General features: G+C 43.0%; 1 protein-coding gene across 1 annotated transcript; it reads left to right on the top strand.

Annotated features, from left to right (window-relative positions):
• The first annotated feature begins 13,149 nt into the window (after window positions 1-13,149).
• Window positions 13,150-46,647, top strand: LOC139545806 (ras and EF-hand domain-containing protein homolog). The gene is made up of 17 exons (XM_071354010.1): window positions 13,150-13,821; window positions 21,645-21,791; window positions 22,606-22,696; window positions 23,674-23,769; window positions 24,158-24,235; window positions 24,446-24,561; window positions 28,387-28,455; window positions 28,818-28,896; window positions 29,436-29,515; window positions 40,204-40,525; window positions 40,822-40,956; window positions 41,358-41,508; window positions 41,820-41,901; window positions 42,212-42,326; window positions 43,717-43,836; window positions 44,022-44,098; window positions 45,418-46,647. Exons 1-17 carry the CDS (start codon window positions 13,490-13,492, stop codon window positions 45,521-45,523), a joined length of 2,196 nt encoding a protein of 731 aa, XP_071210111.1. The 5' UTR covers window positions 13,150-13,489; the 3' UTR covers window positions 45,524-46,647.
• The last annotated feature ends 25,442 nt before the right edge of the window (window positions 46,648-72,089 follow it).

Genomic DNA, 72,089 nt, shown 5'->3' with positions numbered 1-72,089 from the left:
GTTCAAGTAACAGACACACCTCAACATCAACTGTTCAGAGGAGACTGTGTGAATCAGGTCTTCATGGTCGAATTGCTGCAAAGATACCACTACTAAAGGACACCAATAAGAAGAGACTTGCTTGGGCCTAGAAACACGAGCAATGAACATTAGACCGGCAGAAATCCAAATTGGAGATGTTTGGTTCCAACCACTGTGTCTTTGTGAGACGAGGTGTGGGTGAATGGATGATCTCTGCACGTGTGGTTCCCACTTTAAAGCATGGAGGAGAAGGTGTGATGGTGTGGGGGTGCTTTGCTGGTGACACTGTCTGTGATTTATTTTGAATTCAAGGCACACTTCCCCAGCATGGCTACCTCAGCATTCTGCAGCAATACGCCATCCCATCTGGTCTGGGCTTAGTGGGAATATCATTTGTTTTTCAACAGGACAATGACCCAACACACCTCCAGGCTGTTTAAGGGCTATTTTACTGAGAAGGAGAGTGATGGAGTGCTGCATCAGATGACCTGGCCTCCACAATCCCCAGACCTCAACCAAAGATGGTGCTCAGCATATGTGGGAACTCCTCCAAGACTGTTGGAAAAGCATTCCAGGTGAAGCTGGTTGAGAGAATGCAAAGCGTGTGCAAAGCTCTCATCAAGATAAAGGGTGGCTGTTTGAAGAATCTCAAATTTGCATATTTCAGAAATGCAAGCCGAGTCTACACTCTCAGAAATAAAGGCTTAGATTTGTTCCTAAAGGGCTACAACTGCTTGTCATTGGGGTGGTACCCTGTAAGGTCCTCCTTTGTACTTAGTTACAGGTACTGTACATAACTGTACCCCAGATAGTACATTTTTCCACAGGTACAAAAGCATGCTTTTTTGCCTTTATATACTACCATGACAGTGACAAAGACGTTTGTTAATTATAAGTGGCAAAAATGTACCTCTACCATAGACCACTTAAACTGGTAAAACACATCCACTCACGAGTGGCCAAAAAATTGCTAACTAACTATCTAAAAGCCATGCCTCCAATAAGCCATGTCTCCAATTTAATTTCCCAGTGTACCTTGCATTTTCGAGTGAATTGTAGAGTTACCACCTATGACTATATTTATTAGTGGAAGATACTGCACATGGTTGTTGAATTCATTAATTTTCAGTCTTGTGGCCTTCACCAAGTGAGTTTCTAGGCTTATATTATCATTCAAATTAAACTATTTCTGACGTTACATATCTCATAAGGCCTTATTTTGTGGCCTAGTTTTCCCCTAATACATTGGCCTGAAACAGGCCACTTTAGACTTGCAAAATTCCAGAAACTTAACCAAAATTCCAGAATTTCAAAAAATCCTGGTTGAAGGGCAATTTCGTTGCAGATTTGAATTAGGGCCTCTAGCGGGTTATCTGTGTTGTTGGGTGGTTCTTGGCTGTTCATAGGTCTTGGTGTGCCTCCCCACTGACTTCCTGGTGCCCCCTACTGACTTGGTGATGGAATGGGGGATGCTGGGTGGAGTGAAAGTGGTTTGAAGGGTCTGGGTGGGTCTGGACTGAGGCTGACTGGTTTTCTGCTGTGAGGGATCAGAGGCAGGAAGGGCTAAGGGTGGTGGATCTGGATCGATATAGAGCATGGGGGAGGACCCCCATAGCAAAGGGTCTGAATACTTATGTAAATAAGGTATATATATATATTTTTTTTAAATGCAAACATTTGTAAAAACCTGTTTTTGCTTTGTCATTATGGGGAATTGTGTGTATATTGATGAGGATTTTTTATTTAATCCAATTTTGAATAAGACTGTAACTTAACAAAATGTGTAAAAAGGGAAGGGGTTTGAATACTTTCCGAATGCATTGTATATACATACATTTATAAATATTTATCTAATTAGTCAAACCATTAATCAACCATTAACAAATGCCTCATAAATAGTTGACAAATTATTTTACAACTAGTTTATAAGTACATTAGTAGTACATTATTAATAATTTACAAATTGTGAACATACTATGATCAAACACCTTATTAATGATCTTAAATCATTCATAAATAATTTTAAATCATGTTTATAAATGAGTGAAGGACTATCTAGAGATGCTTATTGACGTTTACAAATGTTTAAAGTCTCAAGTTTTATATTCACGAGCACAAGTACAATGAAATGCCTTTCATGCAAGTTATCCATGGCCTTTTTATATTTTTATTTATTTATACATATATTTGTTTGCCTTCACCTCCCTTATCTCACCTCACTTGCTCACATTGTATATAGACTTATTTTTTTTCACTGTATTATTGACTATATGTTTGTTTTACTCCATGTGTAACTATGTGTTGTTGTATGTGTCGAACTGCTTTGCTTTATCTTGGCCAGGTCGCAATTGTAAATGAGAACGTGTTCTCAATTTGCCTACCTGGTTAAATAAAGGTTAAATAAAAAATAAAAATAAATAAAATTTCCCAACAGTGCCGTAATCAATATCCGTAGTACTATCAAACAAAGTAAAGTAGAACAAACTCACGTGAGAAATAGAAATAAGAAGAATATGAGAAGGTAAGTAAGCTACTGTATTAGGGTAAAACTCTTAAAATAAACTTGTTGTATTGTGTTGAAGAATTAAATTTTAATGATAGTGTTTGGCTAGGATCTCACTTGAAATGAAAATTCATGAATGCAACAACCATGTCTCTGTCACTAACAAATACAGTACAGTTCAGTACAGGGTCAGTTCCACAGTCTTAGAAAAAAAGGTGCTAAGTAGAAACATAAAGGGTTCTTCAGTTTGTCCGCACAGGGCAACCCTTTTTGGTGCTGGGTAGAACCCTTTGCAGAGGATTCTATCTAGAACCCTCTATGTAGGGTTCTTCAAAGAACCCCTTGTATATGGTTCTGCCTAGCACCCTCTATGAAGGGTTAAACCAAGAACCATTTTATCATCTAAAGTTTCTTCTTTGGACCGTCAATGAAGGGTTCCACCAGCCTTATTAGCCTTTAAAATGTAATTATGTATGACAATACATTACATATGTCATATGGCCTTTCTTTGAGGGCCTCATTATACCCTAACCCTAGTTTACAGGCCACATCAACCCTTGCAGGCCTGACAACCTTGGGTTTCAGGCCAATGTATTAGGGTAAAACTCTTAAAATAAACGTGTTGTATTGTGTTGAAGAATTTAATTTTAATGATAGTGTTTGGCTAGGATCTCACTTGAAATGAAAATTCATGAATGCAACAACCATATCTCTGTCACTAACAAATACAGTACAGTTTAGTTCAGTAGAGTACATTAGAGCCAAGTAGGGCACAATAAAGTTCGTTAACTGTATTATAACACATCCTTGTTGAATACTCGTTTCTGATTGGCTAGAAGGGTAATCTAGAATGGTCATAAAACTCACTTAGATAATACCTTTGATGATACAGTAGTAGCAATACATGGTTATAACATCTATAGAAAAGACAGAAATGCCCATGGGGTGGTGCTGCGGTTCAAATGGTGCTGCGGTTTAAAAACCTCTACGCAGACGACACCATTCTGTATACTTCTGGCCCTTCTTTGGACACTGTGTTAACTAACCTCCAGATGAGCTTCAATGCCATACAACTCTCCTTCCGTGGCCTCCAACTGCTTTTAAATGCAAGTAAAACTAAATGCATGCTCTTCAACCGATCACTGCCCGCACCTGCCCGCCTGTCCAGCATCACTACTTTGGACGGTTCTGACTTAGAATATGTGAACAACTACAAATACCTAGGTGTCTGGCTAGACTGTAAACTCTCCTTCCAGACTCACAATAAGCATCTCCAATCCAAAATTAAATCTAGAATCGGCTTCCTATTTCACAACAAAGCATCCTTCGCTCATGCTGCCAAACATACCCTCGTAAAACTGACCATCCTACCGATCCTCGACTTTGGCGATGTCATCTATAAAATAGCCTCCAACACTCTACTTAACAAATTGGATGCAGTCTATCACAGTGCCATCCATTTTGTCACCAAAGCCCCATATATTACCTACCACTGCGACCTGTACGCTCTCGTTGGCTGGCCATCGCTTCATACTCGTCGCCAAACCCACTGGCTCCAGGTCATCTACAAGTCTCTGCTAGGTAAAGCCCTGCCTTATCTCAGCTCACTGGTCACCACAGCAGCACCCACCCGTAGCACGCGCTACAGCAGGTATATCTCACTGGTCACCCCCAAAGCCAATTCCTGCTTTGGCCGCCTTTCCTTCCAGTTCTCTGCTGCCAATGACTAGAACGAACTGCAAAAATCACTGAAGCTGGAGACTCTTATCTCCCTCACCAGCTTTAAGCACCAGCTGTCAGAGCAGCTCACAGATCACTGCACCTGTACATAGCCCATCTGTAAACAGCCCATCCAACTACATCATCCCCATACTGTTTTTATTTATTTATCTTGCACCTTTGCACCCCAGTATCTCTTCTTGCACATTCATCTTCTGCACATCTACCATTCTAGTGTTTAATTGCTATATTGTAATTACTTCGCCACCATGGCCTATTTATTGCCTTACCTCCCTTATCTTACCTCATTTGCACTCACTGTATATAGATTTTTATTTTTCTACTGTATTATTGACTGTATGTTTGTTTATTCCATGTGTAACTCTGTGTTGTTGTATGTGTCGAACTGCTGTGCTTTATCTTGGCCAGGTTGCAGTTGTAAATGAGAACTTGTTCTCAACTAGCCTACCTGGTTAAATAAAGGTGAAATAAAAAAATAAAAAATTCAGAGTCATATTCCTTTAAAGCTTAGAGAGGATCTCATGTCAAATGCTGTTGAAGTAATATGGCTACAGGATCACTTGCCTCACCTAAAGCCCATTCTTATGAGAAGCTGCTATAGACAACCAAGTGCTAACCGTCAATATCTGGATAATATGTGTGAAACTCTTGATAATGTATGTGATATCAACAGAGAGGTATATTTTCTGGGAGACCTAAATATGACTGGCTTTCATCAAGCTGCCCACTTAAGAAAAAGCTTCAAACTGTAACCAGTGCCTGCAACCTGGTTCAGGTTATCAGTCAACCTACCAGGGGATTTAAAAACAGCACAGGAATGAAGTCATCCACATGTATTGATCACATCTTTGCTAATTCTGCAGAAATCTGCTCTGAAGAAGAATCCACATCCATCAGATGTAGTGATAATAATATAGTAACCATATCTAGGAAAACCAAAGTTCCAAAGGCTGGGCCTAATATAGTGTATAAGAGGTCAAACAATACGTTTTGTAGTGATTCCTATGTTGAAGATATAAAGAATATTTGCTGGTCTGTGGTCCTAAATGAGGAACAACCAGTCAAGGCACTTGACACATTTATGAAATTACTTATTCCAGTTACTAATAAGCATGCACCCATTAAGACAATGACTGTAAAAATGGTTAAATCCCTATTGATTGATGAGGAATTGAAACGTTTTATGGTTTAGAGGGATGAGGCAAAAGGAATGGCAAATAAATCTGGCAGCACAACCGATTGGCAAACATACTGAGAAATCATGTGTCTAAATTGAACAAAAATAAGAAAATGTACTATGAAAGTAAGATACATTATATAAAGATAGTGTAACGATCTTCTTCATCTGAGGAACAGGAAAGATCGGACCAAAACGCAGCGTGGTAAGTGTCCATGTTCATTTATTATAACAGAACACAAAAATACAAAATAACAAAGTGAATGTAAGAAACGAAAATCGAAACAGACCTGAAAGGTGCAACAACACAAAACAAGAAACAACTACCCACAAACACCAGGTGGGAAAAGGCTACCTAAGTATGGTTCTCAATCAGATACAACGATAGACTGCCTCTATCTATCAGCTGCCTCTGATTGGGAACCATACCAGGCCAAACACATAGAAAAGAAAACATAGGAAAAAAAACATAGAATGCCCACCCCAACTCACGCCCTGACCAAACCAAAATAGAGACCTAAAAATGGAACTAAGGTCAGGGCGTGACAGATAGTAAAAAGCTTTGGTGCACCTTAAATAACATTTTGGGCAAAAAGGTGAACTCGGCTCCATCATTCATTGAATCAGGTGGCTCATTCATCACAAAACCCACTGATATTACCAACTACTTTAATAATTTTTTCATTGGCAAGATTAGCAAATTTAGGCATTACATTGTCAACAACAATATCTGAACCTACATATCCATGCATAACTGACCACATTATGAAAGGCAAGAATTGAGTGTGAAAGAGGTTAAATAATTATTGATATCTATCAACAATTACAAGACACCTAAGTCTGACAACTTGGATAGAAAATATATGAGAATGATAGCGGACAATATTGCCACTCCTATTTGCCATCTCCTCAATCTATGCTTACAGGAAATTGTGTGCCCTCAGGCCTGGAGGAAAACAAAAGTCCTTCTGCTAAAAAATAATAGCAATGCACCCTTTACTGGCTCAAACAGTGTTCTTTATTGGAAGCCTTTCCAACATAATACAGGTAGAGTCAGGCATTCCTCATGGCAGCTGTATAGGCACCTTACTTTTTTCACTCTTTACTAATGACCTGCCACTGGCTTTGAGTAAATCCTGTGTGTTTATGTATGCTGATGACTCAACACTATACATGTCAGCTACCACAGCAAGTTAAATCACTGTGACACTTAACAAAGCGCTGCAGTCAGTTTCAGAATGGCTGGCAAGAAATAAGTTATATTTCTTAAACTAACAATTGTATTTGGGACAAATCATTCACTAAACCTTAAACCTCAACTAAATATTGTAATGAATAACGTGGAAATTGAGCAAGTTGAGGAGACTAAACTGCTTGGTGTAACCCTTGTAAACTGTCATGGTCAAAACATATTGATGCACAGGTAGCTAAGATGGGGATAGGTCTGTCCATAATAAAGCACTGCTCTGATTTCTTGATATCGCTATCAACGCAAAAAGTCCTATAGGCCCTAGTTTTGTTGCACCTGGACTACTATTCAAATCAAATTTCGAATCAAATTTATTTATATAGCCCTTCGTACATCAGCTGATATCTCAAAGTGCTGTACAGAAACCCAGCCTAAAATCCCAAACAGCAAGCAATGCAGGTGTAGAAGCACGGTGGCTAGGAAAAACTCCCTAGAAAGGCCAAAACCTAGGAAGAAACCTAGAGAGGAACCAGGCTATGAGGGGTGGCCAGTCCTCTTCTGGCTGTGCCGGGTGGAGATTATAACAGAACATGGCCAAGATGTTCAAATGTTCATAAATGACCAGCATGGTCAAATAATAATAATCACAGTAGTTATCGAGGGTGCAGCAAGTCAGCACCTCAGGAGTAAATGTCAGTTGGCTTTTTTAGCACGTCCGGTGAACAGGTCAGGGTTCCATAGCCGCAGGCAGAACAGTTGAAACTGGAGCAGCAGCAAGGCCAGGTGGACTGGGGACAGCAAGGAGTCATCATGCCAGGTAGTCCTGACGCATGGTCCTAGGGCTCAGGTCCTCCGAGAGAGAGAAAGAAAGAGAGAAGGAGAGAATTAGAGAGAGCATACTTAAATTCACACAGGACACCGGATAAGACAGGAGAAGTCCTCCAGATATAACAAACTGACCCTAGCCCCCCGACACATTAACTACTGCAGCATAAATACTGGAGGCTGAGACAGGAGGGGTCAGGAGACACTGTGGCTCCATCCGATGATACCCCCGGACAGGGCCAAACAGGAAGGATATAACCCCACCCACTTTGCCAAAGCACAGCCCCCACACCACTAGAGGGAAATCTTGTACTGTACGCTGCTGTCCTCTACTGTGCTGTCCAAACTTGTGTAAAGATGTCCATGATTAGGCCAAATCAAGGCTGGCCTGGACCAGAAAAAATCTGAACCAATTATAGATGTCCATGTTTGGGACAAATATAGGTCGGTCCGGACCGGACATCTGTGGACGTTGAAATCAAGGCCGGTCGAGACCAAATCTGACGTCTATAATTGGACAAAATCAAGGCCGGTCCGGACGTCTATGATTGGTTCAGATTTGGTCTGGACAGGACCAAAAATCTACGTCCGTGGACGTTTAAATCAAGGCCAGTCTGTACCACACCAAAAAAAAAAAAAAAGACAGCCGGTCCATCGGCCCGTGCTTAGTGGGCAGAGGCATGTGAACACACAAAGTGATCAGCGGATAGATTGAGAGGAACAATCAACGACCATTTGAAAAAAATTTTTGCAGGGAATTGTAACAGGTCTCTCACCTGTTCTTTCTCTCTCTGTCTCTAGGTTGAAGCTGCTGCATCTCTACATCTGTGCCTACATAGAGAGAGATATGAGACATCAACCCCACTGTTAGACTACCCACTGACTTAACACCCATACGGGGTGGGTGTACATGCATGTGTGCAATAAAATAATGCTGGGTTGTTTGGTTTGACAACCCAGCATTGTTGGGTCACTTAGTTGGGTTGTTTTCTTTAAAAAGAGCAATGTTGGGTTGCTGATTCTGGGTTATTGGTTCTAGGTTATTGAGATATGACCCAGCGGGTCAGATCAGAAGACTGGAGGTGTAGTTTATTAGGGGTGTGGCTTTCAGATAGTTATTTTTTGCCACCCATGAGAGGAAATGTAATTCCTGTTAATCTAATCTGTAGTTATGTGTGATATAAATAAGTGGGAAGAGTCTCCAGCACAACAGTGTGTTAAGCAGTGGCGTGTATTCATGGGTGCCATGGGAAGCCAGACTTCCCCAAAACTTTTACCAAGAAAAAAATACAAAAACAATTCTTCTTTCATCTCTGTGCTTTATAATTTTCCTTCAGTTAGCAAGAGACTGAATGTATCTCACCAGAGAAAGCATCCGAGAGATCGAAACAGCGCCCCTCTGTCTCTCTATGTGTAGGCCATCTATCTGATGCTGTCTGGTCCAAACGAGTATGATGTTGTTGCCACCCGTAGCATTGAACGGAATGCAAGGGAATCCAGCCAGCATTTGGCCTCCCTTGATAAAAAAAGTATAAAAAAATGAGTCAAGTGTTGAGCGAGCTCAATTGTGAATGGTCCTGGCGCACCAAAAAAAAGTGTTAAGGGAAGCCAGCTTGGATTTAGGGTCAAATTACATTGAGAGCAAACGTCAATGACGTTTGGCTAGCTAGCTAGCTAAAGTTGTCCCTTTCCTAAATTAGCCATGGATGAAGATAGGGATTTGGACTTCTGGTTTTACTTAATTCTCCGCCCTGGCCAATGATTATAACAGCAATTCTGACCCATTAATTAATACATTGTTGGCATACCGAGTGGCGCAGTGGTCTAAGGCGTCACTGCATCACTACAGACCCGGGATCAATCCCAGACTCTGTCACTGGCCAGCTGTGACCGAGAGACCTATGAGGCTGTGCACAACTGGCCCAGCGTCGTCCGGGTTAGGGGAGGGTTTGGCCGGCCGGGATTTCCTTGTCCTATCACGCTCTTGTGTAGGCCCGGGCGCCTGCAAGCTGACTTCGGTCGCTAGATGGAAGGTGTTTCCTCTGACACATTGGTGCGGCTGGCTTCCGGGTTAAGCGAGCAGTTCGGCATGGCAGGGTCTCCACCTTTGTCTCCCCCAAGTCCATAGGGGAAATGCAACTATGGGACAAGACTGTAACTGCCAATTGGATATCACATAAAAGTACAAAAACTATCATACATTGTTGTGCCCCTGGCCTGAGAGGACGGAAGTTCAATATGTAGCTAGATGTGGAACTAATGTTAACTAGCTAACATTGCCCATGAATGGAAGTTAGGCTAGCGAGCAAGCATTACAGCTAGGACAACAAAAAATAAAAGCGATAGACCATTTCGTCAACATGAAAGAGAGGAGGATGGCATTCGAGTTTCTCTACAAGTAGAGTGAGTCAACATATTTTTCTACTTGCACGAACTCACACCCACACACACACACGCACTAAGAAATCCGAACCGCTCACAATGATTGGACTAAATTGCTCACAATGATTGGACTAAATTGGACAAAATTGTTTTTGGTATCTTTTAGTTGTCACTGTATTAGACTAAGCAGAGGTGATTTGAAGATGTTGAAGATGAAATGGTGCTGTAACGGCGTTCTAGATCTTCCTCCTCCTCAGACGAGGAGAGGAGAGAAGGATCGGAGGACCAATACGCAGCGAGGTATGATGACATAATGTAATTTATTGAAAGACGAACACGAACACGAAAACACTTGGAAAATTACAAAATAAGAAAACGACGTAGACGAAACCTGAACATGGAACTTACATAACTACACGCAGAACTCACAAACAGGAACAGACTACATCAAACGAACGAACAGCCAAAACAGTCCCGTGTGGTGCACATACACAGACACGAAAGACACAGGAGACAATCACCCACAAACAAACAGTGTGAACAGCCAACCTATATATGGTTCTCAATCAGAGGAAAACGTCAAACACCTGTCTCTGATTGAGAACCATATAAGGCTGATTACAAGACCTAAACATAGAAACACAAAACATAGAAATACCCACCCACACTCACGCCCTGACCGACTAACACATACAAAACAACAGAAAATAGGTCAGGAACGTGACAGGTGCTGGAATAGTGGAGGCAGCTCCTGTTTTCTTTGCGACTTGTGGTAACTCTGCTTCTAAATCAATAGTTGTTTAGTGGTCTGAAAATGTCGGCAAAACATTAACTTGCTGGACCATGCTGTAGATCATGTAACTGTCTGTTACATGCAATATGCTTTGTGGAATAAACCGGACAGAGGTTGCTATCTGGTTTTGTGATAAAACAAAGGTGTTGTTGAATTTATTATTCCACTGTGTCTTCTTATTGTCTCTGGCTTTAGGCCTATATATCACACAATTATCACAACACATAGGTTGTAATATGGCTTTTTTTCAGGTTTTTTAGGTGATGTGATAGTCAGGCAAGCTTTATCAGTGGCGACCCATCACTCAGGGCAGGACCCGACCTATTTTGAGACCCACATTTTTAGCAAAAACATGTTAATAAAAAAATGAAAAATAAATATTTATCTCTATATATTTTTTTTTGTAAAAAAAAATATATCATTCAGTTAATAAAGCTGCATACACACATGGTCTCTTTTTTGTTTTCTTGAGTAAGTCAGCTCCAAAATACAGGTGTTTCAGCCTAGCTCAGTGCTTTCTGTGGTGGTGGGGCGAGCCAGCAGAAAATAGGAGCATTGCGCCGTGATTGGCTCAGTGTTCTTTGGGTCCTGCTATAGAGTTATATTACAAGTGACCTTCCAAGAAGGCTCAAGGTCATTGGCCATTGATAAAATTACATCAAATCACATTATATGTACAGTAGCTTTGATTGAACTGATCATGTCAACATCTTACTTTCAAAGTCTTAGCTAGCAGTCATCATCATGAATCAAGTTGACAATCTACTGGCAAATCCTTTTTTATCCATGTCATATTTTTTTTTCCTTTTCCCTACTGTGTTATTCACTTGTTTATTGTTTACTCCATGTGTAACTCTGTGTTGTTGTCTGTTCACACTGCTATGCTTTATCTTGGCCAGGTCGCAGTTGTAAATGAGAACTTGTTCTCAACTAGCCTACCTGGTTAAATAAAGGTGAAATAAATAAAATATGAAGAGAAATAATGAAGAGAAATTATTGATAAAACATCAGCCATTGGACATAAAGATTACACAACAAGTTGGAAATCGCAAATTCAACAATGAGTCGTTTGGAAGGAATCAGTGGCTAACTGCAAGCATTGCAAAGCAACCACTAACGTTAGTCTGCTTGATGACAAAATTTGCCCACAAAGGACCTTCACGAGTCCAAAAATGCATTGTATGCTGCTGCATAAAATATTAATATGCAAGGGAGATATGTATACTCTAGCTAATAAAGCAATACTAAGTGTATGTTGTGTAGTAAGCTGTTAGTAGCCCATGTGCCTCACCCTAATAATTTGGTCTATTTTCACCAACGTGGTATTGTAAACACATCGTTCGTGGCCCGGTGTGTGCTTGTTTGCAAACTTTTTTTGTACAGCTTTGACAGTGCTACTGATAGTAGTGGTGGCGCTTGGCTTGCACGTGCAAATTCAGCACACACAACATTCTATAATAGAATTGTGTTATTTGACATGTTAAATTAAAAGCTTATTTAACGTATCAAATAGTGTTATATGACGTATATCTTTTCTGACACGCAAAGACCCAAACAGCGTTCAATGTGCCTCACCCTAATAATTTGGTCTATTTTCACCTCTTAATTTCGCCTACTGTTCTAACTTGGTAGTGCACATGTAGCCTATAACCTGTTTTAGAGAAATGTAGTCATTGAATATTGTAAGAGCTTTCATTGTCTGTTTATATGCCCCCTTTATTTATTCTACGGTTCTGACTTGTTGTACAGGGAGTACACTGTAAGAACGGCCCATGTTCTGAATTCAGTCGCTGTACATTTCAAAAGTACTGAACAAATAGTTATATTGACGACGTCCGTCGTCCTCGCTCATTAATGTCTTAATCGAAATTACTGATTGCCTCTTATCCGCTTGTCGTCCCCTTATGCCATAGTGTGTACATCTCAATTATCAGTAGAAACCACATTTGTTTAAGCAAGTCAACCACATCAGCTATGTTTTTTTTAAAGGCAGTAAATGAGGCTGAATGAACTGTTTCGCTGCCAGGCAAGGCTGCGCTGAACATTGGAGCAGTGGTAAGTTGTTGGGACAGCTTTATGTAGGCCCTAACAGTTTGTGGGCACCGTATGTCACCGTTAAAGTGCAATCAATGTATTGTTTAGTGTTGTGTTGTGTTGTGTAGTGGCTTTGCCGGCATGCATCACACATTTTTTGTTTGTTTGCCCCACCAACATGTGCATGCTAAAATCGCCACTGAGCTTTATCCAATTGGTCATCTATTTATTTACTCAAAGTATCATACACATTTTTTACATGCTGCTTGTTACTGAAAGTTTCCCATATTCTCTGGCAGCCAGTTAGACAGAAGGGGGTATTGGTCTTCAAGACAATCTCCATGGAGATTTTTAACAGTGTTTAGATGTGTTTGGTTTATTCAACGTATTACAGGTAATTCTGTACCTGGTTGGCCGGACGCCCGGCCCTTGTTTGTTTTGTGCCTGTTCCTCTGGAAGTCGAGAGGCCCACACAAGAGTGTTCTGAAGTAGTAAAGGTGAGCCGCTTCAACAGCCGCGCGCACCCAGCCTCTCTCCACCCGTCCATCTGGCAAGAGACCCGGAAAGAAGACTTGACAAGACGACACTATAGGACGACACATTAATACTGTTAGCCCAAGGCGGTCGAAGTCGTCCAGGAGAGAATGAATAACAACTTCATTTTTTCTTCACCTTTTTTTGTAACTCGATAAGGTGTTTGACAGTGTAGAAAGAATTGGCTAAAACGTCAGACTTGAAGGAAGTTCGGAAGATCGTGGTGAAAGGAATTGAATTGGTCAAAAACTTTCGGTTATAATTGGTCATAGTTGTTTGGTGGGGCTTTCCATGTCGTTACCAGCCATGGGTACGGACCGGGAGAGTCTCTGCTCGCTCTTTCACGCTTGTGATGTGGATAATTCTGGACGGATTGAAAAAGACGAGTTTGTCCAAATCTGCTCAGAGCTCCTTGTCCCGCCGACGGAGAGAGAGCACATATTCTCTAAACTCGACACCGACAGAGACGGGACAATCAATCTAGCGGAGTTCATTAGCGGCTTCCACCGGATCTCTGAGCAAGTGTACTGCGGGGATATGGAGAGCAAGAGCTGGGGAGTCTCCTCTCAGGCCTGGGAAGATTTCCAGACCCGACTAGGGGACCATGCCCGGTTTATACCCAGGTCAAGTATGGATCACATTACAAAACAATCGTACCGGCTAATTAATCAACTTTTGATTTACATATTGTCCAAACGTCGTAGGAATGCATGCGTAAAACAGTTTCAAGTTTCAGTTTTAAGTGTAACCAATAGGCTACAGTTTCTCCCCTTATAATAGATTCACAATATATATATATATATCAAATATTCGTATACTATTGTAGTGTTTTAATTCAAACTGTTGGGCTATTCCGGTGTCAAAATGTATCCCACTTCTATTAGCCAGATGTGGTTTACACCTCTATGTGTATGCACGTGCATTCGTGTGTGTTACTCAGGTCAGTCTAGCTTTTGGATGAAATATATCAAATATCTCTAAGAGCACCAATAGAAACCCTTGCTGCAACCTAACCCCGAAAGAATGAGCGAGAGAAAGAGAGAAAGGAAAGAAGGAAAGGAAAGTATCAGCATCCTATGACAGGTTTTGAAATGAGGTCCCATTGAGCAGTTGTCCTGGCACCCCTCTAGGGCTGGCATGGGACTGAGCTGCGCCCTGACACGCCACCATGGAGGGGACATTGATTAACACAGTGATTCCATGGTCCCCATCATGTCTTAAATAGACCTCATTATGACTGTTTGATCACCAGCTTCACCAGCTGTAGAAAGTTACCCATTGGAACTAATATCTTAGCTTGTTTCTTTGAAAAAGGGCCACTCCTGGGGCACTCCATTAGTGATGGTTTTCCGGTGCTGTGAATCAAATGTTCTTATTATTGTGTGATACAACAGTCATGTCTGTACTCAGTAGGCCTACATCCACCCAGGGTTCAGATCCAGAGACCAAGGTCACCATACTATTGTCTATTCCCCTGCCCATAGAAGAGCCATGGGTGGAGTAGAGCAGGATCAGTAATGGTACCACTCCTAAATAGTTCTAGTTTAAGAATATATTCGAAGCAGGTAACTAGATGTGTTATTACACAACAGAGGAAGTGAGGTTAGCTAAAGCAGAAACTCAGGCAACCAGCCTAGGGTAGAGCTGGAGGCCTGGGGATATAGCCAATACTCTACAGTCATAGACAAACAACCAACTTTTTCAATCCTCTCACTGTAAAATATTATGTTTATTGGTTTTTGATAGTGTCATTATTAGTACTAACAAAAGTATGTTGCATTTCTTAACTTTAAACATAGCATTGAAGAAGGTGTTCCCTCTGTAAATCCTGGATTTTAAGACCCGGGCGTGTACTAGTAACACTGCGTGTTTTGACAGTGCTGTTGACTGTAAGACAGTGAGTCTATATGCTCAGGGATTATAATCTGGTCACCTTGTTGAAGGCACTCACACACACTTTAGATATCTCTACCCATCTGACCCAGTTGAATGAGCCATGAATGAGTTTCTTAATTAGGCATAGATTAACATGTAAAATAGCTCTACAAGAAACAACATTTAATGTAACTGTGAGTACCTGAATAGATATCAGGTAAATACTGTAGCCTACATAGGTATACAGATTAGAGGTCGACCGATTAATCGGAATGGCCGATTAATTAGGGCCGATTTCAAGTTTTCATAACAATCGGGAATCTGCATTTTTGGACACCGATCATGGCCGATTACATTGCACTCCACGAGGAGACTGCGTGGCAGGCTGACTACCTGTTATGCGAGTGCAGCAAGGAGCCAAGGTAAGGTGCTAGCTAGCATTAAACGTATCTCATAAAAAACAATCAATCTTAACATAATCACTAGTTAACTACACATGGTTGATGATATTACTAGTTTATCTAGCTTGTCCTGTGTTGCATATAAGCAATGCGGTGCCTGTTAATTTATCATTGACTCACAGCCTACTTCGCCAAACGCGAAGCCAAGCCAAGCGCATTTGCGAAAAAAGCACTGTCGTTGCACCAATGTGTACCTAACCATAAACATCAATACCTTTCTTAAAGTCAATACACAAGTATATATTTTTAAACCTGCATATTTAGTTAATATTGCCTGCTAACATTCATTTCTTTGAACTAGGGAAATTGTGTCACTTATCTTGCGTTCTGTGCAACAGAGTCAGGGTATATGCAGCAGTTTGGGCCGCCTGGCTCGTTGCGAACTGTGTGAAGACTATTTCTTTCCAACAAAGACAGCCAACTTCGCCAAACGGGGGATGATTTAACAAAAGCGCATTTTCGACAAAACCACAATCGGTACACGAATGTACCTAACCATAAACATCAATGCCTTTCTTAAAATCAATACACAGAAGTATATATTTTTAAACCTGCATATTTAGTTAAAAGAAATTCAAGTTAGCAGGCAATATTAAACTAGGGAAATTGTGTCACTTCTCTTGCGTTCATTGCACGCAGAGTCAGGGTATATGCAACAGTTTGGGCCGCCTGGCTCGTTGCGAACTAATTTGCCAGAATTTTACGTAATTATGACATAACATTAAAGGTTGTGCAATGTAACAGCAATATTTAGACTTATGGATGCCACCCGTTAGATAAAATACGGTACGGTTCCGTATTTCACTGAAAGAATAAACGTTTTGTTTTCTAAATGATAGTTTCCGGATTTGACCATATTAATGACCTAAGGCTCGTATTTCTGTGTGTTATTATATTATAATTAAGTCTATGATTTGATAGAGCAGTCTGACTGAGCGGTGGTGGGCAGCAGCAGGATCGTAAGCATTCATTCAAACAGCACTTTCCTGCGTTTGGCAGCAGCTCTTCGCAATGCTTCAAGCATTGCGCTGTTTATGACTTCAAGCCTATATACTCCCGAGATTAGGCTGGCAATACTAAAGTACCTATTAGAACATCCAATAGTCAAATGTATATGAAATACAAATGGTATAGAGAGAAATAGTCCTATAATAACTACAACCTCAAACTTCTTACCTGGGAATATTGAAGACTCATGTTAAAAGGAACCACCAGCTTTCATATGTTCTCATGTTCTGAGCAAGGAACTTAAACGTTAGCTTTCTTACATGGCACATATTGCACTTTTACTTTCTTCTCCAACACTTTGTTTTTGCATTATTTAAACCAAATTGAACATGTTTCATTATTTATTTGAGACTAAATAGATTTTATTGATGTATTATATTAAGTTAAAATAAAAGTGTTCATTGTTCATTCAGTATTGCTGTAATTGTCATTGTTACAAATATATATATAAAAATCGTCCGATTAATTGGTATCGGCTTTTTTTGGTCCCCCAATAATCGGTATCGGTATCGGCGTTGAAAAATCATAATCGGTCGACCTCTAATACAGATGAACAGGTGTCTTTCAACCCCCTAAGTGTAAGATACCTGGACCCAGCCCATGATGAGTAAGCTACTATTTCAAAGTACAACACTTTCAACACTGTTGAAATGGAATGATATTGTTGCAGCAGCATAATGATAACATCAGAACTTTGCCAAAGTGTTGCATTGATGTTACTGTGCTGTAAAAGTGTTATGATAGTAAAAAAAGATGGTGATGCAATGGATCCTGACCAATTTTGCTGTTTTTTTACGCTGATTTAAAAAAAAAGTTTTAGATAATGTCTCCGCCATCATTCCCTATGAACGAAAACAGCTTCTGGACATCAAAACAGCAATCACTAACCTTGATTTGGGGGAACATTTCTTCTTCAATGAGTCAGCAGCTTTGGACGACGTTCTGCTTACTCTGTACCAGGCCGTAACCCCCGGGACCCGAAAGAGGATGTAGCGGTGAAAGAGATGCAGGCGAGCCATCAAACAGGAAAAGTGTCAATACAGGACTAAGATCGAATCCTACTACGCTGGCTCTGACGCTTGATGGATGTGGCAGGGCTTGCAAACTATCACGGATTACAAAGGGAATCCCAGCCGCGATCTGCCCAGCGACGTGAGCCTACCAGACGAGCTAAATGCCTTCTATGCTCGCTTCAAGGCAAGCAACCCTGAACCATGCATGAGAGCACCAGCTGGTCTGGACGACTGTGTGATCTCACTCTCCATAGCCAATGTGAGTAAATCCTTTAAACTGGTTAACATCCGCAAGGCTGCGGGGCCAAACGGAATACCAGGACCCGTACTGAGGGCATGCGCTGACTGTCTTCACTGACGTTTTTAACCTATCCCTGACTTGGTAATATCAACTTGTGTCAAGCAGACCACTATCGTCCCCGTGCCCTAGAACGCCTGCCTTCATAGCCATGAAATGCTTGGAAAGGCTGGCTCACATCAACACCATTCCAGACACCCTGGACCGCCTACCGCCCCATCAGATCCACAGATGATGCAATCTCTATTGCACTCCACACTGCCCGCACTCACCTGGACAAAAGGAATACCTATTTAAGAATGCTGTTCATTGACTACAGCTCAGCTTTCAACGCCATAGTCCGCTCCAAGCTAATCACCAAGCTCAGAGACCCTGGGACTGAATATCTCCCTCTGCAACTGGATCCTGGACTTCCTGACGGGCCTCCCCAGGCAGTGAGGGTAGGCAACAACACACCCGCCACACTGATCATCAACACATGGGCCCTTCAAGGGTGTGTGCTTAGTCCTCCTCTGCTGTACACCCTTAATCCATGACTTCCTGGCCGCGCACGACTCCAACACCATCATCAAGTTTTGCTGATGACACGACAGTGGTCGGACTGATCACAGACAATGATGAGGCTATAGGGAGGAGGTCAGAGACCTGGCAGTGTGGTGCCAGGACAACAACCTCTTCCTCAACGTCAGCAAGACAAAGAAGCTGTTCGTGGACTACAGGAAATGGAGGGCCAGCACATCCCCATCCACATCGATGGGGCTGTAGTGGAGCAGGTCGAGAGCTTCAAGTCCCTCTGTGTCCACATCACTAAGGAATTAATGTGGTCTACACCCACACAGTTGTGAAGAAGGCACAACAGCGCCTCTTCCCCCTCAGAAGGCTGAAAAGATTTGGCATGGACTCTCAGATCCTCCAAAAGCTCTACTACTGCACCATTGAGAGCATCTTGACTGGCTGCATCACCGCTTCGTACGGCAACTACAAGGCATCCGACCGCAAGGCACTAGAGAGGGTGGTGAGTACGGCCCAGTACATCACTAGGGCCGAGCTCCCTGCCATCCAGGACCTCTATACCAGGCGGTGTCAGAGGAAAGCTAATAAAATTATCAAAGACTCCAGCCACCCAAGCCAGAGACTGTTCTCTCTACTACAACACGGCAAGCAGTACCAGTGCACCAAATCTGGAACCAACAGGACCCTGAACAGCTTCTACCCCCAAGCCATAAGACATCTAAACATGGCAGCTAAATAGCTAATCAAATTAGCTACCCGGACTACCTGCATTGACCCTTTTTTGCACTAACTCTCTTGCACTGACTCTATGCACACACACTTGATTCTACCCACACACTCACAAATACTTACACTGACACCCCAACAAACATATACACACACACATTACATACGCCCACAAACGCATAACATGCGCAGACATGCATATTGACGCCACACACATACTTTCACACATGCTGCTGCTACTGTCTATTATTTATCCTGTTGCCTAGTCACTTTACCCCTAACTACAGAATATGTACAGTACCAGTCAAAAGTTTAGACACGCCTACTTATTCTACAATGTAGAATTATAGTAAATACATCAAACTATAAAATAACTCATATGAAATCATGTAGTAACAAAAAATGTGTTAAAGAAATCAAAATATATTTTATATTTGAGATTCTTCAATGTAGCCACCCTTTGCCTTGATGACAGCTTTGCACACTCTTGTCATTCTCTCAACCAACTTCATGAAGTAGTCACCTGGAATGCATTTCAATTAACAGGTGTGCCTTGTTAAAAGTTAATTTGTGGAATTTCTTTCTTTCTGCTGCAGAGGATAAGTTCATTAGAGTTACCAACCTCAGAAATTGCAGCCCAAATAAATGCTTCACAGAATTCAAGTAACAGACACATCTCAACATCAACTGTTCAGAGGAGACTGCGTGAATCAGGTCTTCATGGTCGAATTGCTGCAAAAAAACACTACTAAAGGACACCAATCAGAAGAAGAGACTTGCTTGGGCCAAGAAACACGAGCAATGGACATTAGAACGGTGGAAATCTGTCTTTGGTTTGATAAGTCCAAATTTGAGATTTTTGGTTCCGTCCGCTGTGTCTTTGTGAGACTCTGAGTAGGTGAACGGATGATCTCCTCATGTGTGGTTCCCACCGTGAAGCATGGAGGAGAAGGTGTGATGGTGTGGGGGTGCTTTGCTGGTGACACTGTCTGCGATTTATTTTGATTTCAAGGCACACTTAACCAGCATGGCTACCACAGCATTCTGCAGCCATACGCCATCCCATGTGGTTTGCGCTTAGTAGGACTATTATTTGTTTTTCAACAGGACATTGACCCAACACACCTCCAGGCTGTGTAAGGGCTATTTGATCAAGAATGAGAGTGATGGAGTGCTGCATCAGATGACCTGGCCTCCACAATCACCTGATTTCAACCCAATTGAGATGGTTTGGGATGAGTTGGACCGCAGAGTGAAGAAAAAGCAGCCAACAAGTTCTCAGCATATGTGGGAACTCCTTCATGACTGTTGGAAAAGCATTCCAGGTGAAGCTGGTTGAGAAAATGCCAAGAGTGTGAAAGGCTACTAGGCAAAGGGTGGCTACATGGAAGAATCTCAAATGTAAAATATATTTTGATATATTTAACATGATTCCATATGTGTTATTTCATAGTTTTGATGTCTTCACTATTATTCTACAACGTAGAAAATAGTCAAAATATAGAAAGATTATTGAATGAGTAGGTGTGTCAACTTTTAACTGGTACTGGACATAGCTACCTGAATTATCTCGTACACCTGCACATTGACTCAGTACTGGTACTCCCTGTATATAGCCATGTTATTATGACTCAATATTGTTATTCGTTATCACTGTATTTATTCCTTGTGTCACTATTTCTGTTTATTTATCTACTACCGGTGTTGACTCTTTTTTTTTTAAGGGTCTCTTTTTAAACTATCTTGCACCGATTCAATGCACACAAACTGGTCTCTACCCCCCACACACATACTTACACTGACACCCTAACACACACACACACACACACTGCATATGTCCGCACACACATAACATGCGCACATATGCATATTGACGCCACACATGCATTCTCACACACACTCCATAGGCCATACACCACATATGCTACTGGTCCACATACGCTGCTGCTACAGATCAGTCTATTATCTATTCTGTCTATTATTTACTTTACCCCTACCTATATGTACATAGCTACCTCAATTACCTCGTACTCCTGCACATCGATATTGGTACTCCCTGTATATAGCCATGTTATTTTTACTCTTTATTGTTATTTGTTATTTGCTGTGTATTCTATTCCTTGTCATTTAAAAAAAAAAATGCTGCATTGTTGGAAAAGTAAGCATTTCACCGTTAGTCTACACCTGCCTGTTGTTTCATGAAGCATGTTACAAATAAAATGTAGCTGTTCTGTTCCAAATATACTGTAGCTGTTCCAAATGTGTTTTAGATGAAAGGCCTTATGCTGTTGTAAGTAACTTGTATTATCATTCCCCTGTCTCCCGTCTGCCTGCCTGTCTGCCTGCCTGCCTGTCTGCCTGCCTGTCTGTCTGTCTGTCTGTCTGTCTGTCTGTCTGTCTGTCTGTCTGTCTGTCTGTCTGTCTGTCTGTCTGTCTGTCTGTCTGTCTGTCTGTCTGTCTGTCTGTCTGTCTGTCTGTCTGTCTGTCTGTCTGTCTGTCTGCCTGTCTGTCTGTTTGTCTGCCTGTCTGCCTGTCTGCCTGCCTGCCTGTAGGAATGAGCAGGCAGCCACGCTGTACCAGAACATCAGTATGACAGAGCCCAGGATGGTGCCTCAGTATGAGAGAGTCATTATGAGCTTCACCAGAGAGATCAAGCAGCACAACGCTGAGATGGAGAACCTGGCCCTGGCTGTGAAACGGTACTAACACACACGCTCACACACTCACCGACAGCCGCAGTTTACTTAAAACCCACATATTGTACATACAATGTACACATGCAGACATTCTATCATACTGTACACGTTCTCAAATACAAATGGGAAGTTAGATATTTTAAGTAGAAATTGTGCACCAATATTGAATTTTATAAAGCCTGTTATACTAAATGAAGTGCTCTTTAATCTAGATCACATGGATAATTCAATAAGTCACATTTTTATATGAATAAAGGCTTGCTAAAGTGCCATAATTCTGCATTTTGACATGTCCCTGTGTCATTACAGGAAGATTTTTTGAACCCACTTAATGCCCAAATTTCCATCGTTTTAAAGTCCTAGATATTTTCTTGCTTTGACAAAGTAATTTCTGAAGATTATTATTTAACTGAGCAGGTCGAGCATAACACGTCAACCCTGTTACCCATAGATAGACAGGCTAGAAATACATTTATAAAAAATAATGATACAATAATGCATTCAATTGCCACTTCCTGTTGCACACAACAAGCTTCCATTCCCTCTGTCAGAAGGGGATTTATGGCTGATTTAAGAAGAAACAATTAACTCAGTCACAATCAACCCTGTTACTTTATTTGGCACTTAATAGGCATTTATTATAGTATTTTTATTTATTGAACCTTTTTCGGTGGGAAAAAGTTAGGTGAAATCCAACATTTATTTGACCAAGTTACACTTCTCAAAAGGCACCGAAATGGTGGAACGACCCAAATACACACACACCAACACAGATATAATACATTCAGTTACAGTATTATGTTTTATTTCTGCTCAGAGCCCATGACCAAGCCGCCATGCAGCTCAGTGAGATGGAGGAGGAGATGGATCAACGCATCCATGCAGCTGAGAACAACACACAGCAACAGGTGACAAATACACACACACACACACACACTTGCATGATTGTCAATTCTAACTTTAGAAATTATGTCCACGTTGTCATGCGGTCTGGGCAGGTTGTGTTCCTACAGGGTTTAGTCACTGATAAGAAGGGTGGAGCTCATCTCTTCACTCATGCCAAATAGAGAGGACTTGTGATCAGATTACTCATTAAACCTCAAACACTCCTCAGCTGTGTTGACGTCTGATATGTCAAGCTGTTATCATATCTAGATTTGATATACTGAATTTATTTATAATCATTTGTTAAAAGTAACTCCAGTGGGATGTTGACGGAAAACGTCCGGTTTTCCATACTTCCATGGAACACTCCTATTCCTGGAATCTCTCATTCCTCTACTCTGGGAACAGTCTTATCTCCCCCCTGTGTGTGTGCGTAGTTATGTACATTATGTAAGTGGGGCTACATCAGCTCTGTTTGTCATGCAGCTGCTGTATGCTTAGTCTAAGAAAAGCACCCACACCTAGACTCACCTGCGTGTGCACGAGCATGCGGCAAAAGAAAACCCCAAATGGGTGTTCCGCGCGTGTCTGGTCCTCTAAAAAGTTGGACAGGGTTGGCAGGTCTGCTCATGTTCCTTGATACACCCTGGCCACCTCCACCTGTCACCCAAACTGCCCTAAAATAGCACCGCTCAAACTCTTATCAGTGGAACATAGAGGAGTGATATAAAAGAAGTGCAAACAAGCATACACATGTACACACACAGAAAAAACACACAACCGCATTCACACACACACAGAAACACACGCACGTGCATGCACATACACTGTGCCATTTGATTTGGACAGTAGTTGGTGTCTTGACAGTAGCTGTATCTGTATATTGACAGTGTGTGAACATTTGATGATGATGAAAGACTTTACAATTGTGTCTTGTATCCTTGTGGAGGCCATAAGAGATGGGATGATGCTACACCATGTTCTATTCTGTTATCGGTAGGAGGCCAATAGGACTGAGGCAGCTCTGAGTGAGCTGAAGAGACACTATGAGTCTGAGGTGTGTGAACTGCAGCACAAGCTCCAGAAGATGCAGCTGGTGAGTTTACCATTCGACTATTCATCACTTATACTGTTCCACCGGGTACACGCTGAAGATAACCTTTATATTTTAGGTGGTGTGAAATAAATATAAACTTTTCCAATAAAGTCTGAAACTTGATACACAGTTTGGGGCCAAGTTTCATGCTGTTAATGAAAAAGTGAACAATTAACCAATAATGTGGCATCTATTGCCTGGACTACTAGTCTAGCCAATCACTCCTGTTCACCCACTCAGCGTGTTGGTTCATTGGTTCATGAACATGTGAGACATCCAATCAGATGAACTCAATCACAATTGAATGAAATCCATCTATGCCATTGAAGATTGTGATTCACTGGCAGCAGGCAGCGATGTGTGTTAAAGGTGTCTACTCCCTCCTCAGATTGAAGACCAGTACAAGAACATCAACATGAAAGACGAGTCTTCAACCCTGAAGAGGAAGATCAACGAACTGACTCTGGTGAGATGGGTCTTCCTGCTAGTCCTATATCACTCTGTACACATCCTTTCTAACTCTCATCCATTTCCTGATCAAGACAATTGAGCTGACTCATTCTGGCTCTGACCATGCTGTCGTCTGTCGCTAAACGCTTCTCTCTTCTCTCTCTCTGTCTTTACCTCTCTCTCTCTCTTTACCTCTCTTTCTCTCTCTCACTCCCTCTCTCCCCAGGAAAACCAGCGGCTGAAGCAGGAGTTGATGCAGTCTCAAACTAACATAGCCTTCCTTCAGAGTGAGCTGGCCTCTCTGAAGAGTGATCTGACAGACCACAGCATCAACTCTGAGCGGTGAGACACACACACACACACACAAACACACACACACACACACACACACACACACACACACACACACACACACACACACACACACACACACACACACACACACACACACACACACACACACACACACACACTTACTGTATCATGGGTGTTTTACACCCATTGTGTATGAGGCACAATAGTCGGTACAATCTCTTGTAAAATGCCTTACAAATGTCTTCATGTATTACATAATCAGTGTTGAACTGTTAGTAAATCATACACATACACTACTGTTCAAAAGTTTGGGGTCACTTAGAAATGTCCTTGTTTTTGAAAGAAAAGCACATTTTTTGTCCATTAAAATAACAGCAAATTGATCAGAAATACAGTGTAGACATTGTATTTCTTACAAAATGACTATTGTAGTTGGAAACGGCAGATTTTTAACGGAATATCTACATAGGCGTACAGAGGCCCATTATCAGCAACCATCACTCCTGTGTTCCAATGGCACGTTGTGTTAGCTAATCCAAGTTTATAATTTTAAAAGGCTAATTGATCATTAGAAAACCCTTTTGTAATTATGTTAGCACAGCTGAAAACTGTTGTGCTCATTAACTTCTCTTGGGTAGGGGGCAGCATTCGGAATTTTGGATGAAAAGCATGCCCAAATTAAACTGCCAGCTACTCATCCCCAGAATATAAGATATGGATATTATTAGTATATTCGGATAGCAAACACTCTGAAGTTTCTAAAACTTTTTGAATCATGTCTGTGAGTATAACAGAACTTATTTAGCAGGCGAAACCCCGAGGACAAACCATTCCGATTTTTTGTTGTTGTTGAGGTCACTGTCTTTTCAATGAGATTTCATTGCGAAACCAGATTTCTAAGGGACCTTCTTACAGTTCCTACCGCTTCCACTGGATATCAACAGTCTTTAGAAATTGGTTGAGGTTATTCCTTTGTGTAATGAAGAAGTACGGCCATCTTGAAGGAGGGTCACTCGAAATGTCCTGTTTGTTAGAAGCGCATGACCAGAAAGCTACAGTTACAGTTAGTTTTAATCCTGTATTGAACACAGATCATCCCGTCTTCAATTTGATCAATTATTTACGTAAAAAAATACCTAAAGTTGTATTACAAAAGTAGTTTGACATTTTTTGGCAAAGTTTTGAGATATTTTGTAGTCACGTTTCACAATTTGGAACCGGTGTTTTTCAATTTGGAACCGGTGTTTTTCTGGATCAAACGCGCCAAATAAATGTACATTTTGGATATATATCGACGGAATTAATCGAACAAAAGGACCATTTGTGATGTTTATGGGACATATTGGAGTGCCAACAACAGAAGCTCGTCAAAGGTAAGGCATGAATTATATTTTTATTTCTGCGTTTTGTGTCGCGCCTGCAGGGTTGTAATATGCTTCTCTCTCTTTGTTTACAATGGTGCTATCCTCAGATAATAGCATCGTTTGCTTTCGCCGAAAAGCCTATTTGAATTCTGACATGTTGGGTGGATTCACAACCAGTGTAGCTTTAATTTGGTATCTTTCATGTGTGATTTAATGAAAGTTTGATTTTTATAGTAATTTTTATAGTAATTCATTTGAATTTGCGCTCTGCATTTTCTCTGTCTTTTTGCCAAGTGAGACAGTAGCGTCTTGCCTAAACTCAGATTTTTGGATATAAATATGAATTTTACCGAACAAAACATACATGTATTGTGTAACATGAAGTCCTATGAGTGTCATCTGATGAAGATCATCAAAGGTTAGGGATTCATTTTATCTCTATTTCTGCTTTTTGTTACTCCTCTCTTTGGCTGGAAAAATGGCTGTCTTTTTCTGTGACTTGGCTCTAACCTAACATAATTGTTTGGTGTGCTTTCATCGTAAAACCTTTTTGAAATCGAACACTTTGGCTGGATTTACAACAAGTGTATCTTTAAAATGGTGTAAAATACTTGTATGTTTGAGGAATTTAAATTATGAGATTTCTGTTGTTTTGAATTTGGCGCCCTGCAGTTTCACTGGCTGTTGACGAGGTGGGACGCTACCGTCCCACATACCCTAGTGAGGTTAAAGAAGCAATAAAACTGGCCTTCTTTAGACTCGTTGAGTATCAGCCTTTGTGGGTTTGATTACAGGCCAGAAACAAATAACTTTCTTCTGAAACTCGTCAGTCTATTCTTGTTCTGAGAAATGACAGCTATTTCATGCGAGAAATTGCCAAGCCACTGAAGACCTAGTACAACGCTGTGTACTATTCCCTTCACAGATCAGCGCAAACTGGCTCTAACCAGAATAGAAAGACGAGTGGGAGGCCCCAGTGCACAACTGAGCAAGAGGACAAGTACATTAGAGTGTCTAGTTTGAGAAACAGACGCCTCACAAGTCCTCAACTGGCAGCTTCATTAAATAGTACCCGCAAAACATCAGTCTCAATGTCAACAGTGAAGAGGCGACTCCGGGATGCTGGCCTTCTAGGCAGAGTTCCTCTGTCCAGTGTCTGTGTTCTTTTGGCCATCTTAATCTCTTATTTTTATTGGCCAGTCTGAGATGTGTATTTTTCTTTGCAACACTGTCTAGAAGGACAGCATCCCGGAGTCGCCTCTTCACTGTTGACATTGAGACTGATGCTGATAATGGGCCTCTGTACGCCTATGTAGATATTCCATAAAAAACCTGCCGTTTCCAGCTACAATAGTAATTTACAACATTAACAATGTCTACACATCTGTAGACACATCTGTGTTTCTGATCAATTTGATGTTATTTTAATGGACAAGAAATCATTTGCTTTTCTTTCAAAAACAAGGACATTTCTAAGTGACTCCAAACTTTTGAACAGTAGTGTATGTCATGCTGTAACGTAATCTAGTGATGTTATTAGGGCTCCCGAGTGGCGCAGAGGTCTAAGGCACTGCATCTCAGTGCTAGATGCGTCACTACAGACCCTGGTTTGATTCCAGGCTGTGTCACAACCGGCCGTGATTGGGAGTCCCATAGGGCGGTGCACAATTGGCCCAGCGTCATCCGGGTTAGGGTTTGGTCGGGGTAGGCCATCATTGTAAATAAGAATTTGTTGTTAACTGACTTGCCTAGTTAAATGAAGGTTAAATCAAATAAAAAATAAAAGTAATACTCTAATATCTACGAGATGTATTACTATTTGTGAAATGATCAACCTGATTTTTCTACAGTGGCACATTGAGAATCCCAATGTACACTGAGACACAAAGCCATAACACACACGTGAGCACACACACGCACACAGAGCCTGTGACACCTCATCCCAGCCTGTGCTGTAGGTTCGCCTTGAGCCATCCAGTCACTCAATCAGTCAGGCAGTAGAGGCCACAGCCCCAGGCCAGTGTGACTGTGTGACTGCCTCCCTGCCTGTGTGCTTGGCTGCTCCCTCCCCTCCCTGGGGCGGTAACATGTTTTGAGGATTGTAACAGGATATCCTAGTGTGACCTCACACTCAGTCTCACAACCTGGTTACCTGGCAACCAGTCTCACACTTCGCCTTTGAACTTGTTCCAGTCAAACTAAGTTTGTGTTGTGAATGTGCCGATTCTTTGAGACTGTTGAAGTGTCTGCTTTTGTCTGCATTATTAGAATGTACATTCTCCTGTTTTTGGAGAATTAATGTATGTGTTTTGAGAGTGTGTGTAGTTTGTGTTATTGTAGTTTATGTAGTATGTGTTATTGTAGTTTATGTAGTATGTGTTTTAAGGGGGGATTTGTAGTATGTGTTATTATAGTTTATGTAGTATGTGTTATGAGTGTTTATGAACGTGTATGTATTCGTTGTGAATGACTGTGTTTGTATGTGCAGGGATGAGGCGATGATGAGAGAGTTCTCTGATGAGAGGGAGAACCTGGAGCGACAGATAGAGATCCTACAGTAAGTCTGGCCAATCACAGTGCTTGTCTGACACATAAACAGGAACGCTGACAAATGCTCACCTGACCCACAAACAGGAATACTTCAAGACTCACAACTTGATGTTACATTGAGTTACCTGTAAACTGAGGAACATGAAGTTGTAAGCCTTGGGAGTTTTGTGAGTCTTAAAGAGTGTCTGTTTTTGAAACCCTCAAAAGTCATTTTCCTGAGAAGACCTGCCAACGGCTCTTTTGATCACCTCTTCCCGTTCTTATCCTCTTCTCTCTCCTCTCTTTCTCTCCCTCTCCCCTCTCTTCTCCTCTGTTTCTCTCCCTCCTCTCTCTCCTCTGCTTCTCTCCCTCCTCTGTTCCCCTCTATAGAACAGCCAACAGGAAGCTCCATGACAGTAACGACGGGCTGCGCAGTTCCCTGGAGAACACCCTCAGCAAGAGCAATAAGGTGAGGTAGACAACCACATAGCCATGGTAACACCAGCACGCTCTCTCTCTTGCTCTCTCCCTGGCTCTTATCTTTGTTCCTCCGTCCCTCTTTCAATTACCTCCCTATCCCACACCCCTTTTATCCTCCTCTTCCCATCACCCCCTCTCTCTCTTTCTCTCTGATCTCTCTGCTTTTAACGTCAGGGTTGAATCTCTAATGCCAGTCCTAAGGGCTTGTCTGTTGGAGGAATCAACTGAACCATGTTTGAGGCAATGACAGACAACAACAAAAACGACAGCAACAACAACACATTTCAGTCCTGACCCCTAACTCACTCTCCTCATAACCTCATAACTTCCACTCTGTCTCACACACGCTCATCTAACAATAATTCCTATACTCACACATAGGGTTCAGTACATACAGCTCAGTGCGCACACACGTACGCACACACAAGTGAATGGACACACACCCACACATTAACAAAAACACACCCACACACACACACACACAGTGACCCAGACAGTTGTGACAGTGATGTTGTGGTTGTGTTTCAGCGTGGTAGCAGTGCTTCCCCAGCCAGCACCATTAGCAGGAGGAGCAAGAGTATCTGTTACTCATCACCATACCGCGACAGGTAAGACAGGACTGGACTAGCAACAGCCTGCTGGTGTGTTTGTGCAGACAGCGTCCAGTACATACACTCTAATACAGGTACACACTGCACACGTACATACATGTGTATGGAAGATTAGCACTGGACATGTGCGTGTTTGCATTGTATACTCATAGCCATCCATACAGGACACAAAACAGCACAGTCTATGTTCTAGCTTGGTTGTTGGAGCTAGCTTAGTGGTACAGTGGTTGCTCCTTTAAAAGTTGTGTCATACTGCAGCACACCTTGCGGGCTGCTGCAGAATTCTCTGGCACGTTATTTAATTGTCAGCCATTTTTTCTGTTAATGCAAGTCAGTGCTAGTTTGACCACCAGAGGGCATCTTTGAGAAGCATTTGATAGTCTTCCATATTGGCATTACCAGATTTGGCTAAATTAATTTGATTAGTATTATGGTGTTTCTATTCCGAGAAGAACGAAAAACGAAACCCTCAGGGTTTCTGTTAGGATGGAATGGAAAATATGGCGCTGTACAATGTGACAGTCGGGAATAGACTGCATGCAGCATAAGAGGATTGGAGGATTCTAAATTGTTTGCCTTCATTAGACAACTTTGTTCCAATATTTCTGTAAATCAGTGATATTTATTCCCATAGTAATTCGTTATGGATCCATAACGAAATAAACATCTGCATTTTGAAAGAGTATTTTATCATTATTTTATTAACGAAAGCATAAAGATGCTGGTGAAGAAATACAGTACTGTACAGTATATGCTTTTACATTTAGATAATAAAACATTTAAATATTTCGAAGATATAAGCCACCTGCATTTGTTTATTAGGCTACTGTGCAGTCTGACAAGTAAACATAGCCTACAATACATACTGTAGTAAACATGGGAAAGTGTCTAATTCCTTACATAAGGGAGCACAGGCCATGTCTGTACTAGAGAATGCGGGCATGCCGGAGACCAGGCTGACTAGGCTGTCCTTGTAAATAAGAATTTGTTCTTAACTGATTCCATATGTGTTATTTCATAGTTGTGATGTCTTCACTATTATTCTACAATGTATAAAATAGTAAAAATAAAGAAAAATCCTGGAATGAGTAGATGTGTCCAAACTTTTGACTGGTACTTGCTTAATTAATTTGATTAATATTATGGTGTTTCTATTCCAAGAAAGGGTGGAAAGTAGGGTGGAAAGTAAAATATGGCGCTGTACAACGTGACGGTCGGCAGTACAGTACTGGGCTATTTAGCTAAAGAATCCCTGTGTTGTGTGGGCAGGGCACACGGGAGACCGGGGTTCAATTCCCCGATGGGGAGGAAGGAGTAGGCTGTCCTTGTAGATAAGAATTTGTTCTTAACTGACTTGCCTAGTTAAATAAAGGTTACACTAAGAGCATAACATTTCTGCACCCTAATTTTCAAACTCTAGTCTAACCTATACCCAAACGGAGATTAATAAGTGAAAATATAAATCTCATTGATTTATCAAGACTGGTCCCCATGCTTGTCTCACAGCAGCGTGAAACGGTGCTAAGATAGTTGTAGGCTTTTGCTTCAAATCCTATTGCTTCTAACTTCAATATGCTCTTTAAATAAATAAGACCTACACCACTTTTAGCAGCACATTACTCAACACTAATGAGACAAATTTTGCCTCTGGTAGGCCTACAGTATATCTAAAAATATATTTTTCAGTGACATGACTCTCAGTCAATAATTACATTTAGAGGATTGTAAATTAATATCTAAGAGGCATTTTCCATTAGGATCTGTGATAATATGTATGGGGATTTTATATAATTCTAAATGAACTAATAATAATAATAATCACTTTGCTGAAAAAGTAACAATAATTTGGAGATTTTCTTTCATTTAACTTCCTATGGCTGCAATCCTGTTAACCTTTTGTCAATAGGGGGAGCTGTTAGCACTATTTATTTTTTTACATTTCCAAATTAAACTGCCTCGTACTCAATTCTTGCTCGTACAATATGCATATTATTATTACTATTGGATAGAAAACAATCTCTAGTTTCTAAAACCGTTTGAATTATGTCTGTGGGTGAACCAGAACTCTTTCTACAGCGAAAATCATGACAGGACATGCGAAGGTCAGAAATCTAGGCTCTGTTCTCAGATCAGTTTAAAGCTCTGTGTGTGCCCTATGGGTCGAAATGAACTGCACCCGCCTTCCCCTGGATGTCAGTAACCAATGAGAAGTGGAATGGAGTCTCTACGTATTTCTCAGAGTTTATAAAAGGCCATGGAGTGACATGTCCGTTCTTTTGGACGCTCGTCAAGGCGCAAGAGAGGACATCAGAATGGCATGCTCAAAAGCTCTCGTTATCGGCATAAGATATATGTGTGATTTAATTCGATATAAGTGTTAGAAACATCATAACGAAGTTATTTTAAACCGATTTATATCAGTTTATGCGAGTATATTGCTATTTTCGGAATTTTCGTAGTATTGCGCTTTGAGGATTTGGACATGTGTGTGCCACGTAGCTATTGTTAGCTGCTAGTTCCGAAGTTGAAGAGGACGTTTTACAACAAAGCAACGATTCTTTTGGACAAAGGACAACTTGCTCAAGATTCTGATGGAAGCTCGTCCAAAAGTAAGAGCTATTTATGATTTTATTCCGTATTTATGTGGAAAAATGTAAACGCATTTGTCAGCCATTATTGCGGCACTAGTCTGGCTGTAACGCACACTGTATGTCTAGTAACGTTAATTTTAAAAATCTAACTCAGCGGTTGCATTAATAACTAATGCATCTTTCATTAGCTGTCCAACCTGTATTTTTTTTGTCAATCTAATCGATAAATAATCGTAAACTTAGGTGCCTTTCCAAGATGGCGCCGGCCAGAATGCATGCCATGTTTTGACTGATTACATTGCATAACCACGATTTGTGATGCTAAATATGCACATTTTCGAACAAACTCTATATGCATTGTGTAATATGATGTTACAGGACTGTCATCTGAAGAATTCTGAGAAGGTTAGTGAAAAAATTTATATATTTTGGTGGTGATAACGTTATCGCTCTTTTTGCCTTGAATCAATGCTGGGGTGATGTTAGCTCATGTGGTATGCTAATATAACGATATATTGTGTTTTCGCTGTAAAACACTTAGAAAATCTGAAATATTGTCTGGATTCACAAGATCTGTGTCTTTCAATTGCTGTACGCTGTGTATTTTTAAGAAATGTTTTATGATGAGTAATTAGGTAATACACGTTGCTCTCTGTAGTTATTCTAGTCGCTTTGGTGAGTTTTGTGATAGTGGCTGCAATGGTAAACTATGATTTATACCTGAAAAATGCACATTTTTCTAGAAAAACAGATGCTATACCATAAATATGTTATCAGACTGTCATCTTATGAAGTTGTTTCTTGGTTAGTGGCTATATATATCTTTATTTAGTCGAATTAGTGATAGCTACTGATGGAGTAAAAAACTGGTGGAGTAAAAAAATGTGGTGTCTTTTGCTAACGTAGTTAGCTAATAGATTTACATATTGTGTCTTCCCTGTAAAACATTTTAAAAATCAGAAATGATGGCTGGATTCACAAGAAGTGTATCTTTCATCTGGTGTCTTGGACTTGTGATTTAATGATATTTAGATGCTAGTATTTACTTGTGACGCTATGCTAGGCTATGCTAGTCAGCTTTTTTACTGTGGGGGGTGCTCCCGGATCCGGGTTTGGGAGGAACTAGAAGTTAACAGAATGATATGACAACAGCCAGTGAAAGTGCAGGGCGCCAAATTCAAACAACAGAAATCTCATAATTAAAATTCCTCAAACATACATGTATTTTATACCATTTTAAAGGTAATCTTGTTGTTAATCCCACCAAAGTGTCCGATTTCAAATAGGCTTTTCAGCGAAAGCACCACAAACGATTATGTTAGGTCACCGCAAAATCACAGACAAACACAGTCATTTTTCCAGCCAAAGACAGGAGTCACAAAAAGCAGAAATAGAGATAAAATGAATCACTAACCTTTGATGATCTTCATCAGATGACACTCATAGTACTTCATGTTACACAATACATATATGTTTTGTTCGATAAAGTTAATATTTATATCCAAAAACCTCAGTTTACATTGGCTCCATGTTCAGAAATGCCTCCAAAATATCCGGAGAAATTGCAGAGAGCCACGTCAAATAACATAAATACTCATCATAAACTTTGATGAAAGATACATGTTTTACATAGAATTAAAGATACACTTGTTCTTAATGCAACCGCTGTGTCAGATTTCAAAAAGCTTTACGGCAAAAGCACCAAATTAAATATTCTGAGAACAGCATTCAGCCACAAAAGCAAGCCATACAGTTACCCGCCAAATTGTGCAGTCAACAAAACTCATAAAAAGCATTATAAATATTCACTTACCTTTGCTGATCTTCGTCGGAATGCACTCCCAGGACTCCCACTTCCACAAGAAATGTTCGTTTTGTTCGGAATGTCCATAATTTATTTCCAAATAGCTTTTTGTTAGCGTGTTTGGTAAACAAATCCAACGTCAGGAAGCGCGTTCACTAAAAGCAGACGAAATGTCCAAAAGTTCCGTAACAGTCAGTAGAAACATGTCAAACGATGTATTGAATCAATCTTTAGAATGTTTTTAACATAAATCTTGAATAACGTTCCAACCGGAGAATTACATTGACTTCAGATGTGCGATGGAACATAGCTCCCTCTCATGTGAACGTGCATGGCCAGGTCATGGTAGACCTGACTATTTCCTGTCTCCTTCGGCCCCACTTCACAGTAGAGGCATCTTTCATCCAAGCTACTCAATAATGCCCCTGCAGCTATAAGAAGTGAGCGAGGAAAAAGGCAATTCTTGAACATAGGGTGAGACATTCTCACTAATTTGTAAATAGAGCCAGTTGGTTATTTTGAATTATTTCTTTCTGGAGAGACCTAACTTGATTATTTAGCAGACATCACTTGCTTATATTCAGTCAACACATATATCTTAAGAATATCATGGAATATAATTGAACATTTTAGTTTCTCCATGCTTAACTCAGAGCAGCGCGAAACAGTGTTGAAATAGACGTCCACAGCGGGAAGGTTAAATATAACGATATTTTGGAGATTATTTCGTTTTCAAAAAAATGACAGTGAGCAATTGTAAGCTGAGTAACGGCCAAAATAATATTTATAAAGGCCAAAATATAGCCCTGCTAATAGCCATAATGGCGCTGTACAATGTGACTGTGTGTTTGAAAGAGTATTTTCCAGTAAGCAACAATTTGTTACCTTCATTAGACAACTTTGTTCCAATATTTCTGTAATTCAGTGATATTTATTCCCATAGTAATTCGTTATGGATCCATAACTAAATAAACATCAGCATTTTGAAAGAGTATTTTATCATTATTTTATTAACGAAAGCATAAAGATGCTGATGAAGAAAAACAGTACTGTACAGTATATGCTTTTACATTTGGATAAAAAAAACATTTAAGCATTTTGAAGATATAATACAAGTAAACATAGCCTATAGTACATACTGTAGGAAACATAGGAAAGTGCCTAATTCCTTACATAAGAGAGAGCAGGCCATGTCCAGACTTTCTCGGTTACCTCAAGTACTCAATAACTCTGTCTTTAATGCTTTTCGGGTTGCATCAGTCATGGACAGAAACTTCTGAGACACAGTATTAATGATGAAGAACCGGAGGTTCACTAGTAAGCCACATTTGTCTCGGGATCCATCCCAGTTTGTATTCTGTGCCCACTCGTGGTATCTCTCTTTGGTTACACATCCTTGGAATAGCAGAACAGCATAACGGTCCGGCCTTCCCTTGCTGTGCCCGGTGAGCAGTTGGTCAAGTTCTGTTGTCAGAAGAGGAATGGAAAGTCAGGGTGAACCGATGACCTGACGAACCCGCCACGTATGTTGACTCTGCCTGTCGGAGGGGGAGTTCCAGAGCTCACAGGTGTGCCTGGCATGGATTGTGACTCCATCTCGTTCCTCGTCCTTTTCTACGCGTCATTCTCCACCTGACTCTCCGCCAATGCCGCCTGACTCTCCACAAATGCCGTTCATTTCAGCAAGGTTTTACCTGTGGTCGTGGAGCTGGGTGGAAGTGTGACTAAAATGTAGTTTAAATAAACATCCGCATTTTAATGTATTTTTTCTCTATTTTATTAACAAAAGCATAAAGATGTTGATGAAGAAATACTGTAATGCTGTTTTGAGTTAGAAATGTAACACTTTAGAGTACTTAAGCATCGAATACATTGCAAGTTGAGGGATTTTCACAACAGTAGCCGGGCTATAAAAAGTATATTGTCCTGCTAATAGGAAACATTTGCATGATGGGCTACACCTGCTACAGTTGTGAAGACACAGCATCTTGTTTACATTCTTTATTGTAACCACAATGTCACAAATCATTTGTATCTACCAGTTGTCACTGGTCAAAAATTGTAAGTAGGCCTAATAAAAAAAAATCTACTTCAGCCTCATAGCCTATCTCAGCCAGTTAAGTTATTTTATATTGGTCCAGGCTCCGAAGAAATAGACTCCAATTAATTAATGTTGTTTGTAAAGTCAAATTAAAATGAAGATTATTGTTGAAATGAATTGATTGACTGGTGTAGGTTTTCTCCATCTGTTGGTGTGCAACACTTGCATAACAAGTTAGCTATATTGTCAGCACCAGCCACTGTTCACCTCCTATTGATTGCGCTGCAGTTAGCGCCAGTAGTTTTTTTAATTGAACATTTATTTAACTAGGCAAGTCAGGTAAAAACAAATTCTTATTTACAATCACGGCCTACACCGGCCAAACCCGGATGACGCTGGGCCAATTGTGCGCCACCCTATGGCACTCTCAATCACGGTCGGATGTGATATTCAAGCCAGGGACTGTATTCAAGCCAGGGACTGTAGTAATGCCTCTTTCCCTGAGATGCAGTGCCTTAGACCGCTGTGCCACTCAGGAGCCATGACCAATATATATAACCGTGTGTAGGTACAGTTGAAGTCAGAAGTTTACATTCACCTTAGCCAAATACATTTAAACTCAGTTTTTCACAATTCCTGACATTTAATCCTAGTAAAAATTGCCTGTCTTAGGTCAGTTAGGATCACCACTTTATTTTAAGAATGTGAAATGTCAGAATAATAGTAGAGAGAATTATTTATTTGAGCTTTTATTTCTTTCATCACATTCCCAGTGGGTCAGAAGCTTACATACACTCAATTAGTATTTGGTAGCATTGCCTTTAAATTGCTTAACTTGGGTCAAACGTTTCGGGTAGCCTTCCATAAGCTTCCCACAATAAGTTGGGTGAATTTTGGCCCATTCCGTCTGACAGTGCTGGTGTAACTGAGTCAGGTTTGTAGGCCTTGCTCGCACACGCTTTTTCAGTTCTGTCCACAAATGTTCAATAGGATTGAGGTCAGGGCTTTGTGATGGCCACTCCAATACCTTGACTTTGTTGTCCTTAAGCCATTTTGCCACAACTTTGGAAGTATGCTTGGGGTCATTGTCCATTTGGAAGACCCATTTGCGAGCAAGCTTTAACTTCCTGACTGATGTCTTGAGATGTTGCTTCATTATATCCACTTCATTTTCCTTCCTTCTTCGGCTTGCAAGCCTCCCCCTTTTCCTCCAAACATAACGATGGTCATTATGGCCAAGCAGTTCTATTTTTGTTTCATCAGACGAGAGGACATTTCTCCAAAAAGTACGATCTTTGTTCCCATGTGCAGTTGCAAACCGTAGTCTGGCTTTTTTATGGCGGTTTTGGAGAAGTGGTTTTTCCTTGCTGAGCGGCCTTTCAGGCTATGTCTATATAGGACTTGTTTTACTGTGGATATAGATACTTTTGTAGCTGTTTCCTCCAGCATCTTCACAAGGTCTGCTGTTGTTCTGGGATTGATTTGCACTTTTCGCACCAAGGTACGTTCATCTCAAGGAGACAGAACGCGTCTCCTTCCTGTGCGGTATGACGGCTGCGTGGTCCCATGGTGTTTATACTTGCATACTATTGTTTGTACAGATGAACGTGGTACCTTCAGGCGTTTGGAAGTTGCTCCCAAGGATGAACCAGACTTGTGGAGGTCTCCAATTTTTTTTCTGAGGTCTTGGCTGATTTCTTTTGATTTTCCAATGATGCAAGCAAAGAGGCACTGTATTTGAAGGTAGGCCTTGAAATACATCCACTCAAATGATGTCAATTATTTGAAGCCTCTAAGGCCATGACATCCTTTTCTGTAATTTTCCACGCTGTTTAAAGGCACTGTCAACTTAGTGTATGTAAACTTCTGACCCACTGGAATTGTGATTAAGTGAATTAATCTGTCTGTAAACAATTGTTGGAAAAATGACTTGTGTCATGCACAAAGTAGATGTCCTAACCGACTTGCCAAAACTATAGTTTGTTAACAAGAAATTTGTGGAGTGGTTAAAAAATGAGTTTTAATGACTCCAACTTTAGAGTATGTGTCACAATTGTTGAAATGAGGCGACCAAGGCGCAGCGTGCGTAGAGCTCCACATTATATTTAATAGTGAAAACTTACAACCAAAACAACAAAGAAAAACAAACGTGCAGTAATGCAGTGCTCAACACAACTAAACACAAAACAAGATGGGAAAGGTGGAAAGGTGGAAAAAGGCTGCCTAAATATGATCCCCAATCAGAGACAACGATAGACAGCTGCCTCTGATTGGGAACCATACCAGGCCAACATAGAAACGAAAAACTAGAATGCCCACCCTAATCACACCCTAACCTAACCAAATAGAGAAATAAAAAGGCTCTTTAAGGTCAGGGTGTGACAGTACCCCCCCAAAGGTGCGGACTCCGGCAGCAAAACCTGACTCTATAGGGGAGGGTCCGGGTGGGCATCTAGCCTCGGTGGCGGCTCCGGTTCGGGACGTAGACCTCACTCCGCTAGCTGATCCCTCCGCCTCCATGGAACCGGACCGTGGATCGTCGCCGGAGGGACCGGACCGTAGATCGTCGTCGGGGACTCCGGACCGTGGATTGTCGCCGGAGGAACCGGACCATGGATCATCGCGGACCGTGGATCATCGCCGGGGGCTCTGGACTGCCGACCGTCGCAGGAGGCTCCGGACTACCGGCCGTCTCAGGAGGTTCCGGACTGCGGACCGTCTCAGGAGGTTCCGGACTGCGGACAGTCTCAGGAGGTTCCGGACTGCGGACAGTCTCAGGAGGTTCCGGACTGTGGACCGTCGTTGGCGGTTCCGGACTGTGGACCGTAGTTGGAGGTTCCGGACTGTGGACCGTCGTTGGAGGTTCCGGACTGTGGACCGTTGTTGGAGGTTCCGGACTGTGGACCGTTGCGGGAGGTTCCGGACTGTGAAACGCCGCGGGAGGTTCCGGACTGTGAAACGTCGCCGGAAGCTCTGGACTCGGAACTGTCGCCGGAAGCTCTGGACTGGGAACTGTCGCCAAAAGCTCTGGACTGGGGATCGTCGCCGGAAACCTGGTGCGTGGGTCCGGCACTGGTGGTACTGGGCTGGTGACACGCACCTCAGGGCGAGCGCGAGGAGCAGGCACAGGACGTCCTGGAATGGGGAGGCGCACTGGAGGCCTGACGCGTGGGGCCGATACAGGTGGCACCGGGCTGGTGACGCGCACCTCAGGTCGAGTGTGGGGAGGAGGCACAGGACGTACTGGACTGTGGAGGCGCACTGGAGGTCTAGAGCGTAGAGCTGGCACAACGCGTTCTGGGCAAAGGACCACCTTCGCACGGCACGTGCGGGGAGCTGGCACAGGACGCACTGGGCTGTGAAGGTGCACCGGAGATACAGCACGTAGAGCCGGCGCAGGATATCCTGGATCAAAGAGGCGCACTGGAGACCAGGCGTGCTGAGCCGCCACCACCCGTCCTGGACAGATGCCCACTTTCGCACGGCAAGTGCGGGGAGCTCGCACAGCACGCACCGGGCTGTGGATGCGCACTGGGGACACAGTGCGTATCACCGCAAAACATGGTTTCTGCCCGGTCACACGCTCCCCACGGTGAGTACGGGGAGTTGGCTCTGGTTTAAACCCTGGCTCCGCCAACCACCCCGTGTGCCCCCCCCCCCCAAACAAAATTGGGGGGCTGCCTCTCAGGCTTCCGTCGTGGTCGCGAACCCCTGCGTCGTCGTTGTTCCTGCCTCCGTCTGCTCCCATGGAAGGCGATCCTTTCCGGCCTGGATCTCCTCCCACGTCCAGGATCCCTTACCGTCCAAGATATCCTCCCATGTCCAGGATGTCTGCTCCTCCTGGCCACGCTGCTTTGTCCGTTTGTGGTTCTGTCACGATTGTTGAAATGAGGCGCGTGACAGTATGTAAACTTCCGACTTCAACTGTAGATACGTGTGTAGGTACAGTTGAAGTCGAAAGTTTACATACACTTACCAGCGACGGGTGGCATAATGTCAAATTTGTCATTGGAACCACTCGATATGATTGGTCATATAAAAACCTTGGGACCCTGATGAGTGCTCTAACTCCCCCCTGCGGTGGTCGGGATCAATGAAGCCCTGATTCTGGGTACCTCTTAAGTCCCGCGGTGTAAGCTCGCAACTTTTAAAGGAGGAACCACTGTAGCGAGGAAAAGTTTCTGTTTCGAGTAGACTGTGTGGATGTTGTGACTGACAGGAATGCCTCTGTCTGTCTATACTGTCCCAGGTTCTACCAGGCGGGTGTGGATGGTGTGGATGTGGACGAAGACCTGCTGGGCCTTTGTGGAGGTGAAGGTGGTAGGAGTTCTCTGGGGTGTCGGCGGACCAGTCTGGACACCCTAGCCCTGGCTCTGTGTGACCCGGCCATGCAGCGCAAACGCAGCTGTGAGGTAGACAGCCTGCCCGAGAGCTGCCTAGACAGCGGCATGTCCACGCTGCGTTGCTCCAACAACGGATATGACTCTGAGCAGGAGGTGAAAGAGCACGAGGAGGAACAGAGGATGGCCGGGAACACAGACAGCCTTGCGGGGGACCACTCAGACAACGACGTAAGACACACAAACATACAGTAATACACACACACACACACGCACACTACATACAAACACACACACATAGACTATGCCGTAGTACACACATACATGTACGCACTATACGCACACACACAGACACATGCTTATTACACACACAGACACACAAACACACACACACTTTACAGTAACGCACAACACATACACACAAAGACGTTATACACACGTCGTCATCCACTTGTACTACGTACACTTATTATTACTGATAACGCTCATTATTTAAGGATGTTAATGCGATAGTGTTATTGTGTCAGGTTACAGAGATGCGGGATGAGATGGTGTTTGGATCAGACAGTGATTCTGTCCTGGACTGGAAACCTTTGGAGTCAGTCAGCCGGACCAGCTCTGGAGCGTCCACACGCAAGGCCCTCTCTGCCATCACCAATGAGGTATAGGACAGAGGGCAGTGGTGTGAGAAGAGAGGAGAGCGTAAATCCTGGATTGTAGAACTCAATTAAAAGCACATTTTGGAGCTTTAAAACCATTTAAAAAAGAAACAGACACTTGGCGGATTTACTTGGTTAGCAGGCAGACGTATTAGAAAACACTTGTGTAAATGGTTGACTTAGTTCAGGAGAAACTGTTGATTGTTGACTATGCATGACAAGTGAGTTGACATCATTCCAGTATTATGACATGGTCCGGTACATTAAAGGTGTGCCTTTAACCTCTTTCACTTTCTTTCTTTCTCTCTCGCTCCCGCTCGCACTCTCTCTTCCTCTCACGCTCTCTCTCGCTCTCTCTCTGTGTCTCCCTCCCCCTCTCTCTCTCTCTCTCTCTGTGTGTATAGGGTAAAGAGAAGGAGTCAGCTGACCTGGGCTATATGACATCAGAGAAGGCCTACAGGGTGGTGTTGGCTGGCGACGCAGCGGTGGGCAAGTCCAGCTTCCTGCTCCGCCTCTGCAAGAACGAGTTCCGAGGAAACAGCAGCGCTACCCTGGGTGGGTGTGTCAAGCGCGCCTGTGTTAGCTCTCACCTGTTTACAGTATCATTCTATCCGCACATTACTTTTGACTGTAAATGGTGAACAAGGAGTTAGTCTAGCTGCACCGCTCGGGCTCGGTTAAGCACGCTTTCACACTACTCTCCCCGACACAGCTTGGCTTGTTAAGTCTCCAAAGGCTCTATCCCATGGTGCTGGTCTTGTATGCATGCCTAGTTGCCTGGGACAGATATAGAATGTATATTTCGATGGTAATGGGATTGTCTTTTGGAGTAGTGTGTTTGAACGTCCTCTTGTGTTGATCCTCAGGGGTGGACTTTCAGATGAAGACTCTAGTAGTGGATGGAGAGCCCACCCTACTACAGTTGTGGGACACAGCAGGCCAGGAGAGGTGTGTGTTTGTGTGTGTATGTGTGTGGACACGTTTGACTATATTTGTGAGTACCAAAAGTCCTCACAAGAAGTGTAAACCAACAAATATTCAGAGAAGTGAGAACATTCCTCACTTGTAAAAAGGAGAGTTTAGGGGTTAGGTTTAGTGTTAGGGAAGATTTAGGGTTAGAGTCAGGGTCAGGGGTTAGTGAGAGCTGTGTGTGTGTGTTTGCCTGCATGCGTGTGTGTGTGAGTGAACATGTCTATTTCAGCCAATCTATGTAGTGGTGCTCTGTTAACCTCTATCCCTGTGTGTGTGTGTGTCCTAGGTTCCGCAGCATTGCGAAGTCCTACTTCAGGCGAGCCGACGGGGTCCTCCTGCTGTATGATGTCACCTGTGAAAAGAGCTTTCTCAACGTGAGAGAATGGGTGGACATGATTGAGGTAGTAATAATTTATATAATACATTTTTACATCCAATTGATATGACACTTTTCCAAGATGCTCAAAGCACTTCACATTTATTTTTTTTATTTTATTTAACTAGGCAAGTCAGTTAAAAACAAATTCTTATTTACTATGACGGCCTACCGGGGAACAGGGGTTTACTGCCTTGGTCAGGGGAAGAAAGACAGATTTTTACCTCGTCAGCTCGTGGATTCGATCCAGCAACCTTTCAGTTGTTGGGCCAACGCTCTAACCACTAGGCTACCTGCCACCCCACATAGTAAGGTTAAAACTCACCTCATCCACCACCAATGTGTAGCACACATCTGGGTGATGACACGGGATGTAAACTTTTTGGGAGGAGAATGACTGTGAGACAGTCACAGTGACTTTTAAAATGACATCCTACTCCAAAATGAATGAATATAAACATTTAAAATATATGACAAAAATAAATCAAACTGGATAGACATCAGAAGTAGAGGAAGGCCAGGGCTAAAAACAAACAAAATATAACTATTGTAAAATAGATTGTGTCTGTAAAATGTGTATAGTATGTATAAGCTGGAAGTAGAAGCCTAAGTGTTATTGTTTATTAGTTTACTCCAATTAAGGGGAGGGGTGAAAGGGTTTGCAGGGAACAATAAAGGAAGGTATATTTTTAAAAAATATATTAAAAAATTAAAGTGTATATATGTATATATATGTATTTTTATATACAGTATATGTACATATGTGGGTATGTGTATGTATGTATATATAGATATATATATATATTTACCCCAAAAATATATGGGGGATTGGAAATGATGCAGACAATTACATTGATTGAAGCAACAATCTATCCGCAACATTAAAGCTGATCCACCCTCTTAAAAAAAAAAAACATTTAAAATGTAATTTCCCCCTACAGAAATGAACCCAATATAACAATAATCCATATTATCAGGCACGTGTGCTATTTGGTAACCATTATTATCACCTGGTGTAGCCCACCCGATGCAGCATAGTGGCTAATAATTAGGCTGAAGGTTGCCAATTTACCCCATTGGGCTAATCATTAACCAGATCACGAACTCTAAAGTCTAAACATTAGCCTATCTTGTTGCTAGTTATAGCAACATCCCACTGGCCAAAAACTGGTTGAAGCAACGTTGTGTCCATGTCATCGCAGTGTTGAGTTGTGTGATAAGTGTGTGCATCCCAAATGGCACCCTACAGTGCACTACTTTTGACCAGAGCCATATGGGCCCTGGTCAAAAGTAGTGCACAATAATGGGAATAGGGTGCCATTTGGGACGCATATCAGTTTTGAGTTTTGGATAGCAGTGTTGTGTTTGTCGGTGTTGTTGGCCTGTGTTTTAACCTGCTGTCCATCTGTGTTCAGGACGTGTCCCAGGATGACATTCCCATCATGCTAGTTGGAAATAAGTGTGACCTGAGGGAGCAAGCGCTACAGGACAGTGTCACCTGTGTCCCCACCAGCTTCGGAGAGAAGCTGGCCATGGTGAGACCACTAAACCCCAACGTCTTACTTAAACCTTTTACATTAGTTACATTTGTCATTTTGCAGATTATCTTATTCAGAGGGATTGACAGTCACGTCTAGTTGTCCCCTAGAATATAGCCTGATCAGGTCAATGTATGGAACTTCGGCCTGATTTGAGAGTTGCGTTGTTTGTTTCCTATCAGACATATAACGCCCTCTTCTGTGAGACTAGTGCTAAAGACGGATCTAATGTCATAGAGGCCGTGCTGCATCTGGCCAGGTAAGAAATACCGGATCCTAGACATCTCTGTTCTCTCTCTGCTAAGTGATCTTTACCTGTAAATGTGTTGCTCCTTAGAGTACTCTCTGATCTGACTGAGTTGGATACTTTTTAATATTTTTTTACAGGACCAAAATGTAGAACAACATGTAAAGTTTTGCTGGCCTCTAGTGTGCAAGAGTGTTCTGTACTCTAATTAATCAATAAGGCACAAGGGGGTGTGGTATATGGCCAGTATACCACAGCTAAGGGCTGTTCTTACGTATGACGCATCGGAGTGCCTGGACACAGCCCTTAGCCGTGGTATATTGGCCATATACCACAAACCCCCGAGGTACCTTATTGATATTATAAACTGGTTACCAACGTAATTAGAGCAGTAAAATGTATGTTTTGTCATACCCATGGTAATAGGTCTGATATACCGTCCCGTGTGGCTCAGTTGGTAGAGCATGGCGCTTGCAACGCCAGGGTTGTGGGTTCATTCCCCACGGGGGGACCAGGATGAATATGTATGAACTTTCCAATTTGTAAGTCGCTCTGGATAAGAGCGTCAGCTAAATGACTTAAATGTAAATGTAATATACCACAGCTGTCAGCCAATCAGCAATAAGGGCTCGAACCACCCAGTTTATTATTGTCACGATCGTCGTTATGTGAAAGAGAGGACCAAGGCGCAGCGTGATATAAATACATCTTCTTTTTTAATAGAAGAAGAAACAAACAGGAACACTAATACAAACTAGACAAAACAACAAACGACCGTGAAGCTATCAAACGTAAGTGCAGACACAAGCAACTAACGTCAAAACATAGACAATTACCCACAACCTACCTAATGCCTATGGCTGCCTAAATATGGCTCTCAATCAGAGACAACGATAGACAGCTGTCTCTAATTGAGAATCAATCCAGGCAACCATCGACTTACATAAACACCTACACTGAACACAACCCCATGAACTCTACAAAACCCCCTAGACAATACACACACCCTAGACTAGACAAAAAACACACAAACATCCCCCATGTCACACCCTGACCTAACTAAAATAATAAAGAAAACAAAGATAACTAAGGCCAGGGCGTGACAATTATGCCCATAAGCAATAAGCACCTCGGGAGTTTGTGGGTTCCGAGTTGCATCGTGCCTAACAACAGCCTTTAGCCATGGTATATTGGCCATATACCACACCTCTCGGGCTTTATTGCTTAATTATACTAATGCCAATACAGTGGAGGTATGCCTTTAACTCTCTTTCTCTATTCTTCTTCTCTTTTGTTCTCGTTCTCCTCCTCCTCCCCCCTCCCCCCATTAGAGAGATGACCAAGCAGGTTCATGGGGATGAGAACCAGGAGTCTGTGACTAACCTCTACAGAAGTCCCAACAAGAAGATGCCCACTGTCACCTGCTGCACAGGATAAGAAACCACACAGGAACACTACTAGAGTAACCAAAACTCAGCACCAGAGCAACCACAGCAACAGAACACCCCAATACTAGAACACTGTCAGCAAAGACAGAACAAGAGAAAAATGAGACTTCAGAATAACAGAACACAGGAGAATCCAGTCAGAACACTTGAGTACCATAACACTAGAATATCAGAACAGCTGATTTTCTCATATGAGATCAACTGTGCTTGTTTTAAGCTGTGTGTGCATGCGTGCACGATTATGCAATTATGTGTTTGCATGAGTGCATGTGTGCTTGTGTTATGCATGTGTATTTGGCTTTAGTATTGAGTCCTTTGACATCATTCACATCATGGTTAGTAGTGAAGTCTAATCTCCTATGCTGTTGAATGTCTTCATATGAAGCCTCTGTGTCGAAGCCATGGTCATTTGTATTGCAGATAGCTATTGTATAGATCAATGTACAGGTAGTGAATGAAAAGTACCATGTACTGGCAAATTATATTCTCAACAAGTCACAAGAAAGCTTGGGATAGCAGCAATTTACATTTTTAAGTTAACTATGACATATGTGATGAGGAGAGACAAATGCACGTGATAGGTGGCGAACAGGAGGGTGGGGAAATGTTATTTTTACAGTGGAAGAATGATCTTATTAGCAAGATTTTTATTGCTAAGGGATCAGGCGGAGGGAGGAGCTACAGTTTAGTAGACATAAAAATAGAATTTCATTCTATTTCTGTGATAGTAGACACAGTAGTGTCAGAAACATCCTCCATGTACAACATTTGTGATAAAGAGTAACAACTGCATGTCAAGGAAGGAGTGTCATGATTGTCAGTTGAATTCTGATTGTAGGAGCCAAGAGCAACATCTGGAGAGAATGATGTGATTGGATGACCGTGGGAGGAGCAAAATGTCAAATGTATGAATGTGGTGTGTGCTTGTAGGCACATTTTATTTCTGTGTGTATATTGTAAAATATTGTTATCATTAATATATTATGTAATGTTAGACATTTGGACCTCTCCTGGGCCACTAATGATGTCACTGTGAGCCCACACCTGTCTGTCTGAGCCCTCGGTGTGGTCATACTCAAAGCGCTTTACTATTAAAATGTAGCATGAACAAAACCCAACGTGATATGACTTCCCTTATCCAGGCAGAGTCTGAACATAATATTTCATGCAGAATATATATATATATTTCATGTTGAGGGCATGGAATATAAAATAAGTCATAATATAATTCATCTGGAGAGTAATCTGATAATACCAAGGCAAATGGCAGCCATGTACCCTACTATCTTGCTCAGTCACACACACGCATACACCAACACACACCCCAAATGTCCACAGAGAGTCACTGACTGGGGAAAAGAAATTCAACAATCAGATAACTTCTTAAATTTGATTTGTTAGGACACCCGTGTCACTCATATTCCCTGAGCATTTTTACGAGGAGCTGCAGCATGTGCCAGCATTTATTCAGGCCATTTGTGTCTGGAAGTCTGGCACAGAGCCAAGCCACACCTCCCATTAGTTTACATTTTCATGAGCTTGATGAGGCGAACCTAGTCATTTGTCAAACAACATGTGGGGTGGGGCAGGCAGGCAGGCATGGGATAATTAAATAATCACAAATGTGTAGCAGGCAAGGTTATTGTTTGGAATGGATTCATTAATTTGATGTGGGCGGAACAGAAGCGTGTCCTAAATGGAAATCAACAAGGTATTTTTTATATTCACAGAGCTGATTACCACAACATCACCGTTGGATGGGTTTCAGCCCTGGGTTTGACCCCTGGCACTTGTTAACATGTCCATGTCCATAAGACACTGGTAATAACTTTATAACAACCTCTATCTTGGATGGTGTTGTTCTCCCTGTGACGGAGTGCTTAGAGTGGGTTGAAGGAGGGTGATGATGGCCTTCACGATTCTGGATCTCTCACACTGAAGAGCTGCTATTATCAAATGTGCACACACATACACCATTCACAGTCTGACAGGTAGTATTTAGGCTACGCACACGTCTTTAATGAACATTGTCTAGCACTACTACATCAACATAGAATCAAAACCCCTTAAACCTATAATATTACCATAAACACATCAGCAATCCAACTAAATCAGAGTTCCGTCTTTGGGGCTAGGTTGCTGGGGGTCATGAGGTCTCCATCTGGAGAGGTCAGAGGTCGTTGGAGAGGCCATCGGACTGTGTGGAACTCTGGGGCAGCAGACTGTGTGGAACTCCACACCTCCAACTATTCTCCCCCAAGGCTGTCCTGCCTGGGGTATCAATCACATTATGACAATGTCATCGTCATAGATTATTGTAAGGGGTGCGTAACCGGTGGCAGGGAAGTCAGACGCAGGAGAGCAGAACTTGGTAATAGCCGGAGCAGTTTAATAGCAAAACCAACGGCATAAAAAATAAACAAGATATGGGTACAAAAACCCGTCGCGCACCAATCAACACGTGCACAAGCACTTGCAATAAACAATCCCACACAAAGACATGGGGGGAACAGAGGGTTAAATACACAATAAGTGATTGAGGGAATTGAAACCAGGTGTGAGGAAAAACAAGACAAAACACATGGAAAATGAAAAGTGGATCGATGATGGCTAGAAGACCGGCAACACGCCGAGCGCCGCCCGAACAAGGAGAGGACCCGACTTCGGCGGAAATCGTGACAGTTGTTTAACCATGTCACATAATCTGTGGGGCATACTGTTTTTAGACGTTTTAAAAAAAATCTATTATTAACTGGAGATACGCAAACGTAAACCTAGGCCTGGTTTGAGTTAATTTATCTCACATTATGACCTAGGTGAATAATAGTGAAAACTCTTTGTCCGTCTGACATAACTCTTTGATTTCAAATGTCACATTATATTACATTTCATGTCATGTCTGGAGGGGTAAGAATGCCCAGCTGTAAAGATCACGGGATTCATATGAGTAATGACCCAGAGGAAGGCTCTGTGCTGGTACAAATTATGTTTAATAATACTATATGTGACTCACAACCTGGATTCTGGCTCTTTATATAGCAACATTTTAATATCTGTTTTTTTACATTGGATAAAAGTAGATAATCAGAGCTACAAAATGGTATATCATACACTGCATTTGAGGAAACAATGGGAAATGAATGATGTTTTGAAAGCTGATAAACTCATGTAAACTCATTTTTGAGAAAACTGTCTTTCAATGTTTTGGTACTAGTATTGGAGAGCCCTTCTTTGTCTACACCCATTCAGCATTGTTCACACCCTCTTAATAGGCTGACCACACCGCTCGCATCGCGTGTGTGAGCGTTGCAAAATATATTTAGAAATCTATGTTATTCAATTATTGCACCCACACTGCTCGCGCGCGCCAACGAGCATCTGCGTTGCCAAGGGCTAAAATAGAAGTCATACCTATTTCTAACGCAGATCGCGCTGCAAGTCCTGCCTCTCCCATCTCCTCATTGGTTTATAGAAGCAGGTACCCACGTGCCATCTCCTCATTGGTTATACCCACGTGGGTGATTGAAAGACGAACTGTTGCCAGTTGTCGTGGTAAAACTATGAAAGTTTAGATGCCAATCACCATATAAGTTAAACGATGAAAAATCCTGGAAGGAGGAGAGATGACTAGAAACGATTCGGTTGACCGTTTTTTTGTGTGGATTAATTGTCGGAGTAGAGGACCTTGTGCATTTCAGGTAAAATAACAACCTAATGTTTATATCCCAGGACAAATTAGCTAGCAACAGCAAAATTGCCATAAATGTTTAATGCTTTTCGACCTGTCCCCAAATTAATGTAATTGGTTCAGAGTTTGTTTTGATATTTTAACCTGCGTGTTGTGATCGCGTTTGGTGTGGGGGGACAAAATATATTTATGCACGATGGCGCACGCGCGCAGCCGGTTTGGGTTCCGTGTTAGCCCCACACATCTCTTTAAGGGTTGATCCGTGCGTTCTGTACTAACTTACCAGCTACTTCCATCTAGAGAGAACAGCTCACTGAACATTACTCGCCCTAGCAGAGCTGATTAGGCTGTTATGTTATCCAGAGCGTTGGTGACTGCAACTGTGCTGTCAGATTGTCCATTTTTCCATTGTCCATAAATTCAGAGCGTTTCGCGTTTCGCGTTCAGAGCGCACACTGGACGCTCTGGCCAATATGTAGGGTTGTTCCGAAAGCTCTGACCTCACAACGACAGTCAAGCACCCAAGCTAACTGGCTAACATTGGCTAGCTACTTCCAGACACATAATGAGAGAACACCCCACTCTGACCATTTTACTCCCCCTAGCAGAGCTGGTTAGGCAGTTTTCATGTTATCCAGAACGTTGGTGACTATAACTGTGCTGCTGGCAACAATTGAATTACGCTTTGTTACTGACATTTACTGACACCGGACATATACAACATGTGTTGAGCGTTTAAAAATTCATCAGTTATTATGCGACCTGGCACTCTAGTACGAGAGTCTTTTGCTAAGAAATGTAGCTAGATTTATTTAGCTAGATAAACAATGAAACCCAACGCATGACGTAACGTTAGTTAGCCAGCCAGCTAGGGTTGCCAACTGTCCCGTATTAGCCGGGATGTCCCTTATATTTAGGGTTGCCAACTGTCTCGTATTAGCCGGGATGTTCCTTATATTGGGCTAAATTGGTTTGTCCCATACGGGACCTCCCTTGTCCCGTAAATTCATCCAATCACAGTATAGCGTAAGTAATTTCTGTTGTTGTTCGGTCGGTTTGGCATATCAAGGAAATATTGATAAACCTGCAAAAAAAGAAGACTGCAGCTACAACAAACAATGGAAAGCAAAAAAAGACCTGGGTTCAGCCCATCAGTGGTGACTTGAGGAAAGCTTTCTGTTCTTTATGCAGTCGGGAATTCTCAATTGGCCATGGAGGGGAGAATGACCTAACTCAGCATGCATCCACAGAAATGCACAAGAAGGCCACGCTAGCTAAAGCTGCTAGCAATATCGGTGCATTCTTCGTGACGTCTACTGCGGAAAATGACAAAATCGCGGCAAGTGAAGCCTTGTATGTGTACCATACGGTTAAACACGGACTCAGCTACAACGGCACCGACTGTCTTGTTAAGCTCAACGGTGCTTTGTTTCATGACTCAAATGTTGTGAAGAAGATGCACTTGGGAAGAACGAAAGCTGAGATGATTGCAATGAATGTTTTAGGATCAAATACTGTGTGGGATATTTTGGATGATCTGTCCCCGACCAAAGGTCAGCCCGAGTATTTCTCAGTTGCCAGTGATGCCTCAAACAAGGGAAATAGAAACATGTTTCCAGTGTGTGTGAGATATTTCTCTGTGTCTGATGGAGTGCAGTGCAAGTTACTTGCCTTTTTATGAAGACAATGATGAAACTGCATATGGCATACATCAAGCTCTGATGAACTGTCTGGAAAAGCATGAACTGGATATTAGACACATCACAACCTATGCAGCAGATAATGCCAATGTCAACTTTGGAAAACACCTCTCCGTTTAAATCAAATCAAAGTTTATTTGTCACGTGCGCCAAATACAACAGGTGTAGACCTTACAGTGAAATGCTTACTTACAGGCTCTAACCAATAGTGTGGGAAAAAGGTTGTGTGTGTGTGTGTGTGTGTGTGTGTGTGTGTGTGTGTGTGTGTGTGTGTGTGTGTGTGTGTGTGTGTGTGTGTGTGTGTGTGTGTGTGTGTGTGTGTGTGTGTGTGTGTGTGTGTGTGTGTGTGTGTGTGTGTGTGTGTGTGTGTGTGTAAAGAAATAAAACACAGTAAAAATACATTTTAAAATAAGAGTAGCACGGCTATATACAGAAACCGGTTAGTCCACAGTGTCCGATTTCAAAAAAGCTTTTAGGCGAAAGCAGAACATATCATTATGTTAGGTCAGCAACTAGTCACAGAAAGCATACAGCGATTTTCCAAGCAAAGAGAGGAGTCACAAAAAGCAGAAATATTGATAAAATTAATCACTAACCTTTGATATTCTTCATCAGATGACACTCCCGGGACAACATGTTACACAATACATGTATGTTTTGTTCGATCAAGTTCATATTTATATCCAAAAACCTCAGTTTACATTTGGCTTTGCCTCCAAAACATCCCGTGAATTTGCACAGAGCCACATCAAATCACAGAAATACTCATAATAAACATTAATAAAAGATACAAGTGTTATTCACAGATTTAAAGATATACTTCTCCTTAATGCAACCGCTGTGTCAGATTTCAAAAACTTTACGGAAAAAGCAAACCATGCAATAATCTGAGTATGGCGCTCAGAGACATTCACAACCCAAGAAGATATCCGCCATGTTGGAGTCAACATAAGTCAGAAATTGCATTATAAATATTCACTTACCTTTGATGATCTTTGTCAGAATGCACTCACAGGAATCCCAGTTCCACAATAAATGTTTGATTTGTTCCATAAAGTCCATCATTTATGTCCAAATTCCTCCTTTTGTTAGGGCGCTTAGTAAACAAATCGAAACTCACGAGGCGCGGGCAAGTCTGGAAATGTCGGAGGAAAATTCCAAAAAGTTATATTACTGGTCATAGAAAAAAATCAAACAATGTATAGAATCAATCTTTAGGATGTTTTTATCATAAATGTTCAATAATGTCCCAACCGGAGAATTCATTTGTCTGTAGAAAAGCAATGGAACGAGAGGTAACTTTCTCATGACTGCGCATCACGAGAACGAGGCTGCTGGCAGACCTCTGACTCATTCCCCTCTCATTCAGCCCCCCTTCAGAGTAGAAGCCTGAAACAACGTTCTAAAGACTTTTGACATCTAGTGGAAGCCTTAGGAAGTGCAAGATGACCCATATCCCACTGTATATTCAATAGAGGCTGAGTTGAAAAACTACAAACCTCAGATATCCCACTTCCTGGTTGGATTTTTTCTCAGGTTTTTGCCTGCCATATGAGTTCTGTTATACTCACAGACATCATTCAAACAGTTTTAGAAACTTCAGAGTGTTTTCCATCAAATACTACCAATAATATGCATATATTCTGGGACTGAGTAGGACCTAAAGCCCATTCTGTGGGAAGCTGCTATAGACCACCAAGTGCTAACAATCAGTATCTGGATAATATGTGTGAAATGCTTGACAATGTATGTGATATCAACAGAGAAGTATATTTTCTGGGTGATTTAAATATTGACTGGCTATCATCAAGCTGCCCACTCAGGAAAAAACGTCAAACTGTAACGAGTGCCTGCAACCTGGATCAGGTTGTCCGTCAACCTACCAGGGTAGTTACAAACAGCACAGGAATTAATCATCAACATGTATTGATCACATCTTTACTAACTCTGCAGAAATGTGCTTTAAAGCAGTATCCAAATCCATAGGATGTAGTGATCACAATATAATAACCATCTCTGGGAAAACCAAAGTTCCAAAGGCTGGGCATAATATAGTGTATAAGAGGACTTACAAGAAGTTTTGTTGTGATTCATATCTTGATGATGTAAAGAATATTTGCTGGTCTGTGGTGTGTAATGAGGAGCTACCAGATGCTGCACTTGCGCATTCATGAAACTACTTATTCCAGTTACTAAAAAGCATGCACCTGTTAAGAAAATGACTGTAAAAACAGTTAAATCCCCTTGGATTGATGAGGAATTGAAAAATGTATGGTTGAGAGGGATGGAGCAAAAGGTATGGCAATTAAGTCTGGCAATTAACTGATTGGCAAACATACTGCAAATTAAGAAATCATGTGACTAAACTAAATAAAAATAAACTACACTATGAAACAAAGATAAATTGTATAAGGAATGATAATAAAAAGCTTTGGGGCACTTTAAATGACATTTTGGGGAAAAAAGCCAACTCGGCTCCCGCATTCATTGAATCATATGGCTCATTCATCACAAAGCCCACTGATATTGCCAACTACTTTAATGACTTGTTCATTGGCAAGATAAGCAAACTTAGGGATGACATGCCAGCAACAAATGCTGACACTACACATCCAAGTATATCGGACCAAATTCTGAAGACAAGAATTGTACTTTTGAATTCGGCAAAGTCCGTGTGGAAGAGGTGAAAAAATTATTGTTGTCTATCAACAATGACAAGCCACCGGGTCTGACAATCTGGATGGAAAGTTACTGTGGATAATTGCAGACGATATTGCCACTCCTGTTTGCCACATCTTCAATTTAAGCCTACTAGAGAGCGTGTGCCCTCAGGCCTGGAGGGAAGCTAAAGTCATTCCGCTACCCAAGAATAGTAAATTCCCATTTACTGGCTCAATTAGCCGACCAATCAGCCTGTTACCAAGCCTTAGTAAACTTCTGGGAAAAATGGTGTTTGACCAGATACAATGCAATTTCACAGTAAACAAATTGACAACCGAAGTTCAGCATGCTTATAGGGAAGGACACTTAACAAGCACAGCATTTACACAAATGACTGATGACTGGCTGAGAGAAATTGATGATAAAATGATTGTGGGGGCTGTGGGGGCTTGTTTAGACTTCAGTGCAGCTTTTGACATTATCGATCATAGTATCCTGCTGGAAAGACATATGTGTTATGGCTGTACACCCCTGCTATAATGTGGATAAAGAGTTACTCGTCTAACAGAACACAGAGGGTGTTCCTTATTGGAAGCCTCTCAAATATAATCCAGTAAGAATCAGGAATTCCCCAGGGCAGCTGTTTAGGCCTCTTGCTTTTGCCATTTTTACTAGTGACATGCCACTGACTTTGAGTAAAGCCAGAGTGTCTCTGTATGCGGATGACTCAACACTATACACGTCAGCTCCTACAGCGACTGAAATGACTGCAACACTCAACAAAGAGCTGCAGTTAGTTTCAGAGTGGGTGGCAAGGAATAAGTTAGCCCTAAATATTTCTGAAACTAAAAGCATTGTATTTGGAACAAGACACTCACTAAACCCTAAACATCAACTAAATCTTGTAATAAATAATGTGGAAATTGAGCAAGTTGAGATGACTAAACTGTTTGGAGTAACCCTAGATTGTAAGCGTTCAAAACATATTGATGCAGTAGTAGCTAAGATGGGGAGAAGTCTGTGTATAATAAAGCGATGCTCTGCCTTCTTAGCAACACTATCAACAACGCAGGTCCTACAGACACTAGCTTTGTCGCACCTTGACGACTGTTCAGTCGTGTGTTCAGGTGCCACAAAAACGGACTTAGGAAATTGTCATTGGAACAGCACAGGGCAGCACGGCTGGCCCTTGGAAGTACACAGAGAGCTAATATTAATAATATGCAGGTCCATCTCTCCTGGCTGAAAGTGGAAAGTTTACAGTTGAGATCGGAAGTTTACGTACACCTTAGCCAAATACATTTTTTCACAATTCCTGACATTTAATCCTAGTAAAATTCCCTGTCTTAGGTCAGTTAGGATCACCACTTTATTATAAGAATGTGAAATGTCAGAATAATAGTAGAGTGAATGATTTATTTCAGCTATTATTTCTTTCATCACATTCCCAGTGGGTCAGAAGTTTACATAAACTCAATTAGTAATTGGTAGCATTGCCTATACATTGTTTAACTTGGGTCAAACGTTTCAGGTAGTCTTCCATAAGCGTCCCACAATAAGATGGGTGAATTTTGGCCAATTCCTCCTGACAGAGCTGGTGTAACTGAGTCAGGTTTGTAGACCTCCTTTTCAGACCTCCTTTTCAGTTCTGCCCACATTTTCTATACGATTGAGGTCAGGGCTTGTGACGGCCACTCCAATACCTTGACTTTGTTGTCCTTAAGCCATTTTGCCACAACTTTGGAAGTATGCTTGGGGTCATTGTCCATTTGGAAGACCCATTTGCAACCAAGCTTTAACTTCCTGACTGATGTCTTGAGATGTTGCTTCAATATATCCACATAATTGTCCTTCCTCATGTAGCCATCTATTTTGTGAAGTGCACCAGTCCCTCCTGCAGCAAAGCACCCCCACAACATGACGCTGCCACCCCCGTGCTTCACGGTTGGGATGGTGTTCTTCGGCTTGCAAGCGTCCCCCTTTTTCCTCATAACATAACGATGGTCATTATAGCCAAACAGTTCTATTTTTGTTTTCTTCAGACCAGAGGACATTTCTCCAAAAAGTACGATCTTTGTCCCCATGTGCAGCTGCAAACTGTAGTCTGGCTTTTTTATGGCGGGTTTGGAGCAGTGGCTTCTTCCTTGCTGAGCGGCCTTACAGGTTATGTTGATATAGGACTCGTTTTACTGTGTATATAGATACTTTTGTACCTGTTTCTTCCAGCATCTTCATAAGGTCCTTTGCTGTTGTTCTGGGATTGATTTGCACTTTCACACCAAAGTACGCTCATCTCTAGGAGACAGAACAGGTCTCCTTCCTGAGCGGTATGACGGCTGCGTGGTCACATGGTGTTTATACTTGCGTACTCCTGTTTGTACAGATGAACGTAGTACCATCAGGCGTTTGGAAATTGCTCCCAAGGATGAACCAGACTTGTTGAGGTCTACAATTTTTTTTCTGAGGTCTGATTTTTGATTTCTTTTGATTTTCCCATGATTTAAAGCAGAGGTACTGAGTTTGAAGGTAGGCCTTAAAATACTTCCACAGGTAAACCTCCAATTGACTCAAATGATGTCAATTAGCCTATCAGAATCTTCGAAAGCCATGACATCATTTTCTGGAATTTTCCAAGCTGTTTTAAAGGCACAGTCAACTTAGTGTATGTAAACTTCTGACCCACTGGAATTGTGATACAGTGAATTTTGTGGAGTGGTTGAAAAACGAGTTTTAATGACTCCAACCTAAAGTGTATGTAAACTTCCGACTTCAACTATACACTCTTTCTCTCTTTTCCTATTTCTCGAACACTGGACACTGTCCTTCATCTGGTCTCCTTTTTGATGAGTGAATTCTGTGGGGTGTGAATGTGTGTCTGATTGTGTGTTTGTGATTGTGCGTGCGTGTGTGTTTGTGTGTAAAAGAGAGTGGGGAAGTAGTGATGTAGCACAGTCACACAATGACCTTTGAAGAACTAGCTTGAAATTGAGGGACCACTTCAAAAGAGAAGCATGAAAAATAGAACACAAAACTATTTTAAACAAACATGACGGTTTCTCTCCTCTTGTACCTTCGTTCCTTCAACCCTCTGCTTCACTCCCTCTCTCACTACATCTTCCCCCCAATATTCTGCCCTCCTACATTCTCTCCCATCACTATCTCTCTCTCCTTCTCTGCCTCTCTCTCCCCTGGGGTGGATTGGTGTGTGTATTGTGATACAAAATGCATGTGTGTGTGTCCCTGTGATCAGTCTGTTCCCTCCTGTTCTGTAGAGTGGTGTGGCATAGATGTTGTCTAGATTACAGTATGTGGTACACATTGTCATGACACGGTCCGCTAGACTTCAACAAGCCGTAGCGTAAAGATTGTGTGTTAAGATAAAGTAGACAGTAGATTGCTTTGGTTAAAGGACTAGTTCTCAAGCTTTTACACATGGAAGTACACGCACACAAAGGCAAGCACGCACGCGCACACACACAGTGTGTGTGATGTGATCTGACCTCCTCATGCATTGTGCATCACCCCCCCCCCTCTCTCCAGCGGGAGTACATGATGACCAGACAGCATCTCTCTAACATCAACAGACCTGCTCACCTGCTCAGTCTCTCCATCCCTCCCTCCGCTCTTCCCCCATCCCTGCATCCCTCCATCCCCACCCCACCACAACCTATTAATGTCACCCTCTCTTTGTAAAGTAGCACAGAGAATAAATGTATTAAATCTGAAATCTTTGCACTTCAATGAGAATCAGGAAATCGTCTGCCCTGTGGGGCGTTGATGGGTGGAAAGGGAGTTGTGTCTGTGCAGATAAATCAGAGAGGCAGTGGGGGCTCCCTACAGCGGGCCGATAAAAGGCCATGCCTGATTGGCTGCGGCTGGGCGATTCTGCTCGGAGTGGCAGAGCAGTGGATGTTGGGAGGTTTGGATATTAAAGCAGTCATCCGTGCAGACATGAACGAGGTCACTCTTCCCCTTGCCCCCCAGACCCTCTTTCTCTCTCGTTTTCCTTTTTCAAACTCACTCCATCTTTCAGACTTAACCAAAACCACCACTCGCACATACACATCTGCACCGATCTCTCTCCTTGTCTCTTTCTCCCTTTCCCCCCTCCCTTTTCTCTCCTCCTTTTCAGTCAACCTCTCTTTCACACATACGTGACACCTTTTCTCTCATTGTTACTCGAATCCTCCATCTCTCTCATTCTTTCACTCTCCCTCTCTCTCTCTGTCTCTGTTATTTGAGGAACAGAATCCGCACAGAAAACGAAAGGGAGCTATACTGTTCTGGAACAGAACTATTATTTTAAAAGCATGGGAACCGGTTAATAAAGTAATTTTAACGTTCCGGGCAATTTTTTTTGTTCAACAAAAATAGCAATAAACCGCCTCTGGAAAGCCCTTACTCAAACTTATTCCAGCGTCTGCCTGCCAGTAAGGCTGCACAGAAATTCACACAACTATCTGTCCCACCCCTCTGAAGCACAGGTTTCTATAGCCTAATGACAACGTAACTCTCTCTAAAGGCTAATTCAGAAATTAGTGAGAGATGGTTAATTAGAGAAGAATGGATTTACTTTTTCAATGCTAGTTAAAGATACTATAGTTAACACGTTTCACGATTTATTAACTACAAAAAGGTAAGATGTGTTTTTAATTCAAGTGCTGCTCTGCACACACAAGCTTGTTAGCTAGCTAGCTGCCTAGCTAACATTTGCTTTGGTCCAACGTTAAACCAACTCGGAAGTTCAAAAACATTCAAAGTTCCTCCATAGAAGCCGCTTCTTTGTAGATATAATTCTGTGGGCCTAATCCAGATAATGCATGTCATAACAAGATGCTCAGCACTTCAAGGCAATCTTCCTCATCCTCTCTCATTGTTTCCTCACCCTCAAAATTGCAGTTGCATCTCATGCCCTACACTGTGTCTGACAGCATGGTGTGAGGGTTTGACTTTCATTACAATTAAACTATGCTGTTACAGCAAAATACAATTTGATCTTAATGACTTTGCTATACATATTAAATCGCAAGCTGCTCTATCCGGGAATGATTGGTGAAGTAATTTAAATTTGAGCTAAAGGTTTAAAAAGGGACAGAAAGGAACGATATAAACCGGTACTTGATTTGGTTCGAACTGGTTTAGAACTTTATTTTGCTGGTTAGAACAAAAACAATAATGGTTATATTCAGAACAAAACAATTAGAAAATAATTTTGGGTCCAAATCCTAATAAACTAAACTAAACTGTCTCTCGCTCCCTCTGCCTAGTGCTTGGCCCGCTAAATTAATTATCTCTGACAATCCCACAAATGGCTGCCACATGCCTCCCCTAATCAGCCAGAGACGCAGAGAAGAACCTCAGCAGCCAACACACACATGCACTCACTCTCTCTCTCTCACACACACACACACACACACACACACACACACACACACACACACACACACACACACACACACACACACACACACACACACACACACACACACTTAAAATTATACACAAACACACACACACACACACTTAAAATTATACACACACAAAAAAATACACAAACAGGATTATCTCATCAAGAAGCAGGATGAATGAGTTAGCTAGAAGACCTTCCTTACACAAGCAGGACTCAGGGGCTCGCTAAAGGACTTTCCTTACACACGCTGGAATCAAGGGGCTAGCAAGAGAGCTTTCCTACACAAGTTAGACTCAGGGGCTATCTAGATGAATTTCCTTGCACAAGCTGGACTCAGGGTCTAGCTAGAGAACTTGCACAGTGGGTATTTTTGCCATATGATCAGTGGAGGGTAAATACACAAAAACACTGTTTAAGCACCTTTTTTATTTATAAGCATCTACTGCAGAAAACGGCATTGAAAGTGTGTGTGTGTGTGTGTGTGTGTGTGTGTGTGTGTGTGTGTGTGTGTGTGTGTGTGTGTGTGTGTGTGTGTGTGTGTGTGTGTGTGTGTGTGTGTGTGTGTGTGTGTGTGTGTGTGTGTGTGTGTGTGTAAGCATGTGTTTGTGTGTCTGTGTTGATCCCCAACATCTTGACAAAGCTTGAATAATTTTGAAATTAAATATTGCACAATCAAGGTGAACAAAGCTCTTAGAGACTTATCCAAGAAGACTCACAGCTGTAAACAATGCCAAAGGTGTTTCTTACATCTTTTGACTCAGGGAGCTAAATATTTATGCAACGACTATATTTTAGTTATATACAGTACCAGTCAAAAGTTTGGACATACCTACTCATTAAAGGGTTTTTCTGTATTTTTACTATTTTCTACATTGTATAATAATAGTGAAGACATCAAAACTATGAAATAACACATATGGAATCATGTAATAACCAAAAAAGTGTTATATTTTCGATTCTTCAAAGTAGCCACCCTTTTACTTGATGACAACTTTGCACACTCATGACATTCTCTCAACCAACTTAATCTGGAATGTTTTACAGTCAGTCTTGAAGTAGTTCACACATATGCTGAGCACTTGTTGGTTGCTTTTCCTTCACTCTGCGGTCCAACTCAACCCAAACCATCTAAATTGGGTTGAGGTTGGGTGATTGTGGAGGCCAGGTCATCTGATACAGCACTCCATCACTCTCCTTCTTGGTCAAATATCCCTTACACAGCCTGGAGGTGTGTTGGGTCATTGTCCTGTTGAAAAACAAATGATAGTCCCACTAAGCGCAAACCAGATGGGATGGCGTATCGCTACAGAATGCTGCGGTAGCCATGCTGGTTAGGTGTGCCTTGAATTCTAAATAAATCACAGACAGTGTCACCAGCAAAGCACCCCCACACCCCCACACCATCACACATCCCCCTCCATGCTTCACGGTGGGAACCACACATGCAGAGATCATCCGTTCACCTACTCTGCATTTCACAAAGACACGCCGGTTGAAACCAGAAATCTCAAATTTGGACAGATGACCAAAGGACAGATTTCTACCGGCCTAATGTCCATTGCTCGTGTTTCTTGGCCCAAGCAAGTCTCTTCTTCTTATTGGTGTCCTTCAGTAGTGGTGTCTTTGCAACAATTCGACCATGAAGGCCTGATTCAAGCAGTCTCCTCTGAACAATGGATGTTGAGATGTGTCTGTTACTTGAACTCTGTGAAGAATTTATTTGGGCAGCAAATTCTGAGGCTGGTAACTCTAACTCATCCTCTGCAGCAGAGGTAACTCTGGGTCTTCCTTTCCTGTGGCGGTCCTCGTGAGACCCAGTTTCATCATAGTACTTGATGGTTTTTGCGACTGCACGTTAAAAGTTCTTGAAATGTTCCGGATTGACTGATCTTCATGTCTTAAAGTAATGATGGACTGTCATTTCTCTTTGCTTATTTGAGCTGTTCTTGCCATAATATGGACTTGGTACTTTACCAAATAGGGCTATCTTCTGTATACCACCCCCACCTTGTCACAGCACAATTGATTGACTCAAATCCATTAAGAAGGAAAGAAATTCCAAAAATTAGCATTTAACAAGGTACACCTGTTAATTTAAATGCATTCCAGGTGACTATCTCATGAAGCTGGTTGAGAGAATGCCAAGGGTGTGCAAAGCTGTCATCAAGGCAAAGGTTGGCTATTTGAAGAATCTAAAATAGAAAATATATTTTGATTTGTTTAACACTTTTTTGGTTACTACATGATTATTTGTGTTATTTCATCGTTTTGATGTCTTCACTATTATTCTACAATGTAGAAAATAGTAAAAATAAAGAAAACCCTTGAGGGTGTAGGTGTGTCCACATTTTTGAATAGTACTATATATTTTTTATTAATCTTTAGAAATATATATCTATACACAAATGGAATCATGTAGTAACCAAAGAATATGTAGTAGCCAAAATATATGTTATATTTGAGACTTCAACGTATCCAACCTTTGCCTTGATGAGAGCTTTGCACACTCTTGACATTCAAAATCAAATCAAATCAAATTGTATTTGTCACACACACATGGTTAGCAGATGTTAATGTGAGTGTAGCAAAATGCAGTAATATCTAACAAATAATCTAACCTAACAATTTCACAACTACCTTATACACACAAGTGTAAAGGAATGAATAAGAATATGTACATAAAAATAAATGAATGAGCGATGGCCGAACGGCATAGGCAAGATGCAGTAGATGGTATAGAGTACAGTATATACATATGAGATGAGTAATGTAGGGTATATAAACATTATATAAAGTGGCATTGTTTATAGTGGCTAGTGATACATTTATTACATCAATTTTTCATTATTAAAGTGGCTAGAGATGAGTCAGTATGTTGGCAGCAGCCACTCAATGTTAGTGATGGCTGTTTAACAGTCTGATGGCCTTGAGATAGAAGCTATTTTTCAGTCTCTCGGTCCCTGTTTTGATATACCTGTACTGACCTCGCCTTCTGGATGATAGCGGGGTGAACAGGCAGTGGCTCGGGTGGTTGTTGTCCTTGATGATCTTTTTGGCCTTCCTGTGACATCGGGTGGTGTAGGTGTCCTGGAGGGCAGGTAGTTTGCCCCCGGTGATGCGTTGTGCAGACCTCACTACCCTCTGGAGAGCCTTACGGTTGTGGGCGGAGCAGTTGCCGTACCAGGCGGTGACACAGCCCGACAGGATGCTCTCGATTGTGCATCTGTAAAAGTTTGTGAGTGTTTTTGGTGACAAGCCGAATTTATTCAGCCTCTTGAGGTTGAAGAGGCGCTGCTGCGCCTTCTTCACCACGCTGTCTGTGTGGGTGGACCATCTCAGTTTTTCCGTGATGTGTACGCCGAGGAACTTAAAACTTTCTACCTATTGTCCACTATTGTCCCGTCGATGTGGATAAGGGGCTGATCCCTCTGCTGTTTCCTGAATCCACGATCATCTCCTTTGTTTTGTTGACATTGCGTGTGAGGTTATTTTCCTGACACCACACTCCAAGGGCCCTCACCTCCTCCCTGTAGGCCGTCTCGTTGTTGTTGGTAATCAATCCTATCACTGTAGTGTCGTCTGCAAACTTGATGATTGAGCTGGAGGCGTGCATGGCCACGCAGTCATGGGTGAACAGGGAGTACAGGAGAGGGCTGAGAACGCACCCTTGTGGTGCCCCAGTGTTGAGGATCAGCGGGGTGGAGATGTTGTTACCGACCCTCACCACCTGGGGGCGGCCCGTCAGGAAGTCCAGGACCCAGTTGCACAAGGCGGAGTCGAGACCCAGGTCTCAAGCTTAATAACGAGTTTGGCGGGTACTATGGTGTTAAATGCTGAGCTGTAGTCGATGAACAGCATTCTTACATAGGTATTCCTCTTGTCCAGATGGGTTAAGGCAGTGTGCAGTGTGATTGCGATTGCGTCGTCTGTGGACCTATTGGGGCGGTAAGCAAATTGGAGTGGGTCTAGGGTGTCAGGTAGGGTGGAGGTGATATGGTCCTTGACTAGTCTCTCAAAGCACTTCATGATGACTGAAGTGAGTGCTACGGGGCGATAGTCATTTAGCTCAGTTACCTTTCTTGGGAACAGGAACAATGGTGGCCCTCTTGAAGATGGGGGAACAGCAGACTGGGATAAGGATTGATTGAATATGTCCGTAAACACACCAGCCAGCTGGTCTGCGCATGCTCTGAGGACGCGGCTTGGGATGCCGTCTGGGCCAGCAGCCTTGCGAGGGTTAACACATTTAAATGTTTGGCTGCAGTGAAGGAGAGCCCCCAGGTTTTGGTAGGGGGCCGTGTCAGTGGCACTGTATTGTCCTCAAAGCGAGCAAAGAAGTAGTTTAGTTTGTCTGGGCATAAGACATCGTGGTCCGCGACGGGACTGGTTTTTCTTTTGTGGTCTGTGATTGACTGTAGACCCTGCCACATACCTCTCGTGTCTGAGCCGTTGAATTGCGACTCTACTTTGTCTCTATACTGACGCTTAGCTTGTTTGATTGCCTTGCAGAAGGAATAGCTACACTGTTTGTATTCGGTCATGTTTCCGGTCACCTTGCCCTGATTAAAAGCAGTGGTTCGCGCTTTCAATTTTTGCGCAAATGCTGCCATCAATCCACGGTTTCTGGTTGGGGAATTTTTTAATAGATGCTGTGGGTACAACATCACTGATGCACTTGCTAATAAACTCGCTCACCGAATCAGCGTATTCATCAATGTTATTGTCCGACGCTCTGCGGAACATATCCCAGTCCACGTGATCGAAGCAATCTTGAAGAGTGGAATCCGATTGGTCGGGCCAGCGTTGAACAGACCTGAGAACGGGCGCTTCCTGTTTTAGTTTCTGTCTATAGGCTGCGAGCAACAAAATGGAGTCGTGGTCAGATTTTCCAAAAGGAGGGCGGGGGAGGGCTTTATATGCGTCGCGTAAGTTAGAATAACAATGATCAATGCCAGCCGTGTCGCGCATTCGATATGCTGATAAAATTTAGGGAGCCTTGTTTTCCGATTAGCCTTGTTAAAATCCCCAGCTACAATAAATGCAGCCGGAGGATATGTGGTTTCCAGTTTACATAGAGTCAAATGAAGTTCTTTCAGGGCCGTCGATGTGTCTGCTTGGGGGGGATATACACGACTGTGATTATGATCGAAGAGAATTCTCTTGGTAGATAATGTGGTCGTCATTTGATTGTAAGGAATTCTAGGTCAGAACAAAAGGACTTGAGTTCCTGTATGTTGTTATGATCACACCACGTCTCGTTAATCATAAGGCATACACCCCGCCCTTCTTCTTACCAGGGAGATGTTTGTTTCTGTCGGCGCGATGCGTGAAGAAGCCAAATGGCTGTACCGACTCTGATGACATATCCCGAGTGAGCCATGTTTCCGTGAAACAAAGAACGTTACAATCTCGGATGTCTCTCTGGATGGCAACCCTTGCTCGGATTTCGTCTACCTTGTTGTCAAGAGACTGGACATTGGTGAGTAGTATGCTCGGGAGCGGTGCGCAATGTGCCCGTCTATGGAGCCTGATCAGAAGACTGCTCCGTCTGCCCCTTCTGCAGCGCCGTTGTTTTGGGTCGCCGGCTGGGATCCGATCCATTGTCCTGGGTGGTGGAAAGTCGTATTCCTGGTTGTAATGTTGGTGAGTTGACGTTGCTCTTATATGCAATAGTTCCTCCTGACTGTATGTAATAAAACCTAAGATTTCCTGGGGTAACAATGTAAGAAATAACACATAAAAAAACGAAATACTGCATAGTTTCCTAGGAACGCGAAGCGAGGAGGCCATCTCTGTCGGCGCCTGAACCAGCAACATGAGGTAGTCACCTGGAATGCATTTCAATTAACAGGTGTATTTGTATTTATTATGGATCCCCATAATCCCGCCAAAGCAGTAGCTACTCTTCCTGGGGTCCAGCAAAATTAATAAAGGCAGTTTTTACAATTTTAAAAACATTACAATATATTCACAGATTTCCCAACACATTGTGTGCCCTCAGTCCCCTACTCCTGTAACGCTTCTCGTGGGCTGAAGGAAGAGTGGACCAAGGTGCAGCGTTTAAAGTGTTCATGATTTAATCCAAAAAAACAAATCGAACAAAAACAACAAACAGGAGAACGAAAGCGAACAGTTCTGTCAGGCAAACAAAACAGCTAAACAGAAAATAACTACCCACAAAACACAGGTGGGAAAAGGCTACCTAAGTATGGTTCTCAATCAGAGACAACGATAGACAGCTGCCTCTGCTTGAGAACCACACCTGGCCAAACACATAGAAATAGAAAACATAGAACAAAAACATAGAATACCCACCCCAACTCACGCCCTGACCAAACTAAAATAGAGACATAAAAAGGATCTCTAAGGTCAGGGCGTGACAACTCCACCACTACCACGTGTATGTACAGTGCGTATGTTATTGTGTGTGTGTGTGTGTGTATGCATGTGTCTGTGCCAATGTTAGTGTTGCTTCACAGTTCCCGCTGTTCCATAAGTTTTTTTTAATCTGTTTTTAAAATCTAATTTTATTGCTTGTGTCAGTTACTTTATATGGAATAGAGTTCCATGTAGTCATGGCTCTATGCAGTACTGTGTGCCTCCCATAGTCTGTTCTGGACTTGGGGACTGTGAAGAGACCTCTTATGGCATGTCTTGTGGGGTATGCATGGTTGTCCGAGCTGTGCGCCAGTAGTTCAAACAGACAGCATTCAACATAAATGACCATGACAGTTTACAATCTAGGGTTACTCGAAGCAGTTTAGTCATCTCAACTTGCTCAATTTCCACATTTATTACAACATTTAGTTGTTGTCCGGACCTCTGGCAGTCTCTGTGGGGGTACCACAGGGTTCAATTCTCGGGCCTCTTTTCTCTGTATATATCAATGATGTCGCTCTTGCTGCTGGTGATTCCCTGATCCACCTCTATGCAGACAACACCATTCTGTATACATCTGGCCATTCTTTGGACACTGTGTTAACTAACCTCCAAACGAGGTTACTAAAGTTACGAAAGCCCCTTATACCACCCACAACTGCGACCTGTATGCTCTAGTCGGCTGGCCCACTGGCTCCAGGTCATCTATAAGTCTATGCTAGGTAAAGCTCCGCCTTATCTCAGCTCACTGGTCACGATAACAACACCCACCCTTAGCACGCGCTCCAGCAGCTCTATCTCACTGGTCATCCCCAAAGCCAACACCTCTTTGGCCGCCTTTCCTTCCAGTTCTCTGCTGCCAGTGACTGGAACGAATTGCAAAAATCGCTGAAGCTGGAGACTTATATTTCCCTCACTAACTTTAAGCATCAGCTATCTGAGCAGCTAACCGATCGCTGCAGCTGTACATAGTCCATCTGTAAATAGCCCACCCAATCTACCTACCTCATCCCCATATTGTTTTTATTTACTTTTCTGCTCTTTTGCACACCACTATCTCTACTTGCACATCATTACGTTACCTGAATGCTCATCTGGGGCCCGCTAATCGTTAGCTGTCTTATCGGCTGCTATCTGAATAAGTATATCGGACAATTTTTTTTTCTTGGGTCACTATATCTATTTTGCCAATTGGATTGATCCCCTCTACCACACGGAACCCCACTAATCTACCGACGGAAACGCACGAGGTGTCTAAAAATAGAACTCCATCCTATGCTATCTTGCTACCGATAGCCATCTACCCGGCCAGCTGTGTGGATCGCCGTGACCCCAACCAACCTCTACTCACTGGACCCTTATTGATCACTCGATTAAGCATGCCTCTCCTGTAAATATGCCTTGTCCATTGCTGTTCTGGTTAGTGTTTATTGGCTTATTTCACTGTAGGGCCTCTAGCCCTGCTCACTATACCATATCCAACCTTTCAGTTCCACCACCCACATATGCGATGACATCACCTGGTTTCAATGATGTTTCTAGAGACAATATCTCTCTCATCATCACTCAATACCTAGGTTTACCTCCACTGTATTCACATCCTACCATACCTTTGTCTGTACATTATTCCTTGAAGCTATTTTATCGCCCCCAGAAACGTCCTTTTACTCTCTGTTCTAGAAGTTCTAGACGACCAATTCTCATAGCTTTTAGCCGTACCCTTATCCTACTCCTCCTCTGTTCCTCTGGTGATGTAGAGGTGAATCCAGGCCCTGCAGTACCTAGCTCCACTCCTATTCCCCATGCGCTCTCTTTTGATGACTTCTGTAACCGTAATAGCCTTGGTTTCATGCATGTTAACATTAGAAGCCTCCTCCCTAAGTGTAACGGTGTTCCTCCTCCTCTTCATACGAAGAGGAGGAGTAGTGATTCGACCAAAATGCAGCGGGTTTTGAATACATAATGATTTATTAAATCAATCGACGAGACACGAAAACAAACACTGGGAAGGATTACAAAATAACAAAAAACGAATGTAGACTGACCTACACCAGGAGTACTTACATAAAACACGAAGCACGTAGGAACAGGTACAGACTACAACAAACGAACGAACAAACGCTACAGTCCCGTGTGGTACACAGACACGGAAGACAATCACCCACAAACAAACAGTGAGAACAACCTACCTTAATATGACTCTCAATTAGAGGAAAACGCAAAACACCTGCCTCTAATTAAGAGCCATACCAGGCAACCCAAAACCAACATAGAAACAGCAAACATAGACTGCCCACCCAAAACTCACGCCCTGACCATCACACACATACAAAACAACAGAAAACAGGTCAGGAACGTGACAGAACCCCCCCCTCAAGGTGCGAACGCCGGGCGCACCAGCACAAAGTCCAGGGGAGGGTCTGGGTGGGCATCTGACCACGGTGGTGGCTCAGGCTCCGGACGCTGTCCCCACACCACCATAGTCACTCCCCGCTTCTGTATCCCCCTCCCAATGACCACCCTCCAACTAAAACCACCTAAATGAAGGGGCAGCACCGGGATAAGGGCCAGCACCGGGATAAGGGCCAGCACCGGGATAAGGGGCAGGTCCGGGCTGAGGGACTCTGGCAGGTCCGGGCTGAGGGACTCTGGCAGGTCCGGGCTGAGGGACTCTGGCAGGTCCGGGCTGAGGGACTCTGGCAGGTCCGGGCTGAGGGACTCTGGCAGGTCCTGGCTGAGGGACTCTGGCAGGTCCTGGCTGAGGGACTCTGGCAGGTCCTGGCTGAGGGACTCTGGCAGGTCCTGGCTGAGGGACTCTGGCAGGTCCTGGCTGAGGGACTCTGGCAGGTCCTGGCTGAGGGACTCTGGCAGGTCCTGGCTGAGGAACTCTGGCAGGTCCTGGCTGGACGGCTCTGGCTGATCCGGTCTGGCGGAAGGCTCTGGCTGATCCGGTCTGGCGGAAGGCTCTGGCTGATCCGGTCTGGCGGAAGGCTCTGGCTGATCCGGTCTGGCGGAAGGCTCTGGCTGATCCGGTCTGGCGGAAGGCTCTGGTTGATCCGGTCTGGCGGAAGGCTCTGGCTGATCCGGTCTGGCGGAAGGCTCTGGCTGATCCGGTCTGGCGGAAGGCTCTGGCTGATCCGGTCTGGCGGAAGGCTCTGTAGGCTCTTGGCAGACGGGCAGCTTTGCAGGCTCATGGCAGACGGGCAGCTTTGCAGGCTCATGGCAGACGGGCAGTTCAGGCGCCGTTGGGCAGACGGGCAGTTCAGGCGCCGCTGGGCAGACGGGCAGTTCAGGCGCCGCTGGGCAGACGGGCAGTTCAGGCGCCGCTGGGCAGACGGGCAGTTCAGGCGCCGCTGGGCAGACGGGCAGTTCTGTAGGGAGGAGACGGAGAGACAGCCTGGTGCGCGGTACCGGAACTGGAGGCACTGGGCTGGAGACACGCACCATAGGGAGAGTGCGTGGAGGATGAACAGGGCTCTGGAGATGCACTGGAAGCCTGGTGCGTGGTGTCGGCACTGGTGGTACTAGGCTGGGGCGGGAAGGTGGCGCCGGATATACCGGACCGTGAAGGAGGACACGTGCTCTTGAGCACCGAGCCTCCCCAACCTTACCAGGTTGAATGGTCCCCGTAGCCCTGCCAGTGCGGCGAGGTGGAATAGCCCGCACTGGGCTATGCAGGCGAACCGGGGACACCACCTGTAAGGCTGGTGCCATGTACGCCGGCCCGAGGAGACGTACTGGAGACCAGATACGTTGGGCCGGCTTCATGGCACTCGGCTCGATGCCCAACCTAGCCCTCCCAGTGCGGCAAGGTGGAATAGCCCGCACTGGGCTAAGCACGCGTACTGGGGACACCGTGCGCTTTACCGCATAACACGGTGTCTGACCAGTACGACGCCCTCTTACTCCACGGCAAGCCCGGGGAGTTGGCTCAGGTATCCAACCCGGCTTCGCCACACTCCCCTTTAGCCCCCCCCCCAAGAAATTTTTGGGTGTTACTCACGGGCCTCCAGCCTTGCTTCCGTGCTGCCTCCTCATAACGTCGCCTCTCCGCTTTCGCTGCCTCCAGCTCCGCTTTGGGGCGGCGACACTCCACTGGCTCTGCCCAGGGTCCTTTACCGTCCAGGATCTCTTCCCATGTCCAATCCTCCTTTTCCCACTGCTGCTGTCGTGGCTGTCCGTTAACCCGCTGCTTGATCTGGGTTTGGTGGGTGATTCTGTAACGGTGTTCCTCCTCCTCTTCATACGAAGAGGAGGAGTAGTGATTCGACCAAAATGCAGCGGGTTTTGAATACATAATTATTTATTAAATCAATCGACGAGACACGAAAACAAACACTGGGAAGGATTACAAAATAACAAAAAACGAATGTAGACTGACCTACACCAGGAGTACTTACATAAAACACGAAGCACGTAGGAACAGGTACAGACTACAACAAACGAACGAACAAACGCTACAGTCCCGTGTGGTACACAGACACGGAAGACAATCACCCACAAACAAACAGTGAGAACAACCTACCTTAATATGACTCTCAATTAGAGGAAAACGCAAAACACCTGCCTCTAATTAAGAGCCATACCAGGCAACCCGAAACCAACATAGAAACAGCAAACATAGACTGCCCACCCAAAACTCACGCCCTGACCATCACACACATACAAAACAACAGAAAACAGGTCAGGAACGTGACACTAAGTTTGTTTTGTTCACTGCTTTAGCACACTCTACCAACCCGGATGTTTTAGCCGTGTCTGAATCCTGGCTTAGAAAGACCACCAAAAATTCTGACATTTTCATCCCCAACTACAAGATTTTCAGACAAGATAGAACGGCCAAAGGGGGCGGTGTTGCAATCTACTGCAAAGATTGCCTGCAGAGTTCTGTTTTACTATCCAGGTCTGTTCCCAAACAATTTGAACTTCTACTTTTAAAAATCCACCTCTCTAAAAACAAGTCTCTCACCGTTGCCGCCTGCTATAGACCACCCTCTGTCCCCAGCTGTGCTCTGGACACCATATGTGAACTGATTGCCCCCCATCTATCTTCAGAGCTTGTGCTGCTAGGCGACCTAAATTGGAACATGCTTAACACCCCAGCCATCCTACAATCTAAGCTTGATGCCCTCAATCTCACACAAATTATCAATGAACCTACCAGGTACCACCCCAATTCCGTAAACACGGGTACCCTCATAGATATCATCCTAACCAACTTGCCCTCCAAATACACCTCTGCTGTTTTCAACCAAGATCTCAGCGATCACTGCCTCATTGCCTGCATCCGTAATGGGTCAGCGGTCAAACGACCTCCACTCATCACTGTCAAACGCTCCCTGAAACACTTCAGCGAGCAGGCCTTTCTAATCGACCTGGCCGAGGTATCCTGGAAGGATATTGATCTCATCCCGTCAGTAGAGGATGCCTGTATATTTTTTTTAAATGCCTTCCTCACCATCTTGAATAAGCATGCCCCATTCAAGAAATTTAGAACCAGGAACAGATATAGCCCTTGGTTCTCTCCTGACCTGACTGCCCTTAACCAACAGAAAAACATCCTATGGCGTTCTGCATTAGCATCGAACAGCCCCCGTGATATGCAACTTTTCAGGGAAGCTAGAAACCAATATACACAGGCAGTTAGAAAAGCCAAGGCTAGCTTTTTTAAGCAGAAAGTTGCTTCCTGCAACACAAATTCAAAAAAGTTCTGGGACACTGTAAAGTCCATGGAGAATAAGAACACCTCCTCCCAGCTTCCAACTGCATTGAAGATAGGAAACACTGTCACCACCGACAAATCCACTATAATTGAGAATTTCAATAAGCATTTTTCTACGGCTGGCCATGCTTTCCACCTGGCTACCCCTACCCCGGTCAACAGCACTGCCCTCCCCTCTGCTACTCGCCCAAGCCTTCCCCATTTCTCTTTCTCCCAAATACAGTCAGCTGATGTTCTGAAAGAGCTGCAAAATCTGGACCCTTACAAATCAGCCGGGCTAGATAATCTGGACCCTTTCTTTCTAAAACTATCTGCTGAAATTGTTGCCACCCCTATTACTAGCCTTTTCAACCTCTCTTTCGTGTCGTCTGAGATTCCCAAAGATTGGAAAGCAGCTGCGGTTATCCCCCTCTTCAAAGGGGGGGACACTCTTGACCCTAACAGCTACAGACCTATATCTATCCTACCCTGCCTTTCTAAGGTCTTCGAAAGCCAAGTCAACAAACAGATTACCGACCATTTCGAATCCCACCATACCTTCTCCGCTATGCAATCTGGTTTCAGAGCTGGTCATGGGTGCACCTCAGCCACGCTCAAGGTCATAAACGATATCTTAACCGCCATCGATAGGAAACAATACTGTGCAGCCGTATTCATTGACCTGGCCAAGGCTTTTGACTCTGTCAATCACCACATCCTCATCGGCAGACTCGACAGCCTTGGTTTCTCTAATGATTGCCTCGCCTGGTTCACCAACTACTTCTCTGATCGAGTTCAGTGTGTCAAATCGGAGGGTCTGTTGTCCGGGCCTCTGGCAGTCTCTATGGGGGTGCCACAGGGTTCAATTCTTGGACCGACTCTCTTCTCTGTATACATCAATGATGTCGCTCTTGCTGCTGGTGATTCTCTGATCCATCTCTACGCAGACGACACTATTCTGTATACTTCTGGCCCTTCTTTTGGCACTGTGTTAACAACCCTCCAGGCGAGCTTCAA

The sequence above is a fragment of the Salvelinus alpinus genome, chromosome 19, assembly GCF_045679555.1.
Source record: "Salvelinus alpinus chromosome 19, SLU_Salpinus.1, whole genome shotgun sequence".
NCBI classification, from domain to species: domain Eukaryota; kingdom Metazoa; phylum Chordata; class Actinopteri; order Salmoniformes; family Salmonidae; genus Salvelinus; species Salvelinus alpinus.
Note: the sequence above shows the minus strand (reverse complement) of the source record. Positions and strands in the feature narration are given on the sequence as shown.

What these genes read in the sequence shown, in the direction of transcription:
- LOC139545806 (XM_071354010.1), top strand. Translation starts at nt 13,490, where the DNA reads ATGTCGTTACCAGCCATGGGTACGGACCGGGAGAGTCTCTGCTCGCTC. An exon ending in CACAGCATCAACTCTGAGCG is followed by an intron (nt 24,562 to 28,386) that starts GTGAGACACACA and finishes TTGTATGTGCAG; the next exon opens with GGATGAGGCGATGATGAGAG. An exon ending in CGACAGATAGAGATCCTACA is followed by an intron (nt 28,456 to 28,817) that starts GTAAGTCTGGCC and finishes TCCCCTCTATAG; the next exon opens with AACAGCCAACAGGAAGCTCC.